Here is a 72089-nt window from a genome sequence, read left to right on the forward strand (position 1 = left end):
TTGCTGCTGAAAACTCATGCAGGATCCCATTTTCTTCACAAAATGCTCTCATGACAGAATTCTTGAACTCGGCTCCATTATCACTCTTGATTCTTCTAACTTTGAAATCAGGATGATTATTGACTTGCCTTATGTGATTGATGATGATTTCACTAGCCTCATCTTAAGACTTTAGGAAATATGTCCAAGAGAACTTTGAGAAATCATCTACAATTACTAGGCAAAATCTTTTCCTTGAAATGGACAACACATTGACTGGTCCAAACAAATCCATGTGTAGCAGTTGCAAAGGTTCTTCAATTGTTGAATCAAGCTTCTTCCTGAATGATGCTTTGATCTGCTTTCCTTTTTGGCAGGCATCACACAATCCATCATTAGAAAACTCCACTTGAGGAATGCCTCTAACCAGTTATTTCTTTATAAGTTCATTCATGGTCTTGAAGTTTAAATGGGATAGCTTCTTGTGCCATAGCCAACTTTTATTTTGACTTGCTTTACTGAGAAGACAAGTAACAGATTCTGCATTTGATGAGTTGAAGTCAGCTAGGTACACATTTTCTTTTCTCACACCAGTGAGAACCACTTTGTTGCTCCTCTTGTTAGTCACAACACAGGCTTCTGAGTTGAAGGTTACTGAATTGCCATTATCACCAAGTTGGCTGATACTCAACAAATTGTGCTTGAGACCATCCACCAAGGCAACCTCTTCAATGATGACATTGTCTTTTGAAATCAAGCAATATCCCATAACATAACCCTTGTTATCATCTCCAAAAGTAATAATTGGGCCAGCTCTCTCCTTGAACTCTGTGAGCAGGGTAGAATCACCAGTCATGTGTCTTGAAAAACCACTATCCAAGTACCATAGATTCTTTCTGTTTCCCTGCACACATCAAAATCAAATCAAGTTGATTTTGGTACCCAAGTTTCCTTGGGTCCTGCCTTGTTAGCTTTCTTTTTCTGTTTCTTAGGTTTATCTCATTTGACTTGGGGAAATCAGATTCATCCTTAGTCATTTGAGTTGGACCTTTGAAACCATTCATTACAGCAGAATTATCATGCATATTTTGATTAGCAGGGAATGGCATGCTATTAGTAAATATGTTATTCCATTAAGGCATGCTAAATGGCATTTGTGGCATACTAAATGCAGCATAATAAGGATTAGGTGCAAATGGCATATTAGCAAACTGTGCATTCATATTCTGTGTAGGCAAAGCATTCATAGACATATAAGACATGGCATTCATGTTGGGAAAATGAGGTGGCACAGATATGGATGTAGGCATGGCAGTTTTGCAATTAAAAGACAAATGATTTACATTACCACACTTGACACAGATTTTTCTAGGAGCATATTTATCAGGTGTGTAGTTGTTATGCTTGTTAATTCCTACTTTACCATTTCTATTATTTTTCTTTTTAACCTCAATCTTTTCCAGTCTGTCACTCAATTGCTTGACAGTCATATGACCAACATTAGCCTTTTTCTCTTTCTTCACTTGACTGGATTCTCCTGGAACAAAATTCTTGGAAACTGATCCATATTTCTCATTTAACTTGACAATTTTGGCTTTACTCACAGGCTTGCTCACAGTCGACAGATGAGGATTTATATCACTCGACGGATAACCCTTTTTGTTATCCGACGGATGACCCTTATCATCCGTCGAGTCTACATCTGTTAGCAATCCTTCAACCAAATTGGATTCTAGCTTCTCCTTATCCTTCTTCCAGGCTGCATCACAAAAGGACTCAATCCCTTGAACTTTGGTGATTTGAGCATGAACATCTCTAGATGTTTTCCATGCCTTAATTACTTCCTGTTCTCATTCAAGATGCTTCTTCAGGATCTCTTCTTTCTTCAAGAACTCATTAATTCATCCTCAGCAATTTCACTCAATTCTAAATTTTTCAAATTCAATGAACTGAGACTCTAACACATTATTCCTCTCACTTAAAAACAAATTGTATTCTTTGATTTTAGCAATTTCCTTAGTAAGAGACTTAAGTGTAACACGTAAATGATATAACTCTGTAGACATGTCATTTATTGCATCATTACACTCAGCTTTAGATAAATGTGCAAGGTTAGTGGTGATTACCTGATTACTTGAAGAACTTGTCTCTGTTTCATCAGACTTGGCCATTAGGGCTAGATTAATATAGCTGACATCCTCATCTTCATCCAGACCATCTGCTGCCCAGTCATTTTCTTGTGTAATGAAAGCCATTTCCTTTTGTTTGAGCAACTCAAAGTATTTATGTTTATAGTCCACATGCTCAAACTTCTTTTTGCTGGAATCTGACTTTCTACACTCACTGGCAAAATGCCCTGCCAAGCCATATTTGAAGCACTTGAATTTTGATTTATCCACCATGTTTCTATTTGGCTTAGCTGCTCCATAGTTCTTCTTGAACTTGAGCTTGTCAAATCTTCTGGAAAGAAATGCTAGATGTTCATCAATATCTTCCAAGTCATCTTGGCTCAAATAATCTTCATTTTCTGCTACCAGCCCCTTGCCCTTATTTTCACAAACCTTTGAAGTCGATTTAATAGCTTCCATCTTTATCTCCTTCTCTTTCCCTAAATCAGAAACTAGTGTAATGGATCCTCCTTTCTTCTTTCCTCTCTTCATCCTCTCATCTTGCTCTATTTCAAGCTCATAAGTTTTCAGGATGCCATACAGTCTCTCCAAAGTAAACTCCTTGTAATCTTGAGAGTTTCTCAATGAGACTGTCATAGGTTTCCATTCCTTTGGAAGAGATCTAAGAAATTTAAGATTGGAGTCTTTTGTCCGATAGACCCTTCCATGCAATTTCGGAGCATTTAGTAGTTTTTGAAATCTACTAAAAATGTCATTGAGAGATTCACTATCTTCACTGCGAAAGTACTCATATAGCTGAATTAGTAGCTGCATCTTATTTTCTCTAACTTGTTCAGTTCCATCACAGATAATATGTATTGTATCCCAAACTTTCTTGGCAGTTTTGCAGTTGATGATGTTGTCAAACATGTCACCATCAACTCCATTGAACATGATATTCATGGCCTTCTTATCTTTCCTGACTTGTTCAATATCAGGATCAGACCATTCATGCCTTGGCTTGGGGAAAGATGGCTCATTTCCAGTTGCAGCTCTCATTGGTACACGAGGGCCTCTTTCTATGCAATCTACATAGGCCTCATCTTGAAAAAGTAAGTGAAGATGCATTTTTACCTTCCAGTGATGGTAATTATCTTTATCCAGAAAAGGAATCTTGACTCCAACATCCTTCTTGTTCATCTTGCTATTTTGTTGTGATCTTTAAACTCTTTGTTTATTAAGAGCTTGCTCTGATACCAATTATTAGTCCCTAACAATGCAACAAGAATTACAGAAGGGGGGTTGAATGGAATTCTTGAAATTTTTCTTGGTTTAAAAGTGTTCTAACTTAAAATATATATCTGTGTGAATTGATTTGCGAAGTGCAGAATAATAACTTGGAATGAATCAAAATACAAGTAATTAAAAACACAAGTCTTTAAAAACTTTCTGGTGGATTTGAATGTATCCACCAGAGATATATATATTATATCAAGAGAACTCTGTGTAGCAAGATTTGCTCACAGCTGCTTACAAATGTGAACAACTAAGTTTATAGAGAAATGCTAAGAATACAGCTTACAAATGTTTCTCTGAGAATTTTCTTGCTTAGTGTTCTTGTTGTTCCATTTGCTACTTCTTGGTTTATATATCACCAAGATTACAAAGTAATAAGACAAGATAATAAAACAAAACCTATCAAGTCTAAAACTATACTGCTTCATTACTCTATTCCAGCATCTTTGAATATCTTCATAATAGTATGGAAATGGCAATGCTTCTTTGTTCTCTAAAACCCAGTTGAATAGGCTTCCACATTCCTTTTGCATACACTCGACGCATGTGACTGTGTTGTCACTGTCAACTGATGTTTGAATTGATTATCCATCAGGTACATGATCATCCGTCGGGTTGTCTTGTTGATCATCCATCGAGTGACATTGTTGTTTATCCGTCGGGTAGCAATCTTGTACTTGACTTCATTTCATTTATACAGAATTACGAGACATCATCTATGTACAATTAATCAACCTATTACGCATATCTAATTAAAGTCAACATGACTTGAGTGCTACTACAGAATCTAAACAAGGTGTATGCTGAAATGTGCTACAGACTCATTATTAAACAAGCTACTCACTCGATAGATAATTAGTTATCATCCGTCGGGACTATATTGAGTCATCCATCGGGACTATATTCCTTATCCGTCGAGTGCTACATTTTTTACTAAGTAAAATCTACTAAGGTATTTTGTTAATAAAATCATCAAGTTCACAACACATCCACAACACTTCTCCTTAGCTCTGGTACGTCTCCTTATGAAAAATGAGCTTTATTTATATATATATATGTGCTGTAGAATTAACCAGGGCTTCAAACTCTCAAAATCTCAATAGAAACAGAATTCTGTCACCCCGACCTGGTGCGGCCGCGCGCTGCTTCAGCGCTGGCGCGCTGAGTTTCTGCTTCTTGGGCGCGGCCGCGCGCTACTTCAGCGCGGGCGCGCCGTCCTTCTGGATAAAATTCTGATTTCTTTTCTTCTTGTTGATTTGAGTCGGTCTTTTCACGAGCCTTTATTCTAGACACCATCCTAACACCAAATTAGCATTAAAACCATGCTAATTCACCTGATTACCTGGAAAATGCCTGCAATGCAAAAACACAACAAAAAAATGTTAAAAACACTAACAACTTGAGTACAAAACACTAATTTAAAGCTTTACGGAGCGTAATACAGTGTCATAAATGCCACTCAACATACCCCCAAACTTGAATCAATGCTTTTCCTCAAGCATAAACAGACTCAAAGAACAAGAAATAAAAATGCATGAATGCAACTATATGAATGCAACGATCCCCATAGAATAACTAAGCCAATCAACAAGCAACATCTCAGCAAATGCAGTTATTCGCACAAAGATCAATCAAACCCCACAAATCAACTTACAAGCCAGAAACGTGCGTGTGTGCAAATGCTTACAGATATACTATCGCAACTAGATCAATAATCATGACTCACTACTCATCAAAGCAATCGCAAGGTTATAAATAGAATAAAAGTTAGACTCAAAATAACTTATAACACTTCAATTTTTATACCAGAGGTTACATGGATTCATGCTTTTATTCATAACACATAAACAACACAAATATGCTTATTTGATCGTGTAATGAGTGAGGTCCACAAAAGACTTATACAATAATACCCATGTAGCGAGCGTTAGGTTAGCAGATCCCAGACTATAAAAAGCCTTAGGACACTAGGCACAAAGTCCCCTAAGAACTTAATAACTCGAGTATTAAAGATGTTAGGTCCCAATGTGTTTGTAGAAGGGGGGTTGAATACACACAGTACCGAATAATCGAATAAATACAAAATAAAAAATGTGAAACAAAATTCAAGTTAAATAAGAATATTATTAAACTTGAAAGGTGTTACAACAACTGTATCGATTACAAGGAATTAATCTCAAATTAATTATCACAAATTTTGAATAAATTCGACATGAACTTTTTCTATTTTTGCAATAATTAGAATCAAATGCTAAACGCGATTTGAGATTAAGTTCTAGGGATTTTGATCCGCTAGATTGTTACACAAGAACAAGATAAAGATTTCTAGTGGTTTGGATTTAAATTTACAAACTAGAAATTTGATCTTGAAATTAGCAGAGAATATAAAATATTGTAGGCGGCTGCTTCTGTGTTCTTGAGTTGTATTTTGGATGATAGAATGACTTCTGCTGCTTCTCTTCTTTTTAAACTAATCAACAGACTTGAATGAACTGGAGTGACAATAGGTGAGACAATCTAATTGTACTAGCAAGACAATCTGTTGAACTGGAGAGACTTTCGGTAAGACTATTATTTGTACTAGCAAGACAATCTGATTGAATTAGCAAGACAATCCTCTTCCAGTGTAACTTTCGGCAAGACAATTATTTGTACTAGCATGACTTTCGGTATGACTATTGATTGTCATACCGATTGTCATATTAGTACAATCAGATTGTCTTGTTGAATTTAAATAGATTTTAATCCAATTTAAATTCTGAAAATCCTTAATATTAATTCTGAATTAATTAATCAAGTAATTCAATTAATAAATAAATAAGTCTTTGCAGATATAATTTATTTTCTTAATTAAATTATATGACTTAATTAATTAATAGAGAATTAATACTAATCTTGAGCAGCAACCATTCTTCTGAATATCTTCTGAAAATTACTGAAAATTATGAATCAATTCCACCACTTCAATGTTGACACTCGATGTACTGTCTGGTTCATGAGTGACTAACTTCTGTGACGTTTCTTCATATCTTGACTTTGACAACTTGATTTTCTTCAGATTAAATCCTTGTAATTATCTGATACCCTGACGAGATCTCTGTCACTTGATTAAATCCACAATCTTGATTTATATCACTGAGGCATGATCAATTTCTTGAACTTCTTCCAGTGAATTAATTCCTCAAGTCAGTAGATGAACCTTGTTTCTGAATCCTTTGACAGATATTACTTTGCGAGATCTCTTTGATGGTAGATCCACTATTTACTTATTACATTCTTATTTGAGTTGAGGTAAATCCTCGAATATACAAATAGGCTATGAAATATGCCTTACAATCTCCCCCTATTTGTTTGTTAGACAATAATACACAAATACCGAGGATAACTCAACTAACAAATAAGAAAAAGATATAAGCAGAAATGCAAAGTAAATAGCAGAAAAGTTCTGGATAACATTTAACCTTTTCCAGATTCCAAATAGATGTTTCTCTAGACTGAACATATCTTCAAGTAGTTTCATCTTCATTTGTAAAACCACATTTCTTTTTAAGAAGCGCATATCTATCTTGCTTCTCCCCTATGAGAATTAACTGATTAAAGAAGATCACCTTCGTTTACCACCTCTCCTGTACAATAGGATCCACAGATAAAAACCAATGGTACTCCCCTAACAGCTTCTTCCCTTACTAGAAAATCACCTTGTGTTTACCACCTCTCCCGTACAATAGGATCCGTAGTTACAAACAACAATGGTGTGGTGTAGTGTACATGTAGGATCTTTTTTTCCTACCTGCTATTTCTCCCCCTTAGTTGAGGAATCCTCCAAACTATTACTTAAGCTTTTATCTCCCCCTTAAAGAAGGAATGTATGTCGTCATCTGAAGGAGTTCTCATATTTCACTTGGTTGGAAAAGAAATAACAAGAAGTTTCTCTTTCTTCCTCACAGTGAGTGTGTGATTCTGTTTTGTGTACCTCACATGCGTTTCACTCTTCTCTCCACTCGTGTTTACACTCATTCTCACAAGTGTATCTCTCTTCTCATAGCTCCAACATTCAGCTGTACCTGCAAGGAAAATCACCTTAGCCATCCTTAAGGAGGTCACAGGCGGTGCAATGGGAGTTCACAAATCCTCATCCTTGTTAAACTCGTCAGATGAATCTGAGTCATAATTTACAAGTTGCTAGTTTCCCTTTTAGGGTTCCAGATTTGAATTCTGGGAAGGTAAACAATGATCCAAAGAATTTAGCATAAAGATCAAGGTTCCCTTCTAATGTCTGTGAAGACATTTCCTTGTGACTCATGAGGTAATATCTGAATCATTGTCAACAAGTTGTCGATCTGCACCTATGTCAGATCCACTATCCACAGATGCATCCAGGGGATTTAAGCCTGGGGAGGTAGACACTGACCACTGACATATGGCTTTTGGATCAGTATCCTCTCCTAACACCTGTAAAGGCAATTGGTCCATTAACGAACCTTGAACAATCGAATCTGACCTTAAAATGGTCGAAACTCTTTTTTCCGTCAACTCATCCTTTATGTGTGTAACCTTTCCTTGTGCATCAAGAATTGTTTATATTTGAAGTGGTGACACTACATCGGATACCTTGGCCGACAGGCAAATTTCAATAGACATACCCTATTGAGAGAATGAATCTAGTAACTGTTTTTGTGCCTTTTCAGCCATTACATCTTTTTGAGAAGATGTATGGGGGCTAGCAGTTGTCTCGGTTTAAATACTACTCATCTATGTAGGAGATAGAGCTACTGGGTTGACTTCAGAACCTTTCTTATGTGGTGCACTTAGGCACTATCTCCCTCACGCTCATCCATACTACATTTAGTGGTAAGAGAGTGTTGGTTGGTTCTGTTTCTGTGTTTGTCTTTACAGTCTGGGATAGATGTTGTGGGTTTTCAACCTCATGACTGTCAATGAAAGAAAGTCATTGGAGACTGAACCTGTATCACATAACATATGGTAATAGAGAGAAAAAATGTACTTAAGATCTATAATGAATGAAAATTATACATTTAATATTTTGAGAGAAATGATGTATAATAGTGATTTCAAAGGATTTTACATGAAATAAAAAATCACTAATGTAGAAAGAAGTTTGATTTTATCCTAAAACTGTTTGCACATATAAAACAATATGTTTGTGCCTAGTGATAAGAGAGTTATTAATATGACGAATCTACTAGTTCATATTAAACTGTAACTTCAGATAGAGTGTCATACCATGTTCTTGACGATTGCTTGAGTAGTACACTATTTCATACCAACCTGAAGTGAGATTGTGAAGAAGAGATTGCATAGTCTAATAGATCTGCAGCTGCAAAGTCCATGAACTGTGGTGCATTGACTTCCTCTTTTGACTCACCAACCAGGAGTACACTTGTACACATCTTACTAGAGTCCAATTCCAAGTGTAATGTGCATCAGGTGCCTGATATGTCGTAATATTCTCAAGTCTCGTCACTGGTGTTATATGTTAGATACTGCTTCCTGATAATAACCTAGCACAATATACAAATTTACAATGATGACATTCCCAGCTTGCAAACAGCCATATCCCTCAGATAAACCTTTGCTGTTATCTCCAAAGGTAACCAGGGGGCCAGCTTTCTCAACCATATTTGATAGCAGGGCTCGATCTCCGGTCATATGTCTTGATGATCCATTGTCAAGAATCCACACTACCGGTTACACCTGTTTAATGCCCTGCACTACAAATGTATTAGACCTTCTTCGGAACCCAAACTTGGTTGGGCCCGACATACTTGTAGAATTGTCCTTTGTCAGGCAAAACAACATTTTTAACTTTAATGGTCTCAACTTTCTCAATGACTGAACATTTGACCTTGTAAACAGCCTTAACAAATTTATGTTTAAGCTTAGGTACAAATGTATCCTTTCTAGCCTTAGAAGGACTAGCAGTCTTAGATCTATCATGCTTCTTGTTATTCATATGCTGACGAGGAGTAGTCTTATGATTAGAAACATGCTTACCATTAAAATAAGCATACATCATATTAAAAGCACAAGACATACAATTAGAAACACCACATGCTTTATGAGAGATATTAGCAGCAGGCAATTTATGTATGGTAGACATGACATTTTTGTTATCCAACTCATGTGTGTCTGAGTTAGTCTCAGTTGCTTTCACAACTTTGACTGGAACTTTCGACACACTTGGCTTGGAAACAACCTTCTCATTAGCATGATCTTCAGCACGTATTTCTTCTTGAATAACAGAAGAGGTCGCATCAAATGGTTCAACAATTGATGCTTTATAGAGGGGTTCATCAACACCCTTAAGCACATGTGGTACTTCCCTCCCTTTAGCACATACATGAGGAAGGAATTTTATGCCTAATTCTCCAATAGCAACATTGTAATCATAATCTATTCCAGATGTTTGATTAACAGCTTGCTTACTGTAGAACTCTTTAGCCTTCGAACAAGAATTGAAGTAGGCTCTAACCTTAGTCTCAAGACCGGTGATCTTGTCTTTGAGAATAGTTTCGATTTTTCTATAACAGTCAACTCTATTCTCTAGAAAAGATACTTGTTCTTTTAACTTGTCTTGATTAATGTGCACAAGTCTTAATTTATTGACCTCTTTCTCAAGGTCTTTGATCTGTAAACTTAACAGTTCATTATCACGACGAGCACAATCTAAGTTACCTCCTAGATGATAAACTAATTCAGCATCAGTATATTTTACCTCTTTTCTTGATGATGAAGCTTTTCCATCAATAGCCATAGGAGCAAGATTCCCTTCTTCTTCATCTTCACTATCAGTATCATCCCAGCTTCTTCCCTTTTCCAGGTAAGCCCTTTCAGAGTTACTCTTCTGATTTGAATCATAAGAGTTCTTCCTTACTTGCTTTGGCTTCCTGCATTCTGTGGCAAAGTGTTCCAACCCATTGCAGTTATAGCATCTAATGGTGCTCCGATCAACCATCCCTATTTTGTATCCACCACTACTGGTGTTAGAGGATAAAGATCCACCTGTCTGGAATCTGTTTAGTTGGACTTGTACTTGAACTTGGGATTTCTCTTGAATCTGACATTGGAGAATCTCTTGATAATTTGGGCCATTGACTCATCTTCCAATTGCTCCAGCTTTTCCAAGGAATAAAAATCATCACTAGATTGATTTGTAGTAGGAGGATCATATTCTGCTACTAACACATTTTCCTCAGCCTTGGAAAACTGTACCATTCTCTCTAACTGTTGAGATTGTTGTTGTTGTTGACCTTCAGCTACAAGAGCAATAGATGTGTTAACCATTCTATCTTTCCCGTAGACTTCCTTTTGCTGAATCTGCTCCAACTCATAGGTTTTTAACACACCATAGAGTCTATCCAAAGAAATCTCACTCAGATCTCTAGCTTCTCTAATGGCAGTGATTCTATATTCAAGATAAGTTGGCAGTGTTAAAAGGAACTTTTTGTTGACCTCCCTGAATGAATAATATTTTCCATTTATGTTCAGGTTGTTGATCAACGCATTGTACCTCTCAAACACTTCAGTAATTCCTTCTCCTGGATTGGATTTAAAGTATTCATACTCAGAGGTTAGGATCTCTAACTTGTTCTCCCTAACTTCCTCTGTGCCTTCATTAATCACCTCAATAGTTTCCCACATGTGTTTGGAATTTTTAGAGTTCATCACATGTCTGTTCATCAAGGGATCAAGGGAATCAATTAATATTAATTGAAGGCTGGCATCCAAGGAGGCTTCTTCTTTTTCAGCAGGAGAAAAATCCTCAGGCTCTTTTGGGTAGGTTCTCGCTTTGGTAATCACAACATCATCTACTATTACCTCTGGTTCAATAACCATTGGAGTTGTTGGACCCTTCTTTAACAAGTTTAGATATTTGGGATTTGCAACTTGTAAAAACAAGAGCATCTTCTTCTTCCACATGATATAATTTTCTTTATCAAATAGTGGAATTTTAACGATTCCAACTTTTTGTGAAGTCATTATGATTTTTTGAATAAATAAAAATTCAAGGAGTTGAAAAATCACAAAAGTCTAGGATCTTGATTTGTTCGTTAATCAGAAGGCTCTGATACCAATTGTTAGGTCCCAATGTGTTTGTAGAAGGGGGGGTTGAATACAAACAGTACCGAATAATCGAATAAATACAGAATAAAAAATGTGAAACAAAATTCAAGTTAAATAAGAATATTATTAAACTTGAAAGGTGTTACAACAACTGTATCGATTACAAGGAATTAATCTCAAATTAATTATCACAAATTTTAAATAAATTCGATATGAACTTTTTCTATTTTTACAATAATTAGAATCAAATGCTAAACGCGATTTGAGATTAAGTTCTAGGGATTTTGATCCGCTAGATTGTTACACAAGAACAAGATAAAGATTTCTAGTGGTTTGGATTTAAATTTACAAACTAGAAATTTGATCTTGAAATTAGCAGAGAATATAAAATATTGTAGGCGGCTGCTTCTGTGTTCTTGAGTTGTATTTTGGATGATAGAATGACTTCTGCTGCTTCTCTTCTTTTTAAACTAATCAACAGACTTGAATGAACTGGAGTGACAATAGGTGAGACAATCCAATTGTACTAGTAAGACAATCTGTTGAACTGGAGAGACTTTCGGTATGACTATTGTTTGTACTAGCAAGACAATCTGATTGAACTAGCAAGACAATCCTCTTCCAGTGTAACTTTCGGCAAGACAATTATTTGTACTAGCATGACTTTCGGTATGACTATTGATTGTCATACCGATTGTCATATTAGTACAATCAGATTGTCTTGTTGAATTTAAATAGATTTTAATCCAATTTAAATTATGAAAATCCTTAATATTAATTCTGAATTAATTAATCAATTAATTCAATTAATAAATAAATAAATCTTTACAGATATAATTTATTTTCTTAATTAAATTATATGACTTAATTAATACTAATCTTGAGCAACAACCATTCTTCTGAATATCTTCTGAAAATCACTGAAAATTATGAATCAATTCCACCACTTCAATGTTGACACTCGATGTACTGTCTGGTTCATGAGTGACTAACTTCCGTGACGTTTCTTCATATCTTGACTTTGACAACTTGATTTTCTTCAGATTAAATCCTTGTAATTATCTGATACCCTGGCGAGATCTCTGTCACTTGATTAAATCCACAATCTTGATTTATATCACTGAGGCATGATCAATTTCTTGAACTTCTTCCAGTGAATTAATTCCTCAAGTCTGTAGATGAACCTTGTTTCTGAATCCTTTGACAGATATTACTTTGCGAGATCTCTTTGACGGTAGATCCACTATTTACTTATTACATTCTTATTTGAGTTGAGTTAAATCCTCGAATATACAAATAGGCTATGAAATATGCCTTACAAAAGATCCCACTCGTGATCAATTATGCGTAAACAAATTTTTTTTCCCCTTTTTTTTCCTTTTTTTCTAATTTTTTTTCTTTTTTTTTCACAAATTTCTGAACGAGTGCGTTTCGCTCCATCTCGTTCAACCCTGGACTACTCATATAAAATGAGTTGGCTACTAGCCATTTGACACCTAGCCACAACAACTAGCAATGAAATCCAATTTTTTCCAATTTTTAAATATCCATGCTAATTTATTATTAAGAGAATATCCTAAATTCTAAATATAAATAAGCGATTAAACCTCGACAACAAATAAACCATAACCATGATCTAGCACTCAAGCAACCTATAAGACTTAGTGAAATATAATTGTCTCTAGCATAAAAATCAACTTGATAAGACTTAACATCACTAAATACGACATCACTACACTAGCATCAATATCACAAATCAATCAGAAAAATTATCTAAGTGATCATGTTATAATGCAAATGCATGCAACTATATGAACAAACTATCATAAAACTACAAAAATAATAAAAAAACTACTACATGGCAAAAATGCAACTATATGAACTAAACTAGCATGAATATGCAAACTACATTCTACTCACACAAAATACATACTCCTTAACTACTACCCCCAAACTTAAAATATTCACTGTCCTCAGTGTAGGTAATAGCAAGGAATCAAGAATACCTAATCTGAACCAGGATCATTACCCTCAAGGGGTGGAGTGTCAGGAAATGTCTAGAGGTGGATACACCAAATCCTCACCGAATACTGGCCACTGGATGTCAACTCTTGTGGCTCTGAAAGCAGTCCCCAACGCCTGGGTGAAGTCATGTATAAACCTGCTATGAATGTCATGCATAACATCCATCCTCCTAGCTAGACGCCTATACTGCGTCAAACTCAAACCAGCACTGCCCTGTGCTTCCTCTTACTGTTGCTGCTGCTGCGATCTCGAAGGACCAGCCTCCTCTCCCAACTGAGCTCTCCAGGCTGCTTTCCTTGCTTGCTGCGTCCCACCAGCAAAATTCTGATTCGTTGGCCTTCCACCTGGAAGATGGTCATAAGAATAATCAAGCCCCTTAGGATCAGGCTTCCCACCATACCACTCAGTCATGTTCAATAGCGTCGAACTGTCAATCGGAGCACTAGGGAACTGCAGCTGCTCATGTGCGGGCCAACGAACTCCAACCGCCATGCACAGCTTCGTCAAAATGGATGCATAGGGTATCGAACCCGTAGTACTCTCTCGCAAGAACCTCAGAATACCCTGATGGATAACCATCCCAAGATCAACATAGTCTCCCTGTAAAATACCCCACAGCAAACGAGCACGCTCCACAGTAATCTCAGGAACATGAAAAGATCACATGATATTAGCACAAATAAAAGAATTCCATGCACGTCCAAACTTGTTCATACACGAAGCAGGGAACGCTCAAACCCCTATTTCTATGCCTCAAGAAAGGCGCCCTTCTTGAACTTCCAATGCGTCTCAGGCATGCACAGGGTAGCAACAATCAAATCCAAGTCAAACTCCTCTGGAGTCTTCTCGTTCCAGTTATCTTGATCCTCCTTCTTCTCTAGCTGATCAATCACCCTCGAATCACCTCAGCACTGTAGTCCACCATCATCCCCCTCATCACAGTGACTCCGTTCTTATCCGACTTAGCATTAGGATAAAACTCACGCACCACACTCATGGGCACAACAGCGGGTGTCTCGCAGAAAACCACCCAGCCCATCTCCAAGATCATCTCCAACAACTTACCATCTTTCCCCGATGGCAGAAAACCACGCTCCTTTGCTATAGGCTTCGAAAGTAGCCTCACATACTTCGCCTCAGCCTCGGGAGTCAAAAGTCTAGGCCTCACACCACCTGCACTCGAAGAATTGGTGGTACTGCTGCTAACTTGAGTTTGCTGTCTTTTTGGTGCAATTGAGATTGAAAGAGATTGAGAGAATATGTGTTTGTAAGAGAGCTTGTGTGTTTGAGAGTTTTTAGAAGTGATGGAGAAGTTTGTGTATAAGTGTATGTATATATAGGGGAGTGGGAGAAAATTAGTTATGGAAAAGGAGTGGGAATTGATTATGGGAATAATGGGAATAATAGGTTTGATTTGGAGAGGGAAATTTGGGATATGGAAGAGTAAAAATCGGGTGGAAATTGATTTTCTATTAAAAACTCGATTTTCTCTTTAAAAACCGACTTAATTTTTCTGAATCAGGGACCCGGTGTGACCGCGCGGTGTCTTGGCGCGGGCGCGCCCAGTTTCTGGAGTTTCAGCATGGCCTTGCGCTAGGACAGCGCGGGCGCGCCCAGTTACTGGAAAAACAGCGCGGCCGCCCCGCTTTTCAGCACGGGCGCGCCGTGCTACTGAAGTTGACCCTAATTTTTTTTTGTTTTTTTTCTCCTTTCATTCTGCTTCCTCTACCTACCAACGTACAACAAACTTGGGTCGCCTCCCAAGAAGCGCTTGGTTTACGTCATTAGCTTGACGTAGAATCTCGAGATCAAGTAGTCAACAAAACGGCACTAACCACCTCACGGTTTGCTGTATCCCCATAGTAGTGCTTCAATCTCTGCCCATTAACTTTAAATGCTTGGCCTGGATCATTCTCAAAAATCACCACAGCTCCATACGGAAACACAGTTTTGATTATGAAAGGCCTTGACCATCTCGACTTTAATTTTCCAGGAAAATGACGGAGACGAGAGTTAAACAATAGAACTTGTTGTCCCGGCATAAATGACTTAAGCACTAAACCTCTATCGTGCCACCTCTTGATATTCTCCTTGTATATTTTGTTGTTTTCATACGCTTGAAGCCGAAACTCGCCGAGTTCATTCAATTAAAGCATTCTCTTCTTACTAGTTGCATCCAAATCAAGGGTCAATTTCTTCAAAGCCCAATATGCTTTATGCCCGAGCTCCACCGCCAAATGACATCCCTTATCATAAACCAAATGAAACGGCAACATTCCCAATGGAGTCTTGAATGCTGTTCTATACGCCCAAACAGATTCATCCAGCTTCAAAGACCAATCCTTCCTTGATGGACATATAACTTTCTCTAAGATACGCTTGATCTCTCTGTTAGACACCTCTGCTTGACCATTAGTCTGCGGATGGTAGGCTGTTACAATACGAGGATTCACATCATTTACATCATGGCAATGAATTTGTGATTGCAAAAAAGCGATCCCTCATCACTGATTATGACTCTCGGAGTCCCAAATCTTTTGAATATATGCTTATGAAGAAAATTAAGCACCACCTTCGCATCATTCGTCGGCCAATCCTTGACTTTCACCTATTTCGACACATAATCGACCGCCAACAAGATATACTGATTATTACAAAATGAGACAAATGGCCCCATGAAGTCTATTCCCCACACATCGAAGACTTCAACTTCGAGAAGCACATTAAGAGGCATTTCATGCCTCTTGGACATATTACCTACACGCTGGTATCGATCAGACTTCAAAAAAAATGTGCATCCTTAAACAATGTAGGCCAGAAGAATCCCGCTTGAAGGACATGAGCTGTTGTCTTCTCTCCACCATAGTTGTAATATCCCATATTTTCAAATATTATTATTATTATTATTATTTGGAATTGTTTATGTGATTTTTATGTGAATTTTGGTGAATTAGCTGATAATTGGAATTGATGTTTGGGTGTTTATATGTGATATTATTTGAGTATTTTAATTTTTATGTGCTCAGAATAAAATATAGATAATTGTGATATTTTTCTGGTAATTTTTGGGTTGTTATGTGATTTTATAATAATTTATGGAATTATTAATTATTTTCTGAGTAATTATAAAAATATTTTATAAAGCTGGGAATCGTCCAACTTCAACTGTTTTTGCGTTTTTACAACCCGAAACTCTTCCGAAAACTCCTTCCTAACCTAATCCGGTAATTCCGGACATTTTCCGTGTTTTGACTTTTTCGATCCGGATTACGGTTTGACCCTTCCGCGGCCCGGCACAAGATTTTCGGTACGATAACCATTTCGATAAATCAACAAAACCCGTATTCTCGAGAGACGGGATATTTTTACATTATTTTCGTATATGGTGTTTTATAAAAAGCTCGGTTTTGATGATTATCCAATTCTGGTATTAAATTGTATCGTTTTTATAGTTACTTAGCGGCTAAGTAATTTATTTTTGGATCATTTTGTAGTTAATTAGCGGCTAAGCAACTAATTTAACGATCCAGAATGATCCAATATTCCATAAATATATATAGCTTATTTTTTATTTCATTTATTTCGTTTATTCATTTTGCAACCCGTAAAAATACCGTAAATACAGAGAAAACCCTAGAAAACCGATACGTTCCTGAGAATCAAACACACGAACGAAGGCGTTATCGAACTCCAATTTGGGCGTGCAGCATATCAAAATGAAACTCTCGAAATCTTCTTTCTAAAACAATCATCATTTTTTGCCCAGAAATCAAGGTAATTTTTTTATTTATTTATATTCGAATTATTTGATAATTAAATTATGAAAATTTGTTCTTGATGTTGTTGATGTGATTTGATGCTTCCATCGTGTAGATAATATTTTTCTGGTCAATTTGGTATATTATACTTCAAAAATAGGGTTCAGTTTCATATAGAAATTAAGATTTGATTTTCTGAAAATTATTTGAATATGTGTTCTTGGTGTTCTTGAAGAATTCTGAAAATCAAAGTCAATTTTGAAGGTGTTATTGAACACCAAATCACGAGTATTTGTAACCGTTGTGAAGCCCTTGATCTGTTCTACCTAGTTCAACAATCAAATCGTTTAAACGATTGGTAATTTGTAAATTCATATTTTAGGGTTCATACCCGAATTTGGGGGTTTTTGATTGAATAATATTTGAATGATTTTGATGTGATAATTAGCTTCTCCATGTTATTTGCAATCGATTTACACTATTATTCGGTTCGTTCTATTGTTAAATTGATGAGAAGCGAGTTGGCCGGTTTCTTCTTGAACGTCGCCGAATTCCATGGGTTTCTTGCCGGAATCCGGGTTTCTTTGTTGAATAATCGATGTTGTTGCCACTTATGAGTTGATGGGTTAAGGGCGAACGGGTTATTGCGAAGAACGAAGTCAAACAGCGCTGATTGGAGCCCTGTCGGTGCTTTGCCGGATTCCAGGTCGTCGCTGGATGCTGATGAATTTCTCGTGGGGTTCGTGTGTTCTTGGGAACCCGAAAATCGACCCATTAACCCGTTTCTTTGACCCGGTTTTAATCCTAAAAACCCCCCCAAATCCATTTTCAATTCTGTTTGTCCAATTTCTGTTTTTAGAATAATTCAAAAATTCTATTTTTAATTTCTAAAAATTCATTTTAATTTTGAAAATCATTATTTTAATTCTGAAACTTTATTTTAATTCAAAAATAAATCCAAATTATTTAGTTAATTAATTTTAGTTGATAATTAATTATTTAATTAGTCAATTAATTTAAATATTACTTGATTAATTAATTTAATTAGTTATTAATTATTTTTAATTGATTATTTAATTAGATTTAATTATTTATTTTATTGATTTAAAAATTCTTAAAAATAGTTTCGAGCTTTAAAATATTATTTTAAATTATTTTCCAGGCTCGATAATTCTTAATAAATTATTTTCGGGTGTTCGAGCCCTATTATTTAATTATAAAATGATTCGGAGACCGTTTTAATTTCGAAAAATGTTCAAAAATTCATAATTAATCAACGTTCGTCCGTTTAATACGAAACGAACGCCTCTAGACTCAGAAAAATATTCCGCTTTTCAATAAAAATACTTTCAAGACTCAAATCATTTTGTTTCGAAAGGTCGCTTGTTTTACAAGTCATTCTGAGTCAATTATTGATCGATAAATCATATTTTTGACCCGATTTCAGTTTTAAACGTACCGAGTCAAACCTTTTGATGAACCGAGTCATATGTGATATGAATTATGTGATACATGAGGTATATGCTTATGTGCTATGTGAATTATGTGTGTGTGTGGATCAAGAGTCTTGTGTTTGGCTGTTATATTTATGTGTAGGCCATCGTATGGGTAGACGATAGGCTTTTGACGCGTAGTTCGTCGAGTGATTATCGTTTAGGCGGTTAAAGCTATATCTTTTAATTATAGATACGGATCGTTCGAGTGATCAGGACAGGGTGTTGGATAAAGAATGAGATGGAATGACATTAGATATCTGGCTTCTAGCAATTGCAGGAGCGGCATATCGGTGAAGTATTGAAAAGAATAGATGTGTCATTACGAGTGTGACTAACTGCTAAATCTCAAAGGCAAGTACTCCTGACTTCACTTATCGTTCAAGTGATGTTTATTTCGAATTAATTATGCAAGTATCCCTATCATCACTTATTGCTCAAGTGATATTTATTTTGAATCTTATCATGCAAGTATTGCTTTCCCTATTCTCAGTTTAGTATCGATAAATGTTTTACATATCGCTGAATTAAATAATTCTATTTATGCAATTACTCATTTGCTATTATGTTTAGAATAGTCAAGTGAGTTTACTTATCCAATTATCGGATTTATAAATGTTTTGGATTTTGAGAAAGATGACGTTGTTTTGGTTTTGCTGCCCAAGTTAATGGGCGAATAAAAGTTTATAAGGGTGTCAAGTATTATGACCCCTTTCAATAAAATGTTTTAAGATTGGATGGTTGCGTAAGAGGCCGTGGCGGCGGTCCAGCGGAGATTTAGGTATTATACAAGATATAATACCATTAGGCCGATATGTGCCTTGGGTGCCCCATTTGTTTAGTTAGATATGCTTCGGCATACCGGTATTGCTCCGCGGCTGATCACCGGCGGCAACACACCGTCGTTCGAGAATTTCAATCTAAATTATTATATTGTTTTTGATAATCTTATAAGGAATGTTTTATCAACTGTTTTGGTTTTGAATAAAGGTGGAATACAGTTTTGGATTCGATTACTGATTGATGTTGATATTTAAGTTGTTGTTAAATATCAAAGGTGGTATTAATGCAGATGATTGACTTTGACTTCCATATTTTAGCACAGATAAGTTGTGAGCATCAAAGTTCGGATTGATATCTAATTTGATATGACATCAAAATGAATATTAATATCAAGAGTTGAGTTTTGAATAAAGTTTATGATTCATTCTATAATCATTGTTTCATGTTGTTATTGTTTACGATATTTCCGTAAATACTGTTTTACGAGTTTTATTCTCATCAAGATTCAAAGCATTGCTGAAGCATTTCACTCAAAAATATCAAAATGGTTTTGAATACAATTAAGGAATCAATTCTGGGATTCCTCGACTAAATTTTTATGATTCAGCAATTATGATTTTAAATGTTCTGCTCTAATGCAGATGTCAGTTTTATATCAAAAGACCCTATATATATCATAATGATCTTGCTGAGCATTTCTTTCGCTCATACTTGCCTGTTTTCAAATTTAACCTCCAGTGAGGATTAGCTTGCGTTGTTTAGCTGCGTAATTCGAGGAAGCAAAGAAGAAGCTTTTGGAAGGTAGTTGGTCCAGGGTTTGCGAATTAATGTAAGTTCTTTTCTATAAAGTTGTATATATTATATTATATTATAGTTGTGTATTTTATTTGGGCCTAGTATACTTCATTTCGAAGTTATACTAGTGGGTTTGTTTTGAATTGAGAATTGTTGCAAAGAGTTTTAAAAGAAAGTGAAAAATTTATTTGTGGAATTTGGATATCTTGTTTCTAGAACTGTAACCTTAAAAGATCTTGGAGTAGTTTGGGGTCATAAATAATAATTATCTTCCGCTGGCATTTATTTATTGATTTAACAGGTTAATTTTGATTGAGATTTTATAGTGACGACCAAATCCTCTGACCCCGGATTTGGGGGCGTTACAATAGTGGCCTCGATAAACAGTTGAATGGCAGTCTCGCAAGATCCCCCCCATTTCGATGTACGGAATACATCTCCTGATGATTTGGTCAGCTCCTTGCCTAAACAGATATGGTTCATCCCTCATGTACCACTTCACCTCATGAAGAAACTTCTTCCTTTGAGCATACGACAAGTCAGGAGGCATGATATTACTCATAAGGTAGTTCACAATGTCTGCAAACCACTGTTCTTCCTCTTGCACTCCAAACAGCTGCTCATCGAGAAAAGACTCATTTACCAATGTCTTATCCAGTGAAGTTGCACTTGGATCTTCCAAACGAGAGAGATGATCAGCGACTTGATTCTCAGTACCCTTTCTATCCTTGATCTCCAACTCAAATTCCTGAAGCAAAAGAACACATCTAATCTATCTAGGTTTCGAGTCCTTCTTCGTGATGAGATATCGAATTGCAGCGTGATCAGTGAAAAATGTCACCTTCGTTCCAAGCAGATAAGATCGAAATTTCTCAAAACTGTAGACAATAGCCAAAATTTCTTTCTCAGTAGTAGTATAATTCAGTTGAGCACCATTTAGGGTCTTACTAGCATAGTATACCACATGAAATATGTTGTTCTTTCTCTTCCCAAGAACTGCTCCAACTGCATAGTCACTTGCATCGCACATCATCTCAAAAGGTTCATTCCAATCAGGTAGAGTTATGACAGGTGCCTTGATTAAACTCTTCTTCAAGAACTCAAAAGCATCTAGGCACTCGTCATCAAACTTGAACGGGACATCCTTCTCCAAAATATTGCACAAAGGCTTAGAAATTTTTGAGAAGTCCTTGATAAACCGCATATAGAAACCCTCATGACCAAGAAAGTTGCGAACTCCCTTAACAGAAATTGGTGGAGGAAGATTTTCAATAATCCCCACCTTGGCTTTGTCCACCTCAAGACCCTTATTAGAGACCATGTGACCAAGAATAATGCCATGTCGCACCATAAAGTGACATTTCTCCCAGTTGAGAACCAGATTGGTCTCGACACACCTTTTAAGAACGCCGCCAAGATTTTGCAAGCACTCATCAAATGAATCGCCAAACACAGAGAAATCATCCATGAAAGCCTCAACATTCTGACCAATCATGTCAGACTAGATAGCCATCATACATCTCTGAAATATGACAGGTGCCCCACATAAACTAAAAGAAACCTTTCTAAAGGCGAAAGTACCAAATGGACAAGTGAAAGTAGTATTCTCCTGATCTTCTAGAGAAATGCAAATTTGATTATAGCCCGAATAGCCATCTAGAAGACAGTAGTACTCATTCCCAACCAATCTGTCAAGCATCTGATCAATAAATGACAGAGGGAAGTGATCTTTTCTCGTGGCCTTGTTCAGCTTCCTGTAATCCATGCAAACTCTCCACCCCGTGACTGTTCGACTAAGAATGAACTCATTCTTAACATTAGCAACAACTGTGCTACCTCCTTTCTTTGGTACACACTGAACTGGACTGGCCCAAGAACTGTCAGAAATGGGATAGATGATCCCTGCATCCAGCCACTTAAGAATTTCCTTCTTCACAACTTCTATCAGGATAGTATTAAGCCTTCTTTGTTGCTCAACAATAGGCTTGCTACCTTCCTCTAGCAGAATTTTATGCATACAATAAGAAGGGCTGATTCTCTTAATATCTGCTATCATCCATCCAATTGCCGATTTGAACTCTCTCAGAATTCTCAAGAGTTTTTCCTCATCATTACCTGAAAGGGTAGATACAACAATAACAGGCAACGTAGAAGCATCACCTAAAAAAAATACCTTAAGTGTTCAGGCAATGGTTTAAGCTTAAGTGTATGAGCTTCCTCAATAGACGGTTTGAGGCGCTTATGAGATTTGTTCAGCTCCTCCATTATAAGAGATTCAAAAGGCATATCCATCTTCCTCTTCCAGGGAGAAGCATTCAAATATTGTAACTGCTCATCACCTTCATCATCTTCGCTATCAGAATTCCCCAACAAGACCTTTTCTAAGGCATTCGACCTTAGCAATTGATCAAGTTCTGAAGTAACCACAGAATAGACCAACTCCACCTTTAAGCACTACTCATTTTCCGTTGGGAACTTCATAGCATTGAACACATTAAAAGTAACATCCTGATCCAGCACTTGCATGGTGAGCTCACCTTTTTGCACATCTTTCAAGGTTCAGCTAGTCGCCAAGAAAGGTCTTCCCAAGATTATGGGAATCTTTTTATCCTCCTCGAAATCAAGAATTACAAAATTAGCAGGAAAGATGATTTTATCCACCTTTACCAAAACATCCTCAACAATGCCTCATGGATAAGTAATAGAACGATCAGCCAACTGCAAAGTCATATAAGTAGGCTTTGGATCCAGTAAGTCCAACTTTTTGAAGATTGACAAAGGCATCAGATTGATGTTAGCTTCCAAGTCACATAAGCATTTGTCAAATGACACATTTCCAATGGTGCAAAGAATAGTGAAGCTTCCATGATCTTTAAGCTTCAGAGGTAACTTCTGTTGCAGCACAACACTGCACTCCTCCGTGAGAGAAACTGTCTCTAAGTCATCTAGCTTCACCTTCCGAGAGAGAATACCTTTCATAAACTTCGCATAACTAGGCATTTGTTCAAGAGCTTCAGCGAAAGGTATGTTGATGTGAAGTTTCTTGAACACCTCCAGAAACTTCTCAAACTGCTTATCTAGCTTTTTCTTCTGCAGCCTCTTAGGAAAGGGAGGTGGAGAATAGGTCTGTTTCTCCCCTGTATTACCATCAGGAGGAGTGTGTTCAATAGTAGTCTTCCTTGGTTCTACTTCAGCTTCCTTCTGCACTTCTTCTTCAGCCACAGATTTTTCATCCGGACCATGAGAATGTTTGGGATTTGCAACCTTCCCAGACCTCAATGTAATTGCCTTTACCTACTCCTTCACTTCCCTCTTTCCTGGTACTTCAGTGTCACTAGGAAGTGTACCAGGTTGACGATTTAACAAGGCGTTGGCTATTTGCCCAATTTGATTTTCCAAGGTCTTGATAGAAACCGCTTGGCTCTTGCACATGAGCCTCAACTCCTCCAATTCAGATTTTTCATTCGACTATTGTTGCTGGAGTTGTTGCCTTGGTGCATATTGCGGTTGCTGAAAACCAGGGGGTTGTACTGCTTTGCTAGATACTGCTGATAAGGCTTCCGAACCACATTCTGGATGTTGCTTCAACTAAAGTTAGGATGATTGCGGTTGTTAGGATGATAGGTGGCTGGTATAGGTTGTTGCGCCCTCTGAAAGTTACTCACGAACTGAGCTGATTCACTAGAAATAGCACATAGATCAGTCTCCTGGGCACCAGCACAAAGCTCACAAACACTAGTGATCTGATTAACTCCATAATTAGACAGAGAATCCACCTTCATCGTCAAAGCCTTAAGTTGAGCAGCTATAGTAGTGGCTACATCCAACTTCAGAATTCCTGCTACCTTACCCTGAGATAGTCGCTGAGTAGGATTCTGGTATTCATTAGCAGCCATCAGTTCGATCAATTCATAAGCTTCATCATAGCTTTTAGCCCACAAGGCTCCTCCTGATGCTGTATTAAGCATGGGTCGAGAAGTAGCACCCAAACCATTATAGAAACAGTTAATGATCATCCAGTCAGGCATCCCATGATGAGGACACTTCCTAAGAATCTCCTTATATCGATCCCAAGCCTCCCATAAAGATTCTCCAGATTGTTGAGCAAATTGAGTAAGTGCATTTCTAATTGCAGCAGTCTTCGCCATAGGAAAGAATTTGGGTAAGAACTTCTGAGCAAGATCCTCCCATTTGGTGACGGACCATGGTGGTAAAGAATGTAACCAGCACTTAGCTTTATCCCGCAGAGAGAATGGGAAAAGCCTCAACTTAATAGCATATTCAGAAACTCCATTGAACTTGAAAGTGTCATAGATCTCGATGAAATCTCTGATGTGCATGTTGGGGTCTTCTGTCAGAGGACCCCCAAACTGAATTGAGTTATGTATCATCTGAATCGTGCTCGACTTGATCTCAAAGGTAGTAGACGAGATGGCTGGCCAAACAATGCTAGACTGAATATCATCGATCTTCGGTTGAGAGTAGTCCATCAAAGCCTTTGGATTTGCTTCTGGTTCTCCCATTGCAACAAGAGCCTCTTCTTCTTTCTCAACTAAGATCTCTTCCTCTACTTTTTCCTCTACTACAACTTCTTCCTCAACTTGATCCAATGTCCTCTAACGAGACCGAGAACGCGTATGAATACACGCTCGCTAGAGTACCTGAAACATGACAAGGAATTAAGTAAGTAACAATGTCCGAGTCACTGAACTTTAACGACCAATGATGACAAACACATAAACTAAAAATTAACACCGAAATCCCCGGCAGTGGTGCCAAAAACTTGTTAGTCGCTAAACACGCGCTAAAATTAACGCAAGTATACGCGTTCGCAAGAAATATAGAATAAATTCTAGTTCGTTCCCACATGGATATGTTTAGGTTAATTTCAATCAATGTATTTATGCAACACTAGTATGGTTATTATCCAATGCTAAGACGGGTAACAATTTGTGGTTATTTATACTAATATTAGCTAAGAGATTATACTAAAGAACATAAACTAAGAGATTGAAGAGAATTGAATAATATATGACACAAACATGGGATTCTAACTTCACTAAATACTTCATCTAATAGCCTTTTCATTCTTAACCTTATCATGTAATGGTGATTACACTAATCAGATAACACGAAACTGATAAACGCCAACTTTCGTTGTACGAATACCATACTACCAGACATCCACAAAAGAGACAGAAGCTAAATAGACACCAATTATATTGAGACCCTATAATTCTCTAGAATTTGATAATATAACGGTTTAATGCACAAGTTATCCCTCGTGATTACATAGGGCAAGTAAGATGGTTAAAATTACCTACGAATCATGTATAATGAATACATGAACCTATGCTAGCACAGCAAGTTCTAAACCCTTAAATTTACTTTCGCTTCATTAAAGATAAACACACTATCTTATAAGTTCGTTACGCTCACAAGACGAATAAGCGCAACCAAAACTAGGTTATCATAAAATCACCACACACTAAGGCATCGAAACAAATTAACTAAAAAAATCCATAAATAAATCCAGTAGAACCCCACGATAACGATTAGCCCATCATTGGACTCATCATTAACGTGGGTTCTGATGAAAGCATGGTATAATAAACGTAGTCTTTATACTTAAATAAACCAAGTACGGAACAAAAGTAAAGGTTCAAGAATAAGAAAACTAGCATCCAAAGTTACAACTTAAAACAAAGAATCACAAGAATACACTAGATCTTCTTCGCCTTGGTTAAATTGTGCTCCCGGTCTTCTTACGCCTTCTCCTTAGCTCTGGTACGTCTCCTTATGAAAAAAGAGCTTTATTTATGTATATATATGCTGTAGAATTAACCAGGGCTTCAAATTCTCAAAATCCCAATAGAAACAGAATTATGTCACCCTGACCTGGCGCGGACGCGCACTGCTTCAGCACGGGCGCGCTGAGTTTCTGCTTCTTAGGCACGGCCGCACGCTACTTCAACGTGGGCGCGCCGTCCTTTTGAATAAAATTCTCATTTCTTTTCTTCTTGTTGATTTAAGCTGGTCTTTTCACGAGCCTTTATTCTAGACACCATCCTAACACCAAATTAGCATTAAAACCATGCTAATTCACCTGATTAACTGGAAAATGCCTGCAATGCAAAAACACTACAAAAATATGTTAAAAATACTAACAACTTGAGTACAAAACATTAATTCAAAGCTTTACGTAGTGTAATACAGTGTCATAAATGCCACTCAACACAGTCCTCTAATGATTCACTCACAGCTCAGGTACAAGCTCTCACTTCTCTAGTGCAGAGTCAACATAATGATATGAGGACCCTGGTAGACTGCCACAAACACCTTCAAATGCAGAACTCAGTTAATTTGGGATCTATCATGGGTGCCTTGAATGTTCCTCTACCTGCACTTCCTGAAGCGGTGAGGCCAGAAATTCCAACTCCACTACTCCTTTCTGCCAACAGGACTAAGGGGGAGATAGAAGTTAGGATTCAACAGTCTAAGGAAGCTGGTAAATCTAAAGAGACTGAAAAATTGACATCCACTCACATTGGTCAAAGCTCTTCACAAGCTCAACCATCTAAAGATGTTGGAAAAGACAGACTTCTAAAAGCTGTAGAAGGACCATGTCAAGACCAGGAATTTAGTGAACTGTTAATAGTCTTAAGGGTGTCTCTTCACAACAACTACATCACCTACAAAAGAGCATTGACCAACAATATCAATTCTATCAGAGTTGTGATCATCAAAGTTGATAACTTTCTAGAGAAAAGAATTATTGCAAATGTAAATGAATGTGGCATGGACAAATGTATACATGTGTCTCTCTCAAATCTTCAAACTATGAGAGCATCTGAGCTGGATGTAATTATTGACAGAGGTAATCAAGTGATTCCATAGGATACCCAACTGATAAATGAACTCAAGAAAGCTCAGATAGCTACTTTTCATGAAGCCTATCTTCATTCAAGAAAGGGGGTGGCCTACATTTGTTCATAATCTAGAAAATGCAAGTTCTTCACAGTTCCAAAGAATTATGTAAGAGGAAATGTGAGATTGATAATGTCTCTTGAAACTGATCTAAAGTCCAAGAAAAACAAGAAAATTAAAGATGAGGTAATGATCATAATTTTGGGAAGATATCTTCAAAATGCAGATAACATGTTGCCAAACTCACAATTCAACTTAAAAGATGACAAGGATGATGATGAGCAAAAGCAAGATGATCAAAAACCTTCTGGCTCAAATCCAAGTCAATCTTCTAGAGCAACTGGTAGCAAATAAACGAAACAATATGAGAAGAAGGGAGATGATACGAAAAGAGGTGATGAGAGAAGAAGAAAGAAGGAGGATGGTTCAAGACCAAAGAAAAATGCCCTACAAATCCAAATCAAACAAACTCAACCCTCTCAGCCATCAAACTCAAACACTTCACTACCTTAAACCTTTAAGCCCAAGTTCTTATACAAACCAACTACAAACACCACACTAAAATTACCAATTACTTTCAGCCAAACTTCTCTAAAGAAAATCTCAAACCTACCTTTTGTCAAGCCACCAATCAAAGTTCACTACAAATCTGTTGGAAGAAAACCAAAGAAACTGCAAGTTACTGAAAGGGCTATCTGGAACTGTTTCAATCAAGATGATTTTGTACCTCTATACTGGTGCATCACAGATAATGACTACTTTAAAAAATTAGCTGAAGAAATGGTCAAAGTTTGGGTTGTATCATTGAGGGAAGTAAGAATCTATTATCAAAATGGATCCTACACTTTACTTGGCAGAAATTTAATGGACACATTTTCAACCACATAGATTAAGAGTTTGATTAGCTTACTGAAGGATAAGGATACTAGTATATTGGCATGGAGATCTGTATTGGGTGTATGGTTGATAGTAATGGAAGAAAGAAGAGCAAGAGAAAAGGCTGAAAGAGAAGAAAGGGAAATAAAATATGCTGAAGAGATAATAATGTTTGAGCAAAGATCTGAGGAACTCAAGGCAAAGGGGATGAGCATGATTTCTAAAGATGAACATTTTGTGAACATTAAAGTTGGCAGATTCTCAAGAATAAAAGTAAATTACTTGAATAACTATTCATTAGATGATTGGCTCAAGCTTGTGGAAGCTCTAAGAGGGACACAGATCATAGAGAAATTGCAAGTGCTTGTAAATTTAAAGGACCTCATTAGACAAGAAACATGCTATGAGAAATTTTTGTGATGAATGTACTTATTGAACTCATGTAATTTATCAGCGTATAAAAGTTGCATTAATTAGTCTGTCAATCTGTATTGTTTCATTACATCTTGGGGTTAGTCTTGATACCAGGCATAATTTTGTGATAAGCAATCTTCTCACAAATTGGGGGAGATTGTTGTGCAAGACATGCCTGTATCATAACAAGACTAAGTCAAATTGATAGCTCTAAGAATTAGTTGTATGATAATCTAAATTTGTATTTTGTACAGTATTACTTGAGTCCGTAAAAATGTCAAAGATTAGACTGGAGTATTATTCTGTAAACAGTCTCAAGCCTAAGAATAAACTCTGGAAGAAGATCAAGATGATCAATACTCATAGAAATTGTGAAGGAGCTTGGAGTTGAATAAATATGTTTTGGGAAAAATACTTTAAGTTAAGATATCTACAAGTCACAAATCAAATCATATAGAGAAGTCATTCGAGAAGTCCAAATTGGTCTATCGAGAAGTCCGAGAGATATCGACAAGTCAAATAAAGATATGAAAATCGGAGATATTGACAAGTTATTTCTGCATATCAAGAACTAAGAGATACCGACAAGGAAAATGAAGATGTGAAGATTAGAGATATCGACAAGTTATTTCTACATACAGAGATTTGGAGACCTCGACAAGCCAAGTTCACTTATAGAGAACTCAGAGATCTCGACAAGTCAAAATTACCTATCGAGAACTCAGAGACCTCGACAAGCCAAATTTACTTATAGAGAACTTGGAGATCTCAACAAGTCAAAACACTTATAGAGAACTAAGAGATCTCGATAAGCCATTATACTTATCGAGATGCCAGTTCTCTATACACCAAACTGGAGATCTCGACATGAGGCTCAAAGTACAGAATGCAGACAAGTTAAATACTCAGGATTACCAATCGACAAACGACCTAATCACTTAGATTGAAAAGTCTACAAAAGCAGCTTGAAGAGTACAAGATCAAAGGCCAAGATTAACTGACAAAGGAAAGTCACAGATTCACAGGATATGCAAAGATACACTAAGTCAAAAATGGAAAGCTTTAGAGATAAATTAAATTAGGGTTTAGTACATCTTATTGCATGCTGTGTAAACCAGTGTGTACCAATCTATGAAGTAAACACCGGTCCTTTGCTTTTAAAAATTGTATCAAACATATCTAATTTTTCTTGTAACTCTCTCAAGAAAGAAGCTGAGTACTTTACTTATAAAGAACCCAAGATTTGAAGCAAAAAATATAAAATTAAGTGAGTTTTGAAATATTGTCTACACTGTTTAATTTCAGTTAACATAATATCACTGCATTTTTAATCTACTTTGTTCACCAAGTAAGAAACATTCAAAAAGTCACAAAAATATCCAAATCACACTCATGTATTGTATTCATTACCTAACATATTAAGTTGTAGGTTTAGGTTTTTTTAGGAATTTATTTTGTATATATAGTTGTACATGTGCGTGTTTTCTGGTTGTGTTAATTGGAAAAGTGACAGTTGGATATCTTAAAACTAATGACTGTTACTTTTAAAAATTACATTAATTGGTTTATTATTTATGATATTTTTATTTACATATAGTTGATTTCTTCCTTTTCAATTAAGAAAATTACTTAAGGTTTATTATAATGTATATAAGTTTTTATATGACTTAATAAATTATGACATAAATCTTGATATGTAATAATTTTTGTATATGTTATGGGTTAAAAAATTAATATAAGATATATGTTTTGTTTGGGGTGTATATTTGAGCTTATTTTGATAATTTTAATAGTTATTGTATGCGTGCTTGTGTTAAGTTTTTAGAAATTTTAGAATAATAATAATAGTTTAAAATATTTATGATTTTTAATTTTTTTTGAAAAGCTTGAAATATTATTAACTTTAGATGTGGAATAATAGTTGGGTATGTCATGAGTTTTTTTGAAAAGCCACAATGTATCATTAGATTTAGGTGAAATAATTTATTAAATTAGGTTTTAGAGTTTTCTGGGAAAACAAAATTTGTAGTATGCACAGGAGTTTTAAGGTAGTGTTACTTGGTAAGGTGTTTTAGCGGTTGCGTCTCTTGAAAATTATGACATCGTAATCATTTCTTAGAATTTAGTAAAGTAATGATATATCCAATGGTGTATGTGTCAATTTATAACGGTTCCAGAAGCATACTACATATAATAGTTACTACATAGAATAGTTGAGGAATATTTTCAAGAAGGTCAACTCGATGGCTTCCTCAGTCCAACTCACAGAGTTTAGGCGAGTCAAATCTCTTCGGCATAGTTTAATTATATTTATCATGTTTGGTGAAATTAGAATTGGGTAAATACTGTGTAAAGGGACCTCACAACACATGTCTCAGACTACTAATCTTAAGTTATGAATCATTTGTTTAATTTGATAATAATTTGTTGTATAGTTAAGATTGTTGGATTTTGTTGTGGTTGGAGACAACTCTACGAATTATGACGAATTGAATTTTCATTAATTATTTTGAGTAAGCTTAAGTGGGTAAATTTGTGGTTCATTTGAATCTCATGTTCTTTGTCAAATATCTTTTTTAGGTCAAGTCTATTACCTCCAGCGTGGATAGAAATGAGCATAAAAATTCGAAAATCGGATTATCCGAATTTTCGATCCAGTATCCGATTTAAAAAATCCAATAATAAGGATATCTGATTCGAATTATTCAGATCGAATATTCGATCTGATTTTTTTATATAAATTCAGATTTGGATCTTGATCACAACTTTTTATAAAACTGAATATCCGGATCCGATCCATTTTTTTTCTTAATAAAAAAATAAATTATATATATAAATACAAGATAAGTAAGATATATTTTAGTCTTTATAAAAAATATTTAGTGACGGTATGACTATTTCCTCTTAGATTTTTAAAGTTTCAGGTTAATATCTAAATATCTAATTTACTCATCATTCTTTCATCCGTATCATCAACAAATTTGATACAAGTGTATAATAATAATAAATTAAAATTGTTCATACTTGCGGATTTGACATAAGTGATAGTAAGAAATAATAATCTATGTTTGATGACAATTATGAAAACTAGATAACAACAAATTTGATATAAGTGTGTAAAAAAATATTTTTATATTGATCATGCTTGTAAATTGAGAATCAATTTTTATAGTAAAATGATGTTTGTGTCACTATTTTCCCCAACTAATAATATAATGACAAAAGTATAGTTTCCAGCATCATTAGTTTCAAAACTCGAATATGTATTAACTATCACGTAAATCGTAATTTTCTTAAAATGAAAGTTTAAATTGTTTAAATTGGATCCGCACAATCCGATTTCCAGTCTGGTTTAATCGGATATCCGAATATATGAATATTCGGTTAAATCGGATCCGGATACAGAATGTAAATTTAGCGATAAAAAAATGGATATCCGGTATGAATTTTAAAATCGGACCGAATATCTGGTTTTGCTCACCCCTAAGCATGTAGGTTATTACTTATCTTTTTCTTTGGTCTAAACTCTCTACTATAAGGTCTGTTAGTATAGTATGGTGTAACACCCAGTCTCACATCAATACGATTTTGAACTTCTGTTCAATGTATAAGGCAAATTACTTTTACTAAGTGCGTCAACAATGATCGTTTAGGTAGCTGTGTTGGCTTCTTGTTTACCCAAGTTGGCTGTATTTGGGTCAATAGGTTTCAGATTATTTTGAACTCAGAATCGGGACTTGACCCGGTTTTCAAAAAAGGGTTCGGGATTTGACCCAGGTTGTCATATCGATAATAATAAGAGTATTGGGGGCCTTTATAGATACAAGTAAAAAATTAATGTGTACATTCGGTTATTGGGATCGGTATACCTTCGGTTGTGGGTTTGGATGTTAATAATGGTATTAGAGCTTTACGCGGCTGAAGTGCGGATGCACTGCCCAGGTTCCATAATTGTATTTGTGAGCTCGACGAGGACGTCGACCTTATTGGAGGGGGTGTTTGTAATATTCCAAATTGATAATAAATCCAAGTCAATCATTAATATTTACCAAATCGCTAAATTTTTTGAACTTACCTGTGGTAGGTTGTTGGGTCTGGTATACATTCGGTTGTGGGTTTGGATCAGGGGAGGAACTAGAGGGGACCGAAGGGAGCCCCGGTCCCTGCCAACTGCGGAATAACCCCAAAATTTTAATATAAAATTTTAAAATTTACTATCAAAAAAATTTTTGGTCCCCCTAGATTTAAAAAAAAATTTGAAATTAAGAATTGATTATACAAAATTTTATTGATTTTGTTAATTATTTCATTCAAAATAATATTGATTAGATGGAAATCATGAAATTTATTCATTAATCTTAATAATTAATAAATAAACATATAAGATAAAGATAGTACAATTTGAAACAAAAAAAAGATGCTTAAAACTAAAGTCTAAAAACAGAACATACTTGTTCAGTTGTTCTGCTCTGGTCCCAAAACCCCCAATACACACTATACATACAAGTTACAAAATTACAATCCCTAATATCATCTCTCTTTATCTACTCTACCTTTGCATCTAATCCGTAAATATGACTAAGAGAAAAGAGATTACATCCTATTTTCAACCCAAGAAGAAGTAAACAACTACTTGTGAAGATGAAGAACCTTCTGCGGCCTCAATTGAAGTCACTGGAGATGGAGTTGAGCCTCTGATTTTTGGTGGGATAAACAGAAACTCCGAGCAAAATCCTCAAAATCCAGATATTGTTAATGAAGGTATTGATTCTGAGAACACTGATTCTGAGAACACTAATGAATGGGCTGCAAGCCTTGTTTCTTAAAGATTGTCCTTATACATATTACATTCATTGTCTAGCACATCAATTACAATTAGCACTTGTGGCTGCAACAAGAGAAGTACCTCAGATTCACACTTTCTTTCAAAATATGGTCTTTATTATCAATGCGGTTACTAGTTCTTCTAAGCGGCATGATGAGTTGCAAGCTAATCAAATTGCTGAAATTGAATATTTAAAGGAAATAGAAGAGATTCAAACAGGTAAAGGTCTCAATCAAATTGGAACATTACAATGTCCCAGAGATACTAGATGGAGTTCACATTTCACTGCTATATATAGTTTGATAAGAATGTATGGTGCTACTCGCTCGGTTTTAATTGACATTGCTGCTCAAGGGACAACTTTTTCTCAACGAGGTGATGCTTTAAGTGCTATTAAAATGTTAATGTCTTATGAATTTGTGTTTATTTTACATGTGGTTAAGGAGATAATGGCTATTACTGATCTACTTTGTCGAGCATTACAACAAAAGTCTCAAGATATTTTAAATGTCATGCATCTGGTTTCTACTACAAAGATGTTGATTCAAAAATTGAGAAGTGATGGTTGGGAGAGTCTCTTAGAAAATGTGAGATCATTTTGTGAACGACATACTATCTTGATTCCAGATATGAATGCTCCCTACTTTGATGTGCTTAAATCTCTTCGTCGATAAGGAAAACAAAAGCAAATGGTGACAATGGAACATCATTACCGAGTAGAAATCTTTACAGCTGCCATAGATCAACAATTACAGAAGCTAAACAATAGATTCAGTGAACAAATGACGGAGCTTCTCATTTTAAGTGCATTACTAAATCCTAGGGATGGTTACAGGTCTTTCAACATAGAGAACATTTGCAAGTTAGCTGAAAAATTTTACCCAGAAGATTTTTTGGGAGATGAAAAAATTCATCTACAGTGTGAACTACAACATTATGGGTTAGATGTTCCGGTTCATCCAGATTTGAAGAATCCGTCTACTCTTGGTGATTTATGTCATGGATTGGTAACCACAGGGAAAGCTGACATGTATCCATTATTTGATAGACTATTAAGGCTTGTCTTGACTCTTCCAGCATCTACTGCAACATCTGAACGAGCTTTTTCTGCTATGAAAATTGTGAAAACAGGTCTTCGCAATCGAATGGAAGATGAATTTCTTAGGGATTATTTGATAGTGTATATTGAAAAGGAGATTGCGAGACCATTTATGTCGAGGAGATCATTGATTCTTTTTATTTGATCAAAGAAAGGCGTGCACATCTCAAATAAATCGGTATGTTTTCTACTTTTATTTATTTTGGTCCCCCATGTTAGATTCCTGATTCCGCCCCTGGTTTGGATGTTAATTACAGGAAGGTGAAGTTGTGTAAGAAATCCGCCTTGCTTGATTACCTGTGCATATATAGACATAATGTTTTTTTCTCACATCACGAATTCTCGTAATGTTTTTTTCTCGTACTCGCAAACTCTTGCGATTATAACTTAAACTCTTGATAAAATGATAAAATATGCTCTCAAAGTTATACTTTTCTCATTAATTTAATATATATATATATATATGCACATGATCAAATATAAATTAAAATTAAAATATAACTAGAAACTAATCTAATTAATTAGATCAATCTAATCTAATGGTCCCCTGAAAGCACCACACCCAACTAATGTGCACCCCCACACCCAATTTCAGCTTTTTCCCTCCGTTTTTAATTTGATTTTTCCCGTCAAACCGTACATTTTTTTAAAATCCGTTTTACTGTATTTTTTTACATCTCTTCACGATCGATTTGCATACCATATATGATATATTTTGAACTAATTTAAATAAATTATTTGGTTTCATTTTTATTAGAGTAGTCCCCTGTATTTGGCTAAAAATATGACGCCGTTTATTGTAGATGTAAAATCGAACAAGCAGAAGCATCACATAATGTGACAAAGTTTGTAAATATAGAGATGAATATTGCCTTATTCGATTGCAACCAACTACGTATATTTCACTTTAGATTATTAGATAGCAAGTACAAGACCCGGCACAGATTTTCCGACCCGATTGCAAACACTACTCTCCCAAAGAAAAGAAGGAAAATGAAGGGACCGAACCGAAGCAGAAACATTCGAACCATTTCCAAAACGAGTAACAGTGAGTGAAGTATTTAAGTACTCCCGAACCTGAGTTATTATGCCGTCAGTGACAGTCCATGCATGCACCCACGAGATTAAACGTTCCTGATCACACCCTTCAACCAGGACAATCGAACCAATGGCTTTGATTGATTGTGGTGTAAACTGAAACTTATCGGAGGACATGGCATCGTTGCCAGTAAGCAAGAGCATCATGAACTGGTGAGTAGGTGGGCCATGGAACCACCATTCTAGGTCAGAGGCGAGGAGTGCGTGGACAGTAGTGACGTCACGGGAAGACAGGGCTTTGTAAAGGGCTTGTGCCACCCTTTTGTTTCTGCATTCCTCCGGGGTTTCTTGGGAGTTTGCCAGCTCGGAGTATGTTTAAATTGGAGTATATAGATACAGATGATCTTACTAATGATGTGCTTATATAATTTGGAGGTTGCTCAGGGGTATATATAGGACAGAGTTCCGTGTAGATGTGTAGGTTGACGACGTGGCGGATTATGATAGGCTATTGGAGTCGAAGTCGGAGTGGCATATGTAGTTTCGTGTTAATTTCTGGGCCTTCTGTTATTTAGAGTTCTCACTTCTAAACTCTTTATATGTTGGTTTGAGGGTAAATTAATTTTAAGAGCCGGCACTCTTTTTTTCAAGTCCTTAAACTATAATCGTAAATTTATAACTAATTCAATTTTTGAATTTTTCTCATCACAGTCCTTCCGTTAAGTTTTTAAGTAACGGTGTTCATTTTTTGGTCAAAAACATCCCACCGGAATGTGAAAATCCAATTTCCGGCTGGCAAAGTTTCAAATTCCGGCCAACACCCAACAAAATCCGGTGAGCTCTAATTTTTCGATACACCAAAATCAACTTAAAAATTCAATTAACGTCGTATTCGAACACTAAAAATAACGAAAATTATATGAACATACTCATAATTGCACGATCTAAAAATCTATATCAATAAAATTGATAAAAAGCTATAAAAATCAAAAGCAATTCAAGTTAAAATTCAAAGATTACCCAAACTGAAATTTGATGAGCAGATGGATAGTGGATTGAAAAATGAGCAATTTGGCTACTCGAGCTTCGATTTTGGACACTAGAATCAATTTCAAAGTTATCTTCAATTTTCCAAAATTTCAAGAATGTTTTTCAGAGCTAATTACATATATTATTTTCATTTTTTTATAAGATGCCACGTCATAAAAAACAAACAGCGTTACTTAAAATTTAATGAATGGATTGCGATGAGAAAATTGAAAAATGAATTACCTATAAATTTTATATTTATAGTTCAGGAATCTAAATAAAAAAGTATCTATAATTTAGAGACATTAGAATTAATTTTCTCATTGTTTTGATTGTTTTATGATCAAATTAATATAGTATTGATGGTAAATTCAATTTTAAAATTTACATTATTAGAAAGACTCGTATTCGATTACATTTCCCATCACTAGGATATGAGCTCATATAGTTAATGTTTCCATGTACAAGCCATACTATATACTTACATTATTATAGGAGCAGCAGTGTAATTCAAACCAATCCGGCTCGAACTCGATTGGATAATATGGGCTTGATTGGACTCGTTTTCGAACTCAAACTCGAACACATTTTTGGATTCAATAAAACTCTCGGTCGAGCCGAGGTTTTTTAGCTCGACTCGATAAACTCGAACCGGAACTAGAATATTTATTTTTATTTATTTTTTAAATATTCATGGGTTAGGTAATATATGCGTCATCTAATTATCTAGTAATATAAATTTTACAAAATAATTTGCTTGATTTTTGTATATTTACAAGTATTATTATGTTGGAAACTTAGAATTCTATTTGATAATTTTTTTAAATTAAAATAGTTTGATATAAAATATTTATTTGGACCCTCTTATAATTAGTTTTTTTAATTAATTTTAATTTTGACTTTTAAATTTGAATTGATACCTTTTTCAACTTATTAGCTCCTATCCAGAAAAATGTAAAAAATATAAAGTCAAAATATTTATTATTTTTAAAGGATTTGTGTTAAAGAAAATAAGAAAAAAAAATTAAAAGTCCAAAAAAAGCATGACATACGAGTTATTTTAACAAAACTACCTAGTTTAAATCTCGTGCGATGCATGGGTTCCGTTAATATTTATAAAGAATTATAATTTTATATATATAGTTATATAATAATTTTAATATATTTATATAAATATATAATAATTATTGAATTATAATAAAAAATAATAAAAATATTATAAAGAAACAGTGGTCGTAATTTAGTAGAATAAGATTTGATCGTAGTTTAATGGGATAAGTTGACTAGATTTAATAGTTTAACATTTATATAATGTTGTGCAAGACATGCATGTACTATAATAAGAATAAGTCAAATTGACAACCCTAAGTAAGTTGTATTGTAATATAAGTTTGCATTGTGTATTGTATCACTTAAGTCTGTAATTGCAAATAGACTAGACTGAAGTATTTTTCTGTAAACAGTCTCAAGTTTAAGAATAAGCTCTGGAAGAAGATCATGAAGATCATGCCTCAGAGAAAGTGTGGAGAAGATTTTAGTTGAATAAATCTGTTTTGTGAAAAATATTCTAAGTCAAGAAGTCTACAAGTCACATATTAAGTGTTATAGAGAAGTCATTCAAAAAGTCCAGAATGACTTATCGAGAAGTCAAGAAAAGCTACTAGAGAACTCAGAGATATCGACAAGTCAAATTGAAGACATGAAGGTTAGAGATATCGACAAGTCATTTTTTCGCTAGAGAACTCTGAGATATCGACAAGTCAAAATATCACTAGAGATCTCTGAGATATCGATAAGTCAAAATATCACTAGAGATCTCTAAGATATCGATAAGTCAATTTATCACTAGAGAACTCAAAGATATCGATAAGTCAAAGTGAAGACATGAAGATGAGAGATCTCGATAAGTCAAATTCTCGTATAGAGAACTCAGAGACTTCGATAAGTCAAACAACTATAGATTAATTTGAGATCTCGATAAGTCATTATACATATCGAGATGTCGAGTTCTCTATATGACTAACTGGAGATCTCGATTTAAAGCTCAAGTACAGAATGCAAATCAGTTTAATATCCAAAGTTATCAATCAATAAACAAATAAATCACTGATTTGAAAAGTCTACAAAAGCATCTTGAAGAGTACAAAATCAAAGGCCAAGATTAACTGGCAAAGTAAAGTCAGAGTCAGGCAAGATTAGCAAAGATACACTAAGCCAGAAATAGAAAGATTTGGTTATCCAAAAGTAGGGTTTAGTACATGATGTTGCATGCTGTGTAAAAATCAGTGTTTACTATTTTATAAAGTAAACACTGGATGCTTTGTTTTAAAAGTAACAAATAGATCTGAAAAATCTTGTAACTCTCAAAAAAGAAGTTGAGTTCTTAACATACTAAGAACCCGGAAATTTGTTGCAAAATAGTAGCTTGATTTTAATATAAAATTAAGTGAGTTTTGAAAGATAAGTGTGTTCTTGTGCATATTTTCTCTACAATACAGACTACTTTGTTCACCATTCTTAAAAGTTTAAAAAGCCATTAAAAATATCAATAGATGAAGTTTGGTTGTATTGATGGTTATGAGTTGGTTTGTGGTTAATTGGAGTAGTATAAACATTGGTAATCGCGTAAACATAGCCGTCGTAATGCCCATTTTCATTCAACCGCTTGTTCTTAGTGTTCGGGACAGAAAGCTCATTGACCAATCTATAACTTTGCCATGTTTAGCTAGATCATGTCATAAACTTCGTTTCGATATGTTCGCTTGCATCCGATGTACGGTTTAGGAGAAACGACCATTTTTAGTAACGGCGTTTCACGAGTGAACCATTACCCCTCGCTTTAGTTTGAAACCTTGGTTAAGGTCCTTAAATGACTAATTGGAGTATGAAAAAATTATTTAAGATTAATTGGTCAGTTGGTAGAGTATTCACGAAAGAGTCGGCTTAAAAAGTTAAACGGTTAATTTAATAAAAATGGTGGAGCCGAGGGTACTCGAGCGACTTATGTGAATCGTTAAGCGCAAAAGCGAACGTTAGGGTCCAATTGGTTAAAGTCTAGTTTCTTAATCGACCGTGGTTTAATTCCAACTTATATGTTGTTTATAGGTTACCAGACTTGCCCCAGGCGTTTTACCACCCCCAGTCGCTCAGGTAAGTTTTCTACCCGTTATACTGTTGTTGTGATGTATATCTTTGTTTGTGCATTATCTTGTGATAAGTGCATGGTTGCTATTAGCAAGTCTTGCGATATATTGGATCATGTTGTTATGATATAGATATGCATGCCTGTTTCGTAATCTTGATATCTCATTGTTGATTCAATTGATTATAAACTGCATAATACCTATGCTAGAGATAAGCAGTACTTGTGTACACCCTTAGTATAGGGGACCCAGAGCTGAACATTTTCCTAAACCGGGAGGCGATGTTCCCGAGTATATTATATATATAAATAGTTTTCAAAACTATTAATCGAATAAGGTTTATTCGATAGTTTTATATTATAAATGAATATTAGTCCGAATATTCATTCGAGGACTTATGACTCCGCTTATTTTATTTAATAAATATTATTTTGAATATTCATTCGACTTATGACCCCGCTTATTTTATTAAATAATATTCTTTATTTTATTAAAGAATAATGTTTCGATATTCGCCAAGTATTAGAGAAATTATTGATATCTTCAATCATTCTTACGTTAAATATTTTCAGAAAGTTATTTTCAAAACTTTTATTTCATTTACTTTCTTGAAAGCTATTCCTTATTGGAATATTAATTATAGCGTAATATTCAGATATTCTTTGATTATCTTGGAATTAATTTATTCTATCAAATCATCCTTATTCCAGATGTTTTCAAAAATATTTTTGAGTCTTCAAAATGATTTTAAAGGTTAGAGCGGATCCCAAAACTTGTTTTCTAATTTGAGATCTTCCTTTCGAAGGGGATTTAAATACTCGCTTAAAAATCTGAGGGATCCAGCTTTGTGATGTATTTTTATATTTACAACAAGGTTGTTGTGTTGATAAAAGAGTTTTTGATTACTTACCCAACACTCGGGAAGTAAAATTCTTGGAATGAGGTTAATCCATTAACATGCATTGCCTGGGAAATATCGGTGAGTTTTCCTTTCCAACTAGATACGACTTCTTGGTGGAGCCGTATCAACAAGTTTCTACTTGGGGAAAGGGGGAACGAGCTATACGTTTCAGAGTCATGGATTTCATCTAAACTAGGAGTGGCGTAAGTGGTCGAGTGGCGCCGCCCCAGCCTTATTATATTGGCCCAAATGGCCCGGAAGTTCTGCTACATCGATCCATTCCTTGGGAGTCCAGCGTTCGGTTGACAAGTAAATTCGACTGTTCTCCTCTACATATAGAAAATTATGGGGTTGCACTACTGCGACTGATCATCGTGAGTGGTCTTCTTGGCGCGACAAACTCCCGTAATGAGTTCATCATCCAGTTTGGATATTTCTGCAACACTACCTAGAGCATTTCGATAGAAAGGCTACGGATGAGTGATTGCTGAAGTGTTGTCAGGTTCAAATGGTTATAATGATGTTTTCATCGAATGAAGTACCTCATAAATTCATTTCTTTTAAACAATATTTCAAAGATTGAATCTATTCAAGTCTTATGTTGTAGTCTCATCTATGTGATGAACCATTGAAAACTTATCATACTTTGAATAGTGGTAGTTCAAGTAGTTTTCTAAAACGATATAAGTATATTGAAGGATTTTGTAACTTCATCTTCCTTTAAGCTTATATCCAGTAAGTAACTATCTTACACTTGATAAAGATTTTCAATAAGTTATCTATTCAGATACTTGCATTATTGATTAAAATAGATATTATCTTGTGAGCTGTAATGCTCACTCTTGCTTCATTTCTTCATCACACAACAACAGTTAGGAAGGATGGCCAGACTCAAGCAGACCCAGCGCAAGAGCGTGGGAAGCGTCCCGCGTCTTCCCGTTGATATCATAGCTGCCATAGCTGCAGAGGTAGATCTATCTGTAGGTTAGGCATTCTACTTTTGGGAACCAATTATGTATAATTATAACTTGTGTTGGATAATGACAACTAACTGTAAACTTATTAAGTAATCATTTTGGGTTGTAATAACTTTTAATTTATGGATTCAAGGACTTGTACTTATTTTAATTTCATCTCTGAGACTATAACATGTTGTGGTGTGTGTTATTGTGGGGTCACAGCATAAGGTTATTTATTTTTAATTAAGTTAAGTGATATTTATGGAAGGAAAGACTGTGACGACCCGGATCCCCGACCCCGGATCTGGGGGTGTTTCATCTTTGGTTTTCTGACCAAGGGTGACTCGGTTGGTATTTGTTCCTCACCACTCTCATTCAATACAGTAAGGGTTATCTCTTTTCTCTTCTTTTTACTCACTTCGCCCTTTTGAGAGGATAAGTGGTTGGTTTCCTAGTAGCTGGTGGTTTTGAAGAAGTAGGCTCAACATGGGTAGGTTCCTGTGGGTGTGCTTGTGTTTGTACTTCCACAGGATCAGGACCATTGTTGTACTAGATTGAACTACATTGGTCCTCATGTCAGGCATAGGGTAAGGATAGGTCTTAAATCTTTCAATCATGAAAGGTCTTAACTTAAGACCCACATGTACCTTATTTTTAAGTGATCCAACTAGGATTTTGGACACTTTCTTACAGTTGCCTATTAATGACCTATCTACACCTTCAAGCATATGTATGTCATTTACTTTATGATTTAAAATATACATAATGAATCTAGGAAGAAAATTTTCTTTACCTATTGAAGTGAATGGCATGATGAGCCTGGTACTTAATTCCTCAAGAATGTAGTGTCCTACATTAATCTGTTTGTTGTGAGCCATTGAGTAGACCAGCTTCTGAACAACACTAGAAATATTGTCAAATCCTGATTTTTGCATGCGAAAGCTCTTATCACATAATCAAATAGAAAAGACCACGCCATTCTCATATTTTTCTTGTTCAAGCTATCCAGGTTAATCTTCTCAGAGTAGTTGATAAAATCCAAGAATTTATACAGCTCCTCCTGAGTTGGAATCCCTACGAACTTGTCAGTTGGAATGTTCAAGGACAGGTTCATATCAGCTTCAGTTATCTCAACCTGCTGTCCTTTGATTTGACAGATAACCACTAGACTTGAAGATTGGTCTTCATGCACAACTGTCCTAGCTATAGCTGTGTTCCAGAAATCACCCAACATATTCAGATAGAGAACTGGGTTAGCTGTAAGAGTTCCAACAAAGTAGGTTTTAGATAAGAACTTGACAAAGCTTTTGAAAGCTTCAGGTGCTTGATTTGCATCTAAGAATGCAAGAAAGTTGGTCTTCTTTGGTATGAAAGGTACAATAATGTTTGCTGCCATTGTTGTGAATGTGAAGATTGATGGGTAAAAGAAATTAGAGAGAAAGGATTTTAAACGAGAGAGAAATTGGTTTTGAATTGAAAAAGCTAGGTCACTTAGAGTTCTCGAAGGCGTAAGTATATGTATGTCGAGATGTCTGGGTATTTATAGAAAAAGTAAATTACTTGTCGAGAACTCAAAAATAGACGTTTGGAATTTATCTATCGAGAAGTCATTTTAAAAAGTGAAAAACATATCGATAAGTAATTTTTTTATTCTTGTAGAGAACTGAAACATAAGCTTATCGAGATGTCTAATAAGTACCCAGTTTGTCCAAAATGGACCGAATTGTTTCCAATTTTATTTCAGCAGCTATGTATTCAGCCTCAGTTGTGGAAGTTGACACAAATTGTTGTTTCTTGCTATACCAGGATACAAGTCTTTGTCCAAGAAACTGACAGCTTCCACTAGTACTCTTTCTGTCAACCCTGCATCCAGCAAAATCTGCATCCGTGTATCCAACAGCTTCAAAACCAGTTCCCTAAGGATACTATAATCCCAAGTTTGGAGTCCCCTTCAAGTATCTGAAAATTTTCTTTACAGCCATCAAATGTGATTCTTTTGGATTGGCTTGAAATCTTGCACACAGACATGTTGCAAATATTATGTCTAGTCTACTTGTAGTTAAGTAAAGAAATGATCCAATCATTCCTCTATAGCTTGAAATATCCACACTCTTGCCCTATTTATCTTCATCCAACTTTGTTATTGTAGACATAGGTGTAGATGCAAGTGACAATAAATCATGCCAAACTTTTTTAATAAATCTTTGATATACTTAGTTTGGTTGATGAATATTCCATCACTTCTTTGACTGACTTGAAGTCCAAGAAAGTAACTTAATTCCCCCATCATACTCATTTCATATTCACTCTGCATAAGCTTAGAGAATCTTTGGCATGACTTTTCATTAGTAGAACCAAAGATAATATCATCCACATAAATCTGTACTAGAATCATATCATCACCATGCTTCTTATAGAAGAGAGTTTTGTCAATTGTACCTCTAGTGAATCCATGCTTGATCAAAAATTCTAAAAGTGTGTCATACCAAGCTCTAGGTGCTTGTTTAAGTTCATAGAGAGCCTTGAGGAGCTTGTATACAAAGTTTGGAAATTCTGGATCTTCAAAGCCAGGTGGTTGTTGCACATAAACCTCTTCTTCTAACTCACCATTAAGGAATGCACTCTTCACATCCATTTGATATACCTTGAAATTTGAATGTGTAGCAAATGCCAGGAAAATTCTTTTTGCTTCAAGTCTTGCAACTGGCGCAAAAGTTTCATCATTATCAATTCCTTCCTCCTGTGAGTAGCCTTTTGTAACCATCCTTTCTTTGTTTCTGATAATAATCCCATTTTCATCCATCTTGTTCTGAACATCCACTTTGTTCCAATAATACTTCTATTCTTTGGTGCAGGAACCGGTTTCCAAATTTTGTTTTTCTTAAACTAATTTAATTCTTCTTGCATAGTAGATATCCAGTCAGGATCAAGAAGGGCTTCCTCAGTTGTTTTTGGCTCAACTTGTGGCAGAAAACATGCATGAAGGCATTCATTTGCAGTTGCACTTCTAGTCCTCACTCCAGCAGTTGGATCTGTTAGGAATATGTTGTGAACTTGATGATAAGTTAAACAAAATACCTTAGTAGATTTAACTTGGTGAATTTTGTAGAACTTGATGGATGATCTAATATAGTCCCGATGGATAAACTTTATAGTCCCGACGGATGACAAATTGACATCCATCGAGTGAGTAGCTTATGTAACAAACAAGAACTGTAGTACATTTCTGCAAACAACATGTATTAGTCAAGTAGATTGCTTTCGGTTATGTAAGTCATGTTGACTACCAGATTGATATGCAGAATAGGTTGATTAATTGTAAATATGAGATGTCTTGTAATTCTGTATAAGTGAAATAGAGTCAAGTGGCAGATAGACTCCCGACGGATGATCTACAAGACTCCCGACGGATGGTCAACAAAGCTCCCGACGGAGGACAATCATAGTCCTGACGGATGATCAAATTCAAATAGTTGTTGACAGTGACAACACAGTCACATGCGTTGGGTGTTTGCAAAAGGAATGTGGCAGCCTGTTAAGCAGGAATTTGAGAACAAAGAAGCATTACCATTTCCATGCAATTGTGAAGATATTCAAAGATGCTGGAATAGAGTAGTGAAGCAGCATGGAGTTAGACTAGATATGTTTTGTTTAATTATCTTGTCTTATTGTCATGTAAACTTGGTGATATATAAACCAAGTGTAACAAGTAGAACAATTAACTAAGCAAGCCTATTTTCAGAGAAACATATCAAGCTGTATTCTGTAAGCATTTCTCTATAGTTTAGTTATTCAAACTTGTAAGCAGTTGTGAGCTATTCAAAGCTTCACAGGGTTCTCATTTGATATATATATATATATATTTATATATCTGGTGGATACTTTTAAATCCACCAGAAAGTTTTAAAAGCTTGTATTTTTATTACTTAAGTGTTTTGATTTCTATCACTCTTTTATTCGCACCATTGCTAATCAAACACTATTATATTTATCAAGTCAGAACATTCTTTTAATTTGAAAAAGTAGCCAGAATTACATTCAACCCCCCTTATGTAATTCTTGTTGTATTGTTAGGGAATAACAGGATCACCAATAATTACTTATCTAGTGTGACTTCTATCCCACTTCCTTGTGTGAGTTTGTTGACTTGTGTTTTCTGCATCTTCTTCATTACTGACATGACTTCCAGAATTTCCTCTCTTTCTCCCCCTGAGTTTGTGCTATTGTTAGGCACAAAGCACGCGCTAATAATTCACGCAAGTATACGCGTTCGCAAGTAATATAGAATGATTTCTAGTTCGTTCCCACAGAGACTCTGATTAATTATATTTAATTAACACTTTACTCACCAATGTATGATTACTCTTCAATGCCAAGAAAATAACACTTAAGGTTGATTAACTAATTATTAACTACTAGAATTAAACACTTAAATTGACACTTGAATTAACAATATTAAACACACATGAGATCATAACTTCATTACTACTTCATTCAATAGTTATTGTTATTACCCTTAGCATGTAACGGTGATGATATTAATCGAACAACCCGAAACTGATAAAAGCCAACTTTTGTTGTACAAGTACCAATCTACCAAGCATCCTCAATTAAGATAGAAGTTGAATATGCATCAATTATGTTGAGACCCTATATGTCTACAGAATTTGACAATATAACGATTTAAGCGCAAGTTATTCATTATGATTACACAGGGAAAGTAAAATGGTTAGAGTTACCTACTAATCATGCATACAATATATGAACCTATGCTAGCATGGCAAGTTCTAAATCTCAAGATTCACTGTCGCTTCACAAGAGATTAACACGCTATCTTATATGTTCGCGACGCACATAGGACGAATAAGCACAACCTATGCTAGATATCATAAAATCATCACATACCTAGGTATTAAACAATTAACTAAAGAAATCCATAGTAAATCCGCTACGACCCCATGATCACGATTAGCCCATGATAGAACTCATCGTCACCATGGGTTCATATGAAAACATGATAATAATACAACGAATTAAGCTAATAAAAATACTTAATAAAAACATAGCGCGTCACAAGAGTATTAAGGTTCAAAGTAAAGAAAACTAGCATACACTGTTACAATAAATTAAAAGAATCATAAGATAACGTATGCTTCCTCTTCTTCGTTGTTGCGTGCTAAAACGGTCTTCTTAATCTTCTCTCCTTGTTACTTGGTCCTTGCCCTTGATACTTGTGAAAACGTCTCCCAAGATTACTTATATAAGAGTCCACAAGAAACAACGCCGTTAGAATCCCAATAGAACTCAAATTAGAAAATCCAGAATCTGAAATTCCGACCTCAGGCGGCCGCCTCCAATCCCACGCGGGCGCCTGCTCTCCAGGCGGTCTCCTGCTCTCCAGGCGGTCGCCTGCAGTCTCCAGGCAGGCGCCTGCATGCTTTCTGGAAAAATCCTCTTTTTGCTTATGATTTTACTGATTTCTTCGCACAACTCCCCATAACTGGTTCCAAGTACTTCCCTAGGCTTATTATGATGAAATCCCCCTAATTACACAAGTTATACCATGAAATGCAAAAACACTAGAAAAATGCATCAAATACACAAAATACTTGATTTCAAGACATTAATTCAAGCCATTATAAGACATTCGAAGTGGTATAAAATGCCACTTATCAGCTATCAAATTCAGGTCCATGAGATGAACTTCCATTCTCATGATTCATTTGTTCAGTTAACTCTTCATGTATTCTGTGATTTGTGTTGACTTCAGCTTCATCATCAGAATCACTATCAATATTGATATTTTCAAACTTAAGGGCTTCTGCTTCATTTTCATCAAGGAATTCTAAGCCTGGGCACTTGTCATCATCAAAAGTAACATATGTGCTTTCCATGATCTTCTTTTGCTCAATCACATAGACTTTGTATGCAGTTCTTTCCAATAAATATCCCAGAAAAATTGCCTAAAAAACTTTTGAGTCAAATTTTCCCACATATTCCGAGTTGTCCTTCAATACATAGCACTTGCTTCCAAACACATGAAGATGGTTTGTAGTAGGCTTTCTTTTAGACAAGATTGAGTAGGGTGATTTTCCAAGGTTCTTGTTAATGAGATATCTGTTTTGAGTATAACATGCAATATTAACAGTCTCTTCCCAAAAACTGGTTGGCAACTTTGCATCTTGTAGCATTGTTCTAGCAGCCTCCACCAATATTCTATTCTTTCTCTCAACTACACCATTTTGTTGAGGTGTCCTAGTTGCTGAGAATTCTTGAACAATGCCTTTGTCTTTGCAGAATTCAGTTAAGGTTGCATTCCTGAATTATGTTCCATTATCACTCCTCAATCTTTCACACAATTCTAATCTTCAGCCTACTTTTCAATCTTTTTGATGTGCTCAATTATGATGTATGGAGTCTCATCCTTAGAATACATAAATTCTACCCATGTGTACCTTGAGTAGTCATCCACCATTACAAGTGCATATATTTTTCTTGAAATTGACCGGTCCAAATAAATCCATGTGAATAAGTTGCAAAGGTGAGTTTATAGAATTCACAGTTTTACTTTTGTGACTTGATCTTTTTATTTTCCCTTTTTGAAAAGCATCACGGACTTTATCTTGAGAAAACTCCAGATTTGGCATGTCTCTCACTAACTCCTTTTTGACCAGAATGTTAACTGCCTTGAAATTCAAGTGAGACAACTTTTTATGCCATAACTTGCTTTGTTCTACAGATGCCTTGGTGTAGAAGCAACAAATTCCATCCTTATTTGCTGATTCCAAGTCTGCAACAAATTAGCTACCTTTCCTTGCTCATTTCAGAGCAACTTCACCAGTTTTCTTGCTGATAAAAGTGGATTCTTCTTTGTTGAATAAAACTTTAAAACCTTTGTCTTCAAATTGGCTAACACTGAGAAGATTCACTTCAAGACCAGCTACTAGTGCTACATCATCAATGACAATATTTTCAGAAATCAAATTGCCATATTCCATTGTGAAGCCTTTGTTGTTGTCTCCAAAAATCACTAATGGGCGAGCCTTTTCCTCAAACTGTGATAGCAGGGCCATATCACCTGTGATATGTCATGAGCATCAACTGTCTATGATCCAAATGAATTTCTTCTTTTTGCCCTGCACACAATGAGTTTAAGTGTGTTTAGCAATCCAAGCAGTGTTGGGTACTTTTTTCTTGTTAACAGAGTGAACAGAATCAGAATGAGTTGTTTCAGATAAAATAGAATTCATTGACTGTTGTGCATTTTCCTTTTTTGATGTAAACCCAATTTTTACTTCTTTAAGGTCTACTCTAAGCTTATGGCAACTTTTCATCACTTTCAAGTTGCAAGGGATGCAATCAAACTTGTCACAGAATGATTAGGGATCATTTGCATTTGTTTCATTATATTTGTATGCTCCTTCTACTGGCTTGCTAACAGCCTTTTTATAAAGGTGAGTTAGATGATTCATAGAGCCACATTTCTGACATTGTTTCCTTGGAGCATCTGCATCATAAGCAAAATTGTTGCTTTTGTTTATCCCAATCTTGCTATTTCAATTTTTTTCCTTTCTTACATCTTCAGTTTTTATTTTCTTGACAGGTGTCTTGAAATCTTGGTTGACCATGAACTTCTTTTCAGCTTTGAAAGTTGGAGTTGTTTCAGCATTTTTCTTCTCATTGTCTTCATCAGCAATTTCTTGTTTAATGATCAACTCTTCTTCATTGAAATCTACCTCACATGCTTTGAACATAGGTTAATCAACCTTTTTCAGCATATCTGGAACATCTTCATTTTCTGTTACTTTTCCTTTACCACCAGTATCTTTCTTCTTGCTGTTCAAGGCATTATAGTCAAGACCAATAGCTATGTTAGCACATGGTTTGTTCTTCTCATGGCATTGTCCAACCAATTCAGATGCATTCCTGAAATACTTCAACTTAACTTCATTCTTTTCAATCTTTTCTCTAAACACAGCTCCAATCTCATTGGCACACTTCAACTTGTTTTTCAAATATTCATTTTCTTACTTGACTGACTCAAGCTCCACAAGTAGTAGATCCATCTTTTGCTTCTCACTCTCAAGCTTCTCATTAGCTTCTGAGCCTACAGACTTTCTCAGTAGCAACTACTAAGCTAGTGTGTATATGGAACATCTCCACACTTATCTTTTCCACAGTCTCCTTAAATTGACTAGCATTTAAATAAATGGTGGTTAGAGTTGGTACCTTTGATTTTGAAGTGGATGCCTCTCCATGCTCAAAAGCCATTAGTGCATAGTTTCCAACTTCTTCATCCACGTCATCAGCATCAGTGTCATCCCAACGATTTCCTTCTGCAATATAAGCTTTTCCAGACTCCTTCTTCAAGAGAGCTTCATACTTTGCTTCTAGTTCAAGATATTCCTTGTCTTTCTTTACCTTTTTAGGCTTTCTACATTCAGTAGCAAAGTGACCCAACTCATCACAATTGAAGCACCTTATCTTTGATTTGTCCACAGATCATGCTTTGTAGCCACCTTTGCTAACTGAATTGTACCTGGTTTCCAATTGTTGTTGTTGGAGGATTGTCCCTTGCCTTTGAAAAACCTTGGCTTTTTTACTCTTATGTGGGAGAACTTCCTGGCCAAGTAAACCATGGATTGGTCCATTTCATCTAGCTCATCCAAGGTATAATATTCATCTTCCTCCAGTTCCAACATAACTTGTTTTTGAGGTCCTTTACTCTTCTGTTCTATAGCTTGAACAACTGAAACTTGATCATCTTGCTCATCTTAACTTTCTTCTCTGTCATTTATAATTAATGCACTTGAACCATCAATAATATGACCATGGTGTGCTTTCAATGGCTTTCTTTACATCATTTCAAGTTCATAAGTTTTCAAGATTTCATATAAGTCTTCCAAAGTTATTCTGCTCAAATCTCTTCCTTCTCTAATGGCTGATATTTTCTGTTCAAGATGGTCAGGAAGGGCTAGCAGAAACTTTAGGTTAACCTCCTCACCCTCATAATATTTATCATGTAGCTACAAGTCATTTATCAATTTATTGAACCTTTCAAAAACTTTAGTGATTCCTTCTTTTGGTTTAGCCATAAATCCCTCATACTGAGAAACAAGAATCCTCCTTTGGTTTGACCTAACCTCCTATGTTCCTTCACACAAGATCTCTATTTTCTCCCAAATTTGTTTGGCTATGTCACAGTTGAAAATGTTATTGTACATTATATTGTCAAGTGACTCTATCAAGATCAGCTACAAGCCACTATCTAGTGGAACTTTTTCTTTCTCAGGCTAAGTGTATTCTAAAGGATCTTTATGAGCATAATGTGCTGGAATGACCATGTCTCCATCTGTAGATTCCTCAACTCTTATCATGGGAGTGAAAGGCCCATTCTTGAGGATCTGAATGTATAATGGATTGGCCATTCTGATGAACAACAACATTTTCTTTTTCCATAATGTATAGTTAGATCTGTCAAAGGTGGGGATCTTGATACTGCTTAGCTTCTGTATATTCATTCTTCCAAGATCTTTAATATGTTTACTTTCAAATTTTTCTCTAATACCACTTGTTGGGTAATGAATACAACACATAAGAGGGGGTGAATGTGTAAACCTTACCACATCAGTCCATAACCTCAAGGTTTTCCAACTCATTCAATCACAAACATGAGCTACTAACTATATTTAAGATTCACTAACCAATAACCAAGATTCATAACCCAAAATCACTACAAATCCAACCAAACTTTAAACAAACAAGGATCATGCTTCTCATATACTATATCAATCATAACAACTCCTAAATACTCAAAAGTAAAGCTAGGGTATGAGGTTTTACCTTCCTTGGTGAGTGATAAGTTACTAGGAAGCTTTAAGGAGCCTTGATCTAGCCTCCTACAAGCTTGATCTTTTCGAAGAAATCAAGAACACAAAAACTAATTTCAAAAAATTACTATTCACCATCTCTTTCCTTGATTTACTGGAAAAGATTTACAAGGAATTAGAAGCTTAAACTCCTAGGATATACTTATCTAATCATAGGGAAGCTTACATAATTACCTTGGATTTGATTATGGAATGGAGCTTGGAGTTGTAAAAAAAATTCTTCCTTGAAAGTAAAGAGGCCGAGAGCTTTTGTTCCTTGAAAGCAAAAGTCAACTTCTATTTTGGTGTTATGAATTTGTTGGTTGCTTCTCCCTTTTTGCTTGGCTACTTTTTAGAATTTACCGTGGTAAATAATACTTGTCTAATAATCAACCAAAAAAACATATCTACTTGTCATGCTTATGTCATCATGATTGTGTCATCTTTTAACACATGTCTTCTCCTTGTGGTGTGATGATATCATCATCCACTAACCTCTTTTATTAAACCTTAATTACTTGGCTAATGATCGCTTATCTGTTATACGGTTCGCTTAACTTTCGTTCTCGTTCGTCGTTTGAGGGATCATATCCGGGATCTTATTACTTGGGTTCCCCTAAACCTTTCTCAATATTTTATATTCCTTTTATGATCCTCTCTTATAATCCTTGAATTTAAATCCTTTTAATCATGTTACCTTATACTCAATTCTTTCGGTATCTGGTGGATTTTCCGGAAAAATCAAAATGTTCGAATTTGGATTCTGACGATTTTTACATACACTCATATACTTTATGGAGTACTAATAAGACCTCAGAATATCAATAAAAGAACTCCTACATAGTGTGGCATGAAAAATTTCCTTAATCATCAAAATCACTATTCATAAGGATTACAAAAAGTACAAAATTTTTGGGGTTATTACAGTCTCCCCTCCTTAAAAGGATTCCGTCCCGGAATCAGATAGAAAACAAATGGGGGTACTTTTCTAGCATTGCGCTCTCTAGTTCCCAAGTTGACTCCTCCACATTATGATTCTGCCATAGCACTCTGACTAGCTTGATCACTTTGTTCCGAAGCACCTGCTCCTTTTTATCCATGATCTTCACTGGTTGCTCCACGTAAGTCAGGTCTGGTTGCATGTCCACATTCTCATATTCCACCATGTGCCTGGCATCCCATTGATAATTCCTTAGCATTGACACATGGAACACATTATGAACTAGTAGGTTCGGGGGTAGGGCTAGCTCGTAAGCTAACTTCCCAATCCGTCTTAGTATCTCAAAAAGTCCAATGTATCTTGGGCTTAGTTTCCCTTTCTTTCCAAACCTCATCAATCCTTTCCAAGGGGATACCTTTAACAGTACTAAGTCCCCTACTTCATACTCCTTGTCCTTTCGGGCTAAGTCTGCATACCTCTTCTGCCGGTCTTGGGCTGCTACAAGCCTTCCTCTGATTAGATCCACCATGTCTTTGATCCTTTAGACCACTTCGGGTCCGAGCATCTTGCGCTCTCCCACTTCATCCCAGTATAAGGGAGATCGATACCTTCTTCCGTACAGGGCCTCGTAAGGCGGCATTCCAATGCTGGCATGAAAGCTATTGTTATAAGAAAACTCAATCAACGGCAAGTGATCATTCTAACTTCCTTTAAAGTCTATTGCACAGACTCTCAACATATCCTCTAGTGTCTAGATGGTCCTTTCACTTTGCCCGTCCGTTTGGGGATGGTAAGGGGTACTCATGTTTAATTTGGTTCCCGCACATTCTTGAAAGCTCCTCCAAAATTTGGAGTTGAATCTGGGGTCTCGGTCTGAGACAATGGACGCTGGGACTCCATGTCACTTTACTATTTCCATAAGGTAAATATCCACCAGTCTATCATCTGTGTATCTCTCATTTATTGGAATAAAGTGAGCTGACTTTGTCAGTCGGTCTATAATTACCCATATGGCATCGTGATTGGCTTTCGTCCTTGGTAATCCTATAATTAAATCCATAGCTATCTGTTCCCATTTCCATTCGGGAATCTCCAGGGGTCGTAAAAGTCCACTGGGTCTCTGGTGCTCCGCTTTTACTCTTTGGCAAGTAAAATATTTGCTTACCCATTCTGCTACGCCCCTCTTCATGTTGGGCCACCAGTAATATTCCTTCAAATCCCTATACATCTTGGTGCTCCTCGGGTGAATGGAATACCTTGAACTATGGCTTTCATCCAAAATCTCGTCTTTAAGCTCTTGAACATTCGGAACCCAAATCCTGTATGAATACCTCATTATCCTTTATCATCTCTCTCGGTATGGATCTCTTCTCCAGTCATTGATTCTCTGCCTTCATTCATCACTTTTTCTTGGCACAATCTGATCTTTTCCAATAACTCTGGCTGCATCGCGATCTCAAACAGCTTTTCGGTTCCGGCTCCGATTATCTTTACTTCTATTTCTATTTTCTCAAAATCCCTTATCAATTCCTCCGAAGACATTATCATTTTGAGTCTTTCCTTCCTACTAAGGGCGTCAGCCACCACATTGGCTTTCCCTGGATGATAGAGAATCTCACAATCATAGTCCTTGATTAGCTCTAACCATCTTCTCTGGCGCATGTTGAGCTCTTTCTGCATGAATATGTACTTGCGGCTCTTATGGTCTGTGAAAATCTCGCACTTCTCTCCATACAAGTAGTGCCTCCAAATTTTTAAGGCAAAAACTATTACTGCGAGCTCAAGGTCATGAGTAGGATATCTAATCTCGTATTCCTTCAGTTGTCTTGACACATACGCAATCACTTTACCGTGCTGCATAAGCGCGCACCCTAATCCTTTGTGTGATGCGTCACTATATATCACAAAATCTCCTTTTCCATCTAGCAACACCAACACCGGGGCCATTACCAATTTTTTCTTCAATTCTTGAAAACTGTTCTCGCATTTCTCTGTCCATTCAAACTTCTCTGTCTTACGAGTAAGTCATGTTAAAGGGGCTGCAATCTTCGCAAAATCCTGTACAAATCTACGATAGTATCCGGCCAATCCTATGAAACTCCTTACCTCTGTGGGTGTGGTTGGCCTTTCCCAATTTGAGACCGCCTCTATCGTGGAGGGGTCAACTAATACTCCTTCCTTATTGATCACATGTCCTAAAAACTATACTTCATTCTACCAGAATTCACACTTCGAGAATTTGGCATACAACTGTTCTTTTATGAGTATCCCTGGAGCTATCCTCAAATGCTCTGCATGTTCTGCCTCGGTCCTTGAGTAAATTAAAATATCATCAATAAAAACTATCACACACTTGTCCAAATACTTCTTGAATACTCTATTCATTAAATCCATGAAAGCCACTGGGGCGTTGGTTAATCCAAAGGACATTACCAAGAACTCATAGTGCCCATACCTGGCACGGAACACAGTCTTTGGAATATCTTCAGGTTTAATCTTTAGTTGGTGATATCCAGTTCTCAGGTCAATCTTGGAAAAGTAGACAACATCATTTAGCTGGTCGAACAGATCGTCTATTCTGGGTAACGGGTACCTGTTCTTTATGGTTAGCTTGTTCAACTCTCGGTAGTCGATGCACAACCTCATGCTCCCATCTTTCTTCTTAACAAATAATACTAGTGCTCCCCACGGAGACATACTCGGTCTGATCATACCTTTATCCAAAAGTTCCTATAATTGGGTAGCCAATTCCTTTATTTCTAACGTGGCTAACCGGTAAGGTGCCTTTGAAACCGGCGTCATCCCTGGGGCCAACTCAATAGCAAATTCAATCACTCTATCGGGTGGTTTTCCCGAAAGGTCTTGTGGAAATAGATCTTCAAATTCATTGACTACCAGAATGTCTTGCAAGTTGGGCACCTCCTTATACGTGTCTACCGCATTGGCTAAGTAAGCCTCATTTCCTTTTTGTAGCATCTTATTGGCCTGGCCTATGGTCAAAAATTTCTGCATCTGCCTCTTCCCTATAAATATGACTCCTTTCTTCCCTGGGATATTCAACTTAACTTTCTTCCCCTTACAGTCTATTTGAGCATCATTGCTAGATAGCCAGTCCATTCCTAAAATTACATTAAATTCCCCTAATTTAAAAGGAATTAGATCAACACTAAAAGATTGTTCCCTTATGCCTAACTCACAGGCGGGGTGAATCTGGTTAACAGGGATAACTTCATGGTTGGCTATTTCTATTAGTAAGGGTTCTATCAAGGGTTCAGCCTTAGGTCTTAATTTAAGCGCAAAGTCCCTCGATATAAAAGATTTAGTTGATCCCGGATTAAATAAAACATTTGCACTGAATAAATTTAGAGAAAGGATACCTGTTATCACATCTGAGTCTTCCATATCATCTTGAACTGTCATGTTGAAAGTCCTTGCAGTAGGTGGCTTATTAGAAGCAGCCCTGCTTACTCCTAAAGCTGCTGGTTTATTCATTGAGCAATCCTTTCTCATATAACCCAGACGTTCACATCCATAACAAGTGATGGCCTGGCTGACAGCGGGGGTTGGCGAAGTGCACTTATGGGAATAGTGACCCACTTGACCACACTTAAAATAACTTACTACCTTCATTCCCCACACCCCAGAATGCTTCCTTCCATAAGTGTTACAGGCTGGTAATGGGGGTCGAGACTGGTTGGAATGGGACACTCCTGACTTTTGGCCACTCTTGCTCACGTTCACACTCACGGGCCGCTTAAACCCAGTACTCCTTCCCGGTAGGGACACTGCTCCTCGATTAAATCTAGTTGGGAAGCTCCCTCCTGCGGAACCTCCCTCATGCGGAACCTCCGCCCATGCTCATGCTTTTCCTCTTTATTCCTTTCTTCTCTCTTTCCTTCTGCATCTGTTCACTTCCGGCTTTTACAAGTGTTGCTTTTTCCACCAGAGTGGCATAGTCTGTAAGCTCAAGGATTGCCACCCTATTCTGAATCCACGGTTTCAGTCCCTGCTAAAACCTCCTAGCTTTCTTGTCCTCGGTATTCACAAACTCCGGCACAAACCTTGATAACTCAGTAAATTTTGCTTCGTACTCTGCTACAAATAAGCTATTCTGCTTTAGCTCCAAGAACTTGAGCTCCATCTGGTTCTCCATAAACCTCAGGAAATATTTTCCCAAAAACAATTGACTGAACCTCTCCCAGGTTATGATAGCATCTGTCTCTATATTTTTCTTGGCCTCCCACCAGTAGTTGGCCTCTCCCTTCATAAGGTAGATAGCAAATACAGTCTTCTGTGCCTCATCAGTACTCAGAATCTCAAAGGATTTCTCCATTTCCTTTAGCCATGTTCTCGCCCCAACTGGGTCGGGTGATCCGTGGAACTCAGGGGGCTTAAGGGACTTAAAAGCACTGAAAGAGTTTGCCACATCATTTTTATTTCCTTGAGGGGCTGGGTTTGGTTGACGTTCCAACTTCTGCCTTAGTAGTTGCATGAACTGCCCCATGGGATCCATGCCTAGGTTTGGTACCTGTTGCTCAACCTCAGCTTCTTCTTCTTCAGCCTCTATTTCAAATTCTTCAACATCAAATGTTTCCTCCTCCTCTTCATACTGGGAGTCATCCTGTTCAACATAATCCTCATCTTCCTCTTCACTGTGTTCTTGGTTTCTACCTTCTTGGTTATGGCTTCCCTGTTCCTCAAATCCAGGGTTCGCCCTAGTTCCAATCCTTCTTGGCGGCATGATACTGATAAATTTTGGAAAATTCAATGTTAGGTCATAATCATACATAAGATTATGCCTTGCACAGTTCTATAATGGGGAGAACGTATCTCGCAATTCTATTATATTATGATAGTTCTAATCACAAGAAGTGTAGTAACAATAAAGATAAAAACAGTGATCTCGTCACCAAGGAGCTGAACTGAAAGAAAATAAATATATACATAATGCGAGAAATACATAGTTCGATCTGGTCAAAAGTATAATAGTGCTACATTCATCTGCCCAAAAGTGAAATACATGAGTCTATCTGTCTAGTCAGAGAAGGGATACTATATACAAGTCAACTATCCCGGAAAACTGGCTCTTATAATGTCCTCAAATAACTAGACGACTAGACTACCACATCACTGATCCTGAATCAATCACCAGAGCGGGTCAACTCCCACACTCTCTCCATCGCACGACGAAAAATGTAATAAGCCTGCCTCCTGGATATCCTACCATGTCTGTCTCCATGAAGTGATCGGAGTCTCGCACGGGCCATAAGCTCTATCCCAGTCTGCTCTCTCCTCAGAGATCGGGGTATGGTAGCTCTAGCCTCATGAGCCCGTGCACGTCTACCAGCTCTCTCTGCATCTAACTCTCTGCTGGGCTCATCCAGTCGGGTCTCAGCAACAGTCACTCGTGTCCTCAGAACATCCTGAACATAGCCGTGAGCTAACAAAGACTACCTATGGGCAGGGTCGAGGGGTGGTGAATCTGCCTATGGGAGAGGCAAGTATAGCACATTTAAGTGATAGTGTGGTGCAAGACACACAAGGGTTTGAGGCTGTTGCAAATGACAGTAGCACAGTCAAATCCCCTCCAATTTAAATGGAGGTTCCCACAACTGATAAGGAACAAAACCCTGTCATAACCACAGTGCAAATTGTGAGTCCAACTGTGACTCATGTCACAGGTGTTCCTGGCTCCTCTCAAATCCAAACTAATGAACCTTCAACCTCTCAACAAACTCATCTAGTCTCTAACTGGCTAGAAGAAGCTGCAACTCAACCTACTCTTAAAGATTTCAGGGTTGACCAGCTAGCAGGACTTGCACAGATCTCTCAACGACTCCTCATATCAGATATGTCCAATCAGGACTATCAAGCAATAATGTTGTCTTATCAAACAGACATGGAAGACCAACATGCCAAAATAGTAAATGAAGCTGGAAGATATACAAACTGTAATGCCTGGTTGGATAAGGAGTTCAAGATAGAAAAGGACACACTCCTGGCACAGTTTAGAGAAGAGTATCTCACCATTCTTGGAAGCAATGCCAGATGCCTATCTCCACAGGAAGTCTATGATGCAGTAAATGAAGTGACTATAGCTCAAATCAAGGCCTTTCACAATTTTGGGAAGGCCCTCACTGTCACATTAACTGGCCATCAAGACAAAATCATGGGCATGGTGAGGAAAAAGATGGATGAGATAATTCCCTCACGGGTAGAGATCAAGAATCAATTCAAAACCTTTTCAGAACAAATGTCAAGGTATGATCTAAGTGGGGTGGACAAAAGTGTGAAACAACTGAAGGAATCCTTTATAACTCTACACAAGGTAGTTCAAGATCACATAACAAATTTTAATGATACAAGGTGGAAGTTGGATCAAATTCACACTGCAAGATACACTCCTTCCCCTTTGGTCATTGATGAAATACAGAAGCATGTGCAAGCTGCATTTGGACCATCTACTTCTACATCTACTTCAGGCTCCTCTACTCAAGACATTCAAGATCTCAAGGCACAGGTTGCTTCTCTAGAGACCTCAAATGCCTCCCTAAATGCACAAGTCCGGGCTTTGACTTCTCTAGTGAAGAGTCAACAAACAGATATCAAAACCCTGGTGGACTCTCACAAATATCTCCAAATGCAGAATTTTGTTGCTTTAGGCGGCATCATGGGGAATCTCAATATACCACTGCCCTCACTATGTGAAGAAATAAGGCCAGAATTACCAACTCCTCTACTCATTCCTGTCACCAAGACTAAGGGGGAGATTGAGGCTAGGATTCAACAATCCAGGGATGCTAAATTTAAGTCTAAAGAGCCTATTCAGGTTGGCCAAAGCTCTTCACAAACTCAACAACTTCAAGATGTGGGAAAAGAAAGACTCATCAAGGCTGCAGAAGGACCAAATTAAGATCAAGAATTCAGTGAACTTCTTGCAGTCCTGAGAATGTCTCTTCAAAATAACTTCATCACATACAAAAGAGCATTGTCCAAGACTATCAACTCTATCAGGGAAGTAATTATGAATGTTAAGAACTATCTACAGAAGAGGATTGTTGTTAACATCAATGATGGTGGTGTGGATAGATGCCTTCAAGTATCCCTTTCAAATCTCAGAACACTAAGGGCATCTGAGCTAGATGTTGTGATTGACAAAGTTCATGTAATCATCATAGAGGACACTCAGCTTCTTCATGAACTCAAAAATGCACAGATAGCAGCTTTTCTTGAAGTCTATCTATATCCAAGCAAGGGGGTATCCTACATCTGCTCACAGACCAAGAAGAACAAAATCTTCAATATTCCCAAGAACTGTGTGAGAGGGAACATGAGGATGATCATGACTCTTCAATCTGATTTAAAGTACAAAAAGACCAAGAAGATTGAAAATGAAGAAATGATCAGGATTCTTGAAAGGTATCTGGTAAATGCTGACACCATGTTGCCATCTACTCAATTCAACTTAAAAGATGACAAGATGATGGTGAGCAGAAGGATGATAAACAAAAACCTTCTGGCTCAAATCCAAGTCAATATTCAAGAGCAACTGGCAACAAAGATAAAAAGAAGGATGATAAGAAGGATGATAACAAGAAGAGAGGAGATGAAAGAAGGAGGAAAAAGAAGGAAGATAATCCAGGACCACACCAACAAACCCTACAAATCCAAATTACACAATCTCAACCTACCAAATCTCTTAGCTCAAACACTCAACCATCTCTCACCTCAAAGCCAAAATTTATATACAAGCCAACTGCAAACTCACTTCTTAAAATTCCAATCACTACCACTCAAACCAGCTTGAAGAAAATCACAACCCTACCTTCATATAAACCTCCAATCAAGACAAAATTTGAATCTGTTGGAAGAAAAGCAAAGCAACTTCCAGTTACTGAGAGATCATTATGGAATTGCTATGTTCAAACTGACTTTCTTCCACCAAATTGGTGCCTCACGGATGACGAATATTTTCAACAGCTAGCTGAAAAAATAGTCAGAGTCTGAGTTGTATCATATACAGAAGTCAGAATATATTATTTCACTCTACTTGCAGTAATCTAATGGACACACTTTCAACCACATAATTCAAAAGAGTGATCAGTCTAATGAAGGACAAGGATACAATCACAAGGTTTTGGAAAGCTGTATATTATGTATAAATGAAAGAAAGGGATGAGAAAATTGCAAGGGCAAAGGCTGAAAAGGAAGAAAGAGATAGGAAGTATGCAGAAGAACTTGAAAGAATTGAGAAAAGATCAAATGAGCTTAAAGCAAAAGGGATGAGCAGACTCTTCAAAGACGGACATTTTATGAATATAAAAGTTGGCAGATTCTCTAAATTTAGAGCAGAATATCTAAATGGCTATTCATTGGATGAGTGGCTCAAGCTTGTGGAAACATTAAGGGGAACTGAGATCTTAGAAGAAATGGAAGTGTTAGTAACTCTTAAAGATCTCATTAGAAAAGAGCCAGACTATGAAGATTTTTTGTAATGAATACTTTGTTAAAACTTCTATGACCACTCAAAGATAAAGACTGTAATTCTGTCAATTTTGGTGTTAATAAAGATTGTTTCTGTCCATTGTAGCTTGGGGTTAGTCTTGTTAACAGGCATGAATTTGTGATAAGCAATTTTCTCACAAATTCGGGGAGATTGTTGTGCAAGACATGCCTGCACTATAACAAGACTAAGTCCAATTGACAACCCTAAGTGAGTTGTATTGTAATCTAAGTTTGCATTGTGTATTGTATCACTTAAGTATGTAAAAATGCAAATAGACTAGAATGGAGTATTTTTCTGTAAACAGTCTCAAGCCTAAGAATAAGCTCTTGAAGAAGATCATGAAGATCATGTCTCAGAGAAAATTTGAAGAAGTTTGGAGTTGAATAAATCTGGTTTGTGAAAAACATTCTAAGTCAAGAAATCTACAAGTCACAGATTAAGTGTAATAGAAAAGTCATTCGAGAACTCCAGAATGACTTATCGAGAAGTCAAGAAAAGCTACTAGAGAACTGAGAGATATCGACAAGCCAAATTGAAGACATGAAAGTTGGAGATATCGATAAGTCATTTCTTCACTAGAGAACTCTGAAATATCGACAAGTCAAAATATCACTAGATATCTCTGAGATATCGATAAGTCAAAATATTAATAGAGATCTCTGAGATATCGATAAGTCAATTTATCACTAGAGAACTCAGAGATATCGATAAGCCAAAGTGAAGACATGAAGATGAGAGATCTCGATAAACCAAATTCTCTTATAAAGAACTCAGAGACTTCGATAAGTCAAATAACTATAGATTAATTAGAAATCTCGATAAGTCATTATACTTACCGAGATGTCGAGTTCTCTATATGACTAACTGGAGATCTCGATTTAAAGCTCAAGTACAGAATGCAGATCAGTTTAATATCCAAGATTATCAATCAACAAACAAATCAATCACTAATTTGAAAAGTATACAAAAGCAACTTGAAGAGTACAAGATCAAAAGCCAAGATTAACTGGCAAAGTAAAATCACAGTCAGACAAGATTAGCAAAGATACACTAAGTCAGAAATAGAAAGATTTGGTTATCCAAAAGTATGGTTTAGTACATGTTGTTGCATGCTGTGTAAAAACCAGTGTTTACTATTCAATAAAGTAAACACTGGATGCTTTATTTTAGAAGTAACAAATAGATATGAAAAATCTTGTAACTCTAAAGAAAGAAGCTGAGTTCTTAACATACTAAGAACCCAGAAATTTATAACAAAATACTAGCTTGATTTTAATATAAAATTAAGTGAGTTTTGAAAGATAAGTGTGTTCATGTGCATGTTTTAATTATTCTGTTAAAGCACATTTTCTCTACAATACAGACTACTTTGTTCACCATTCTTAAAAGTTTAAAAAGCCATTAAAATTATCAAAAACAAAGTCACCCCCCGCCCCCTTTGTGTTGTATTCATTACCCAACATATAACACCATTTATTTTTTATGTTTTTTAATAATCAAAATGAGGATAACCGTTGAATTAAAATATATCTCCCGGTTATCATAGTATAGTATAGATTACAACTTAAACGACCAGTTACTCCATATCTTAACAAAATTATAACTTGAAGGACCAATTAAGTTAAAGATGGTCAATATGACAACTAACAATTAAATTAGATTATTAATGAGTTAAAGATGATCAATTATCAATTCAGTTAATCTTTCAAATACTCGATGCATCAATTACTTGATTAAGTTCGGTTACTAATTTTTATATTCATGCAGATTGTACAATTATAAAATATAATAATAAGATGGTAACATTGTCATAGGCAAATTACAATATTATTTTTAAATCATAAACAAAATTTATAAGTCGTAGCTCCGGTTGCTATTGGTGATAAATCATACTAATAAATATAATCTAGACAACTATTAATAATTCTTGGTCTAAGGTGCCACTTTTGAAGAAACAAAAATCAATTTGTTCAGGATAAAAAAATCACATGTTGTCATTATTATCACGTAAGATGTATAGTACGTATTGTAGAGAAAATGTGCCCGTAAAATATTTAGGAATATTAGAATATTGTTTAATTGATCGAAAAAAGTTGAGTATTGAAAACACTATGTTATTTTAAAATTTTATTATCTCATATTGAATGGATAAAAGAAAACATTTTTAGGTTGAATTTGAAATTAATATAATATAATCAAATAATTTTCGTGAAATCGAAACCAAATCTCGAAAACTCAAAAATTCGATAATAATACTAATAAGCTCCAAAACTCAAAAATTTGGTAAACTCGACTCGAAAATTTGATAATCTCGACTAATTGTTTAAAAAACTCGATAACGCCGAACTCGTTAAATTAGGATAAATTGGAAAACTCAATAAAAAACTCGATAAGATCGAAAACTAGCGAAAAGCTCGAACTCGCCTTGTTTATTGTAAGGGTCGAGTCCTAACATAATTTTCAGGCTCAATTTTTTTTGAACTAGACTCGATAAAAAAAGATCGAACTCGAATTTAATAAGTATAAACTCGACTCAATTCAAATTACACCCTCGTATACTATATAAGTACTACTACCAAAAAAATATCATGCATGTACTAATTTACTCATTAAAATATGTGTGTGTTTAGCTGGGGCTTCAAAAGTCTGTTTATCTGTTTATGACTTATAAACTCGTAATAACTCATCGATTAATGTTTGTCGAACTAATATATAATTCGAATTTGTAATTATAAGCTGATAAGTTGAATTTTATTAATAATATATATTTTTTAATTATTTTTATTTTTTGTTTTTTATTAACTATAGGTTTAAAATAAATGTTTTTAAATATATTTTTAATTTAAAAATATACGAATTGAGATAAATATATTTAAAAATTAATTATTTTAGTTCATTTGAATAATAAAGTTGCCGACTTTAAGTAAAATTATCCAAAAATTATTTAAATTATAAGTATTCATTTATTTATCACTTCTTATAAAATCACTTGTTCAATTTAAGTCATAATTTACTTATTTTAAAATTTTTCAAACGGAAAATGTATATAAAAATTATGGGACCCTTTAAAAATTTTAAGTTTATATTTTACTAAAGAACAAGAATTAGATGAATAAAATAAATTAAGTATGTAATTACTTTCAAACCTCCTTTAATTAATAATCGACAATTGATTACCCACTATAAATCAATATTTTCGACATAAATTTTTTATTTCAATATATAGCAACAGTGTATATATAACTTGATAATTTAATAATCTCAATAAATTAATAAAATTCACAAGTCCCAAAATAATTAATTTATAAGGATTTAACTAAAATAAGAATTCACACATGCCTGAAGGTAAAATCTATTTTTCTATTGCGTGAACCCGTAGGGTTTACCCAGTGTGCACCCGAAGGGTAGCGCCTGCGGGTTAATTACGATAAAAAAAATCTATTTTTCTAATTGGATTAAACATTTAACTCAAAGTGAGATTATTGCTTAGCTTAATTCAAGTTCGGGGCGCTAGCTATATGGCATTTTATACTTAACACCTGGTCTGCTTGGTTAGGTTTATACTTTCAGGCAACTTAGTTCAAGTTTGAGCACCTTGTTTTAGTTGTACAAAGCGTAAAGGGTTGATATCTATACTGGATAGCCACATCATGAGCATTATTGGTCAGTTTATCTTATGCTCAGTCGGTCCGCATTGAAGCGTGCTTGTATGCTTAGTAGGTGTTGATTTCTGGGCCTTAGACGCAGACTGGTTGGTTTGGTTATTTCATGGTTACAGAATTAGTTGGTTGCTAGTTCCCTCTCTAAGGAATGTTAGTTCTATCTGAAGCTTAGCCCTTACTAATGTTGGCCTTGTTGATTCGATTGTTCCTGGTCCTAGTTGTGTGTTACATTTGATGCTAGCGGGAATAAGCCAGCATGCTAAGGAGATGCCTTAGCCTTTGTCAATCTGTTGGCTCAATGTTAACTCAGAGTGTTGCTCAACATGGATGCAGCTGGGAAAGTTAGTACGCTAAGGAGTTGTCTTGCCAACTTAGCAAAAAAAAGACGCAATAAGCACCAAAAGTGTGAGTAGTGCTAGTTATATCAATTAATTCCGGGTATCTTTTAAAATAATATAGCATAATTTCATAATTTGGCGAAATCAACCATTCCTATTTTAAAAAAAAAAGACGACACCACGCCATTCAACCAATAACCCTCGACTTGAAAATTTCTACTATCAATACCGAACAAAATTGCTGAAATCTTAACCGTCCCTCTATTAAATCTAACAAAAAGTATGCTGGTCGGCAAGCACCCTACTGACTAAGCAGTTGCTCCGTTTCACTCTTCTCCAAAATAAAGTTGCGCAACATACATTATTTGGCCGTTGAAATTTGTACAAGTCGGTTTGGCAAAGGCGTCTTTTATCCCATAAGTGATTAACCCTTTAAATAAACAAAACACAACAAGACACAAATTATGCAAGGGAAGAATATAATAACTAATTAGAAACTTAATCTCCACCACAAAACTTATTTAGCTAGTCACTGAAACACTTAATTAGTCATTACTCATTTGGATGATTAAATTAAATATTACTAAACGAGCTTAGTGGCATCCTAGGAAATTCCATGAATGGTCCTCGTCATAACGACGATCTATTTTTCAGGTATACACTGTAGAAATTTAGAAAGCAAGTGTCCATCATGGACGAGGACACCATCAAGTGCCCATTTGTCAACCACAACGAACATCTCCAATAATCTTGTACCTCCTTATTAGATTAATATAAATTATTAACCTATGGAAAAAATATTATATTATTTATTTCATATTTTCATAACCGTTCTTTATTTATATTTTTTCCTGTCTCTTACCATCTCTTCCAACAGTGAGATCAGTGAGATGCATGTTTTTAATATTATATAATTTTTGAATTTAATTTGAATTTAAAATTTTAAACTCTAATATTTATTTATTAATTTTTTTGATAATATGATTTTATAATTATTTAAAATATGCATGTGTATAATTTACTGAAATTTTAGTTTTTTACAAAAATATCACTGATTGAAAATTTTAGTTTTGTTGAAATTTGTGTTTACAAAGATAATTATATTTTAATTAAAAGATAAATTTTAGCTCAAATCAATAGTAAACGAGTTATCTTTATTTTGAACAAATCTAACTAATTATATTCAAATTTATTTTTTGTTTAATTTGTTTAAACCCGGATCAATGATAAAAAATTTATGTATCAATAACAAAAAAAATTATGTTAATCCGAATAAAAGTATATATTATTTTATTTTAGCCGGTATAGTTATTTTCTTATTCTAATTTTGAATTATCATTAATCAATTATATAATTTTTTTTAATCCGGATGAATAACATGTATTGATTTATTTTAGTCTGACAAATTTATACTAAATAAGGAATCATCTCTAATTTTATTTTATTAAAATAGTTTTAGATATTATAAACCTACATTATACCTAACAATGAATTATATAGACTTTAATTATTTTAATACAGATCAATAATTTAAGAATTATTTTTAATTTGAATTTAATTTTAGTTTTAGCGTAGATCAATAATGTAATTATTTTGTTTTAGCCTTAAGCCCCTTATATTAACCATCTAATTAGATTTAGTTTTCTTTTAATTAGATTTTAGCTCTAGTTAAATATTATTTTATTTTAAACCAAATAGATAATATATTTTATTTTATTCAGATGACATTATATCGACCAACGCATTATGTTGTAACCCGGTTTGATAAAATATTTTTTAGCTAGATCGGTAGTCTTTATTATATTGTCTTAGCCTTGGTTTTAGTCTAGACCCATTATGTCAACCAAATTATATTTAATTTTTTGTTTAATTTCATTTTAGCCCGGAATGAATATTATTATATTTTAAACCGAATTCATAAATAATTTTATTTTATTCAGATGACATTATATCTGCCAAACGAATTTACTTTCAATTTATTTTATTTTAGCTCGTTTATATTTTTATTTTAACTTAATGACATTATATCGACCAAACGAATTTGTTTTCAAATTTTTATCAGTCTTTATTATTTTATTTTAATCTGAGGTTGTAAATCCAACTTATTATACGTAATTTATTTTTATTTTTTATTTAGAATTGGATCAATAGTATAATTTCATTTAATATTATATGTTATGTTGTTTAAATCGAAACCATTAGACATATTACAGTTTTATTTGTATTTATATAAATATATTGTGAATAGTAATCTATTTATGAGAGTGTTTTATTTTAGAGAAAAATTCTATGGAGACCTCGGAGATCACCTATGTTCTACAATCAAAATACTATCAAATAAATTATTTTATGAAGTATGTTTTACGATATCACTAATTCATTAAAATTGTTGAAGATGGTTTAAGTTTAATAAGTATAATGTGTATGTTCTGCAATTTGAACAAATATTCTACAAACTAAACATGTTTCGGAGTATAAAATATTTTGTAATGTTTTACATTCAGTACATGTATAATGTTCAAGATTTTAAATAAAATAATGATCTTTGTGAAATATAATTCACAAAATAATACGTTTTGCAATGTTTTTATGCAAGATTTTAGTTGCAGAATATAAATGGTCTCTATGGTCTCCAATAAAATGGTAGTTTCCATATAACTTGACTCTTTATTTCAAATATTAATATAATTACGGTGACTATACCTACTTACATCCAAATTTTCATTATTTCGTCTTTAATATAATAATATAAATTTCTTTCCTTTTGACCCTTTTAAGATATACATTCAGAGATATCCATTTCCAATATATTTGGCCCAACCGGAAAATAGTTGATGCATCGCTTCTTTTCTTTTTTTAAAAAAGTTCAATGTGCATTTTTTGGTGTTGCCGTGAGAAATGTCGTATTAGGCACACGACACACAAAAATGTGCAAGAGGGATTACGCGTTGCTGCTGTTGCGAAGCTCAAAATGTTGTATTTATAGGATATTTTAGGCTAAAATTTTGAAATGGTCTACGGAGGGCCATGAAAATCGGGGGATGGGACATTTTGGACTATACCTCTTAATCTATTTCTCGCGGCCTACTAGGTTTTTGTGTTTCCAAATCTAATTTCTTTTTTCTTTTCAATTATAATATAAATCTTGTATCATTAAAAAAATAGATTAAAAGATATATTATTTTTGTAGAAAAATAAAATAATTTATAATTTATTTATTATAAAATTATAAACTATTTTGATATAATTAATATGTGAATTTATTTAAAATTATGATATTGTTAAATAATAAACTATATTAATTTATTAAAATATAAATAAATTATATTGTTCAAATATAAATATATTTGAATTTTTTAAATTTATATGATGTTGAAAAAATTAAATAATAAAATAATCATACAATTTTTCATTCCGTTTCGGATCACAACCAAACGAGTAAACCAATTTAGCATCATTCCCTTCCTATTTCCCTTTCTGGATTTCATTCCGTTTTCCGACATGACCTAATATCCTGTTTTCTCCAAATGCCCCCCTAAAATAATTTGTAGTTTATATTCTCAATATAAAGATGTAGGCATAATTTGATTTTAAGATTTAATATTCAAAGGCCATTTTAAATAATTTAGTAACTTTTTCTAGAAATTTTTAACTAAACATTTATTAGATCTACTTAAACTAATATAATTATATTCCCCATTGTTTGATTAGTTGGGGACAAAATAATCTATTTTTGACCTAAAACTAAAAATAATTTAATGGAGATAAACATATTTTAAATAATTTATTTTGATAAATAGTTAAAATATAAATTTGGAACAAACCCGGTTTGGGCAAGATTAGGTCTGTTTGATTGGTATTAGGTCTGTTTGGTGGGTATTATATATTACTGGTTAAAATTAGTGTGATACATAGTTGTTTTAAATAATTATAATTTATTATTGTTAATTTAAGGGTTAAAAACCAAAATAACCACCACGTGGGGCGTTAGTGCCAAAATACCATTTGGCGGTAGGGAGTGCCTAAAATATCCACTGAATACGAATGTTTAATATGCGTATTTCTTTTTTAAAAATTTTACAAAGAATACGCATGTCTGACATGCGTATTCACTGCTACAAGAACAGGGATATACATTTCCAACATGTGTATTCTTTGTAAAATTTTAAAAATCTGAATACACATTTGTAGCATGCGTAGTTCGTGGCTATTCACGAGTGGGTATACAGGGCACTTAAAGTGGTATATTTTGGGTATTCTTTCTTAATTTAATATTTTATTAATTATAAAAAAAATTGTTATAATAGTTTGTATGTCTGAATAAATATACCTGAATATATTTTTCATTGTATTATAATAACCATTTATAATAATTTAGTTTTTAAAATAAATAAGTTCATGAACTGACCGGTAAATATTTATGAAAAATATATAACCCACTTCGTTGAAGAGGTCATGTGTTTCATTTATAATATTTTAATTATGAATTATTTAGGTTGTTGATAATATTTAAATCTTGAACTAATTTATATAATAAATATTTATTTAGTTTATTAAAAAAATTATTTTAGCCAAGGCAATTGTATAATTTTGTTTTTACACCGATAAAAAATGTAGATTATTTTTTTTATTTCGAGGTCATTATTGCTTACAAACAATTATCTTTTGATAATTTGACATAGATATTTGTAATAACTATATGATACGTATTATATTATTTATTATTAAAAATAATAATTTAATTGGTTTTTTTAATAAAGATTGTTTTAGAGTTTAATTAAATTATATCCTTTTTTTATAACAATCCATATATTAAACGATAAACAGTCGAACAAAATCCAATTACATAGAGACCAAACACTAGTAGAAACTGAAATAAAGCCCACAGAAGATAACTGCAATATCCATAAAAGAGACACCCAATAATCTAAGTAAAACAAAAGCTTAATCTCACCATTGCGCCTCCTCGATTTCCGCCCATTTGAGCAGCACTTCCTTCACATCAATGTCTCCCACCTCTGCACTATCCGGAGAATCATTCCTTTTTGCACCCTCTACATCAGCAATGGCAACACCCTTCCTCCCATTCCTTGCTTTATGTCGTTTCCCACAAGCTCTGCGAAGGAAGCCATCTAAGGTGCCACGCATCTCATTGTCATTGACATCAAAAACTGTCACTCCTTCAAATATTTCTTTATCAAGGTCAATCTCTTCCTCGTCGAAGTGATCATCCAAATATACCAACTTCATGTTATCCAAGAAATTCATGAGTTCCACATTCTGCATCCCATCATTATTGAAAGTGTAATCCTGAAGAATTTTACCCTTACCCTTGGACATAACTTCATAAACATGTTTAACATAAGCCTTGTCACCCTGAAATTTGTCCCATGCCACCATGCTTAATCCTAGACAGCCCTCAGTCCCACCAAGTTTCTCACTACCCACAACTTCACCATTCCTATTAACACCACCAAACCCCATATTCTCAATATCACCAGTAGCATTACTATTAGCAGGCTCGGGAATAACAATATGGGGACTCACAGAAGGGCAGAATTTGATATTGAAATTAAGATTAAAGTTAAAACCAGAGGCTCAACAGGATCCAAATGAGAGGGAGTGGACGAATTACCTGAGTATTATGAACCACCATTCTGTTATCCAGGACCAGCATTACATCTGGAGGTATCACATTAAGAGGAACAACATCAACAGTAGCTACATCATCATTGTATACCACCATGGCACCCATCATGTCATCCAGATTATCCTGATTCATAGGTACCTCCTGAGCCGAATTATCAGGTGAGGGAGCATTAAAAACTTCGCCTAATCCCAAGTTATCGTCAATCTCAAAAGGCATGAACCGACCCATGTCCCTATTAAAGTACGACAACAAGTCTCCAAAAAGTCCATCAACTTTGCTAAAACTAGATAAATTCCTTAAACCATATACAACCAAGTACTGAGCAGTCCAATTCTTGGACACTTGAATATGAGCCGCTTTCTAATGACTCAGGCATTCAACATAACTGTTAGCATAAAGAGCAAATAACTGACCCATTACCTCAACAAGTTCATGCGGGATGAATTGATCTTCTTGCCGTCTGAGTATGTCATAAACTTCCCAGTTAGTAGTTTCTATGTTAATTTTAAAATTCCCCAATACAGTACATTCCACAAGAGCCATCTAGATACCCCAGAGAATAGCTTGGACCTCCCATCGATCATTCATTGGACCCAACCAGACCCCCAACACCTCTTTCTCATGATCTCTGACTATGACTCCTACCCTATTAATGTTCCCATTCGGCAGAGGGAGTTGAGATACAACAAAATGTACATTAATCTTCACCACTAATTCATTAGGAGCTATCCACGCCATGATTGAGAGTGTCAAACAAAGGAGCGAGAGGTTAAGGAAGCTTAGCAAGGGGAGAGGAACATAAAACCTAAAGACTACAAATACTTGTACTCCAATGGGTATACCAAGACACCATCTCGAAGAAATTAAAAAAACCTATTAAAAGATCTTGGGAAGCCAACAAGCCGCTTGAATAAGAATAAGCAGGAGGTGAAGACTGAAGAGTCATAAACCAAAAGACTCCCATTTTAAAATTGTTCCAAGAAAATAGAAAGTTCCAATACCAAGTACTCTCAAGATCCACACCAAGCCCACTACATAAATTACCCCAGAGGCCCAAAAACCATTCTAAACAAGATTACTGACCCAACTCATATGTAAGACAATTCAAGGCCCAAAATAAGGAAAGAACAAATTTTGTTAGATATTGAATGCTTTAAAGTGTAAGACAGAGGGGAGGTTAATGTGTTTTTTGAATGATTTTGTCTTTTAAAACTTGTTTGGATTTGATGAACAAAGCAGTTAGCAATCTGTAAAGATATTGCAAAGATATTGAAGTAAGCATAAATAACACAAACATACAATATCAAAAACTTACTTAATTGTATTAATAAAGTTTTTCTTGCTATAAATTTTGTGTTTTTGTGAATTAAGAACTTAGCTTCTATCTTGAGAGAATACAAGAAAAACTAGATCTATTTTTGTTACTTGAACTAAGGACCCATGCATGCTTTATAGACTAACATCACAGGTTTACAAAACTTACACTAAAATGTACTAAACAAACTTCCAAAGCAACCTTGTCTATTTCCTTTTCTGGTTTTGACAAATCTGAGCAGAATCTTGCTGGTCTGCGACCACCCTTTGTCCAGTT

General features: G+C 35.3%; 3 protein-coding genes and 1 non-coding gene across 4 annotated transcripts; 3 read left to right on the forward strand and 1 right to left on the reverse strand.

Moving 5' to 3' along the window:
- The first annotated feature begins 24348 nt into the window (after positions 1-24348).
- LOC141662196 (small nucleolar RNA R71) lies at positions 24349-24455 on the forward strand. The gene has a single exon (XR_012550321.1). It is a non-coding gene; the product is annotated as a small nucleolar RNA R71 (small nucleolar RNA).
- Positions 24456-33471: 9016 nt separating this feature from the next.
- Positions 33472-34038, forward strand: LOC141660377 (uncharacterized). The gene has a single exon (XM_074467358.1). The coding sequence runs from the start codon at positions 33472-33474 to the stop codon at positions 34036-34038; it is 567 nt and encodes a 188-aa protein (XP_074323459.1).
- Positions 34039-34062: 24 nt separating this feature from the next.
- LOC141660378 (uncharacterized) lies at positions 34063-34608 on the forward strand. Its single transcript, XM_074467359.1, has one exon. It carries the CDS (start codon positions 34063-34065, stop codon positions 34606-34608), a length of 546 nt encoding a protein of 181 aa, XP_074323460.1.
- A 770-nt stretch (positions 34609-35378) lies between these two features.
- LOC141660379 (wound-induced protein 1-like) lies at positions 35379-35705 on the reverse strand. The gene has a single exon (XM_074467360.1). It carries the CDS (start codon positions 35703-35705, stop codon positions 35379-35381), a length of 327 nt encoding a protein of 108 aa, XP_074323461.1.
- Positions 35706-72089: the final 36384 nt, after the last annotated feature.

This window comes from Apium graveolens, chromosome 5 (genome assembly GCF_009905375.1).
Source record: "Apium graveolens cultivar Ventura chromosome 5, ASM990537v1, whole genome shotgun sequence".
Lineage (NCBI taxonomy): Eukaryota > Viridiplantae > Streptophyta > Magnoliopsida > Apiales > Apiaceae > Apium > Apium graveolens.

What these genes read in the sequence shown, in the direction of transcription:
- LOC141660377 (XM_074467358.1), top strand. Translation starts at nt 33,472, where the DNA reads ATGGTCTTTATTATCAATGCGGTTACTAGTTCTTCTAAGCGGCATGAT.
- LOC141660378 (XM_074467359.1), top strand. Translation starts at nt 34,063, where the DNA reads ATGGAACATCATTACCGAGTAGAAATCTTTACAGCTGCCATAGATCAA.
- LOC141660379 (XM_074467360.1), bottom strand. Translation starts at nt 35,705, where the DNA reads ATGCTCTTGCTTACTGGCAACGATGCCATGTCCTCCGATAAGTTTCAG.